At 45.8% G+C, this 72,089-nt stretch overlaps 1 protein-coding gene across 1 annotated transcript; it reads left to right on the top strand.

The window, feature by feature from the left end:
- Positions 1–21,426: 21,426 nt before the first annotated feature.
- On the top strand, positions 21,427–68,569 carry LOC123768049 (NADH:ubiquinone oxidoreductase core subunit S3). Its single transcript, XM_069306540.1, is given in 9 exon segments — positions 21,427–21,531; positions 34,215–34,262; positions 44,486–44,577; positions 50,658–50,813; positions 51,249–51,341; positions 60,936–61,088; positions 68,364–68,373; positions 68,376–68,446; positions 68,448–68,569. Coding segments are annotated over 9 exon segments (756 nt in total). The 5' UTR covers positions 21,427–21,473; the 3' UTR covers positions 68,523–68,569.
- The last annotated feature ends 3,520 nt before the right edge of the window (positions 68,570–72,089 follow it).

The raw sequence follows: 72,089 nt of genomic DNA, 5'->3' as shown, positions 1-72,089 counted from the left end.
CAACACCTCGAACCAATTCTATTTGCTGACGACACAACCTTCATTTACTCCAGTCCTGACCCCCTTGCTCTAAATGCCACAGTAAATACTGAGCTAAATAAAGTCCATCTTTGGCTAACTGCCAACAAACTCACCCTTAACATTGACAAAACTTTCTATATTCTATTTGGCAATAAATCCTCTAATCAAATAAATTTCAGGATAAATAATACACAAATTTGTAACAAAATAGATGGCAAATTTCTTGGCGTTCTCATTGACCACAAGCTGAATTTCCAGGGACACATTCTAAATATATCAAAAAAAGTTTCAAAAACTGTTGGCATTCTTTCTAAGATCAGATATTATGTACCCCGCCCTGCCCTGGTGACTCTATTACTCCCTCATCTATCCATACCTCAACTATGGTATTTGTGCTTGGGGCTCTACTACCCAAAATCAATTACGTCCTCTAATTACTCAACACAAAGCTGCTATTAGGACAATATCCAACTATGGCCCCAGACATCACTCGGTACCCCTACTCAAATCTCTGAATATGTTAGATATTAAGTCACTGCACATTCTTTCATGTGTATTATACATATATAAAACGCTGAACTGTAATGCCAATCCTAACCTCAAAAGCTTCATTGAAGGTTGTAACAGAACCCATGAGCACCACACCAGAAATAAATACAGTTTTGATATTCCTAAAGACTTAATCAAACTAGAAATGCCCTTCAAATCAAGGGACCTAGAATGTGGAATGACCTTCCCAACCATGTTAAAGACTGTACCTCTCTCAACCAGTTTAAGATAAAGACGAAGCACTACCTAATAAATTTCCTGTAACCTACCTTACCCCTCCATTGTCAACCAATGTCTGTTTTCTTTTAAATGACGCTGTTTGTCGACCGAATTGTATTTGTGCTGCTTTTTCTGCCATGTTCCACCCATTTTATCTATTTTTTTATTTGTTCTCAGCTCATTTTATTCTTTATGCTCAATTAGTATTAAGCTTTTAGTCATTTAAGTTTTTCCTGCCCGAAACATTTTAGGTAATAGTTGCTTTAGGCATTGTATGTACTAGCTCTATCTATAAATCCATCACTCTTTGTAAAATCTCTTGTATGTATGTACCTTACCTAAATAAACATTTGATTTGATTCATTTGATTTGATTTGTGGCTGAGAGCACGGTCGACATAAGCGTTAACAACACTCCTCTTGTACCTGTCTGGGCAGTCGCTGTTGGCACGGAGGCACATTCCTATGTTTGTTTCCTTGGTGTAGACTGCAGTATGGAAACCTCCCTACAGGGGTTGTGGTGGGCACGCAGACCCTCACCCTACAGGGGTTGTGGTGGGCACGCAGGCCCTCACCCTACAGGGTTGTGGTGGGCACGCAGACCCTCACCCTACAGGGTTGTGGTGGGCACGCAGACCCTCACCCTACAGGGTTGTGGTGGGCACGCAGACCCTCACCCTACAGGGGTTGTGGTGGGCACGCAGGCCCTCACCCTACAGGGGTTGTGGTGGGGACGCAGGCCCTCACCCTACAGGGGTTGTGGTGGGCACGCAGGCCCTCACCCTACAGGGTTGTGGTGGGCACGCAGACCCTCACCCTACAGGGGTTGTGGTGGGCACGCAGGCCCTCACCCTACATGTGGTGGGCACGCAGACCCTCACCCTACAGGGGTTGTGGTGGGCACGCAGGCCCTCACCCTACAGGGGTTGTGGTGGGGACGCAGGCCCTCACCCTACAGGGGTTGTGGTGGGCACGCAGGCCCTCACCCTACAGGGTTGTGGTGGGCACGCAGACCCTCACCCTACAGGGGTTGTGGTGGGCACGCAGGCCCTCACCCTACAGGGTTGTGGTGGGCACGCAGGCCCTCACCCTACAGGGGTTGTGGTGGGCACGCAGACCCTCACCCTACAGGGTTGTGGTGGGCACGCAGGCCCTCACCCTACAGGGGTTGTGGTGGGCACGCAGACCCTCACCCTACAGGGGTTGTGGTGGGCACGCAGGCCCTCACCCTACAGGGGTTGTGGTGGGCACGCAGGCCCTCACCCTACAGGGTTGTGGTGGGCACGCAGGCCCTCACTCTACAGGGTTGTGGTGGGCACGCAGACCCTCACCCTACAGGGGTTGTGGTGGGCACGCAGGCCCTCACCCTACAGGGGTTGTGGTGGGCACGCAGGCCCTCACCCTACAGGGTTGTGGTGGGCACGCAGACCCTCACCCTACAGGGGTTGTGGTGGGCACGCAGGCCCTCACCCTACAGGGTTGTGGTGGGCACGCAGGCCCTCACCCTACAGGGGTTGTGGTGGGCACGCAGACCCTCACCCTACAGGGTTGTGGTGGGCACGCAGGCCCTCACCCTACAGGAGTTGTGGTGGGCACGCAGACCCTCACCCTACAGGGGTTGTGGTGGGCACGCAGGCCCTCACCCTACAGGGGTTGTGGTGGGCACGCAGGCCCTCACCCTACAGGGTTGTGGTGGGCAAGCAGGCCCTCACTCTACAGGGTTGTGGTGGGCACGCAGACCCTCACCCTACAGGGGTTGTGGTGGGCACGCAGGCCCTCACCCTACAGGGGTTGTGGTGGGCACGCAGGCCCTCACCCTACAGGGGTTGTGGTGGGCACGCAGGCCCTCACCCTACAGGGGTTGTGGTGGGCACGCAGGCCCTCACCCTACAGGGGTTGTGGTGGGCATGCAGGCCCGGACCATACAGGGTTGTGGTGGGCACGCAGACCCTCACCCTACAGGGGTTGTTGTGGGCACGCAGGCCCTCACCCTACAGGGTTGTGGTGGGCACGCAGACCCTCACCCTACAGGGTTGTGGTGGGCACGCAGACCCTCACCCTACAGGGGTTGTGGTGGGCACGCAGACCCTCACCCTACAGGGGTTGTGGTGGGCACGCAGGCCCTCACCCTACAGGGGTTGTGGTGGGCACGCAGGCCCTCACCCTACAGGGGTTGTGGTGGGCACGCAGGCTCTCACCCTACAGGGGTTGTGGTGGGCACGCAGACCCTCACCCTACAGGGGTTGTGGTGGGCACGCAGGCCCTCACCCTACAGGGGTTGTGGTGGGCACGCAGACCCTCACCCTACAGGGGTTGTGGTGGGCACGCAGGCCCTCACCCTACAGGGGTTGTGGTGGGCACGCAGGCCCTCACCCTACAGGGGTTGTGGTGGGCATGCAGGCCCGGACCATACAGGGTTGTGGTGGGCACGCAGACCCTCACCCTACAGGGTTGTGGTGGGCACACAGGCCCTCACCCTACAGGGGTTGTGGTGGGCACACAGGCCCTCACCCTACAGGGGTTGTGGTGGGCACGCAGGCCCTCACCCTACAGGGGTTGTGGTGGGCACGCAGACCCTCACCCTACAGGGGTTGTGGTGGGCACGCAGACCCTCACCCTACAGGGGTTGTGGTGGGCACGCAGGCCCTCACCCTTCAGGGGTTGTGGTGGGCATGCAGGCCCGGACCCTACAGGGTTGTGGTGGGCACGCAGACCCTCACCCTACAGGGTTGTGGTGGGCACGCAGACCCTCAACCTATAGGGTTGTGGTGGGCACGCAGGCCCTCACCCTACAGGGTTGTGGTGGGCACGCAGGCCCTCACCCTACAGGGGTTGTGGTGGGCACGCAGGCCCGGACCCTACAGGGTTGTGGTGGGCACGCAGGCCCTCACCCTACAGGGGTTGTGGTGGGCACGCAGGCCCTCATCCTACAGGGGTTGTGGTGGGCACGCAGACCCTCACCCTACAGGGTTGTGGTGGGCACGCAGGCTCTCACCCTACAGGGGTTGTGGTGGGCACGCAGGCCCGGACCCTACAGGGTTGTGGTGGGCACGCAGGCCCTCACCCTACAGGATTGTAGTGGGCACGCAGGCCCTCACCCTACAGGATTGTAGTGGACACGCAGACCCTCACCCTACAGGGTTGTGGTGGGCACGCAGGCCCTCACCCTACAGGGTTGTAGTGGGCACGCAGGCCCTCACCCTACAGGGTTGTAGTGGGCACGCAGACCCTCACCCAACAGGGTTGTGGTGGGCACGCAGGCCCTCACCCTACAGGGTTGTAGTGGGCACGCAGGCCCGGACCCTACAGGGTTGTGGTGGGCATGCAGGCCCAGACCCTGCAGGGGTTGTGGTGGGCACGCAGGCCCTCACCCTACAGGGTTGTGGTGGGCACGCAGGCCCTCACCCTACAGGGTTGTGGTGGGCACGCAGGCCCTCACCCTACAGGGTTGTGGTGGGCACGCAGGCCCTCACCCTACAGGGTTGTGGTGGGCACGCAGGCCCTCACCCTACAGGGTTGTGGTGGGCACGCAGGCCCTCACCCTACAGGGTTGTGTTGAGCACGCAGACCCTCACCCTACAGGGTTCTGGTGGGCACGCAGACCCTCACCCTACAGGGGTTGTGGTGAGCACGCAGGCCCGGACCCTACAGCGGTTGTGGTGGGCACGCAGACCCTCACCCTACCGGGGTTGTGGTGGGCACGCAGGCCCTCACCCTACCGGGGTTGTGGTGGGCATGCAGATCCTCACCCTACAGGGGTTGTGGTGGGCACGCAGGCCCTCACCCTACAGGATTGTGGTGGGCACGCAGGCCCTCACCCTACAGGGTTGTGGTGGGCACGCAGGCCCTCACCCATCAAGGGTTGTGGTGGGCACGCAGACCCTCACCCTACAGGGGATGTGGTGGGCACGCAGATCCTCACCCTACAGGGGTTGTGGTGGGCACGCAGGCCCTCACCCTACAGGGTTGTGGTGGGCACGCAGGCCCTCACCCTACAAGGGTTGTGGTGGGCACGCAGACCCTCACCCTACCGGGGTTGTGGTGGGCACGCAGATCCTCACCCTACAGGGGTTGTGGTGGGCACGCAGGCCCTCACCCTTCTTCTTGTTGATAGTAGGTGCAGTTTGCATGAAGGGTTTGTCCTCCCGATGACTGCACCAGTACTGATGTTGTTGGACGCGTTTATGTTGAAGATGATCGGAGCTACCAAGGTGCTTGTTGCGTTGTGCTGTAGATAGAGGAACGGTGATTAAAACAGAGGTGTGTGTTAGAGGGAGACTTGCCGCACCGTAGGGCGGTGTTGTGTTTATGGCGTCAGCTGATCCTTGGTGCTGCCACGAGGCAGTTGTTGTCTGTGTTTAGCTGTTGGTGGCGCCCGGTATAAATGTGGCGCCGGTCAGATGTGACCCAATTTGTTGGTCGACTGGAGATATTTAGCCAGTGCTTTGACTATTTGGTATTTTTCTTGTGACGAGTGGTCACCGCCTCCTAATATATGCTCGATGGTGAAGGGTATTTTAAGTGCGATAAAGACTTGTTTGAAATTTACTCTGGCACTATAATGTCGGAAGCAGTGCAGGAGATAGTGTTCGACTGTTTCAGGCACCTGACAGTGAGTACAGAGTTCGTTGATGTCTGTTCTGTACTTAGAGCTGTGTGCTGCTAGTTTGGTATGTCCCAGCCTTAATCTGGTCATCGCTATATCAATTTTTCTACTTTTATATCGGACATGTTTCCAAGTTTCCCATTTCTTTTTAATGGACCCATAGTGCAAAGGTGAGCATGACGTTTTCCAGTTTGTTGCAAAATCCTGGGTGATGGTATCTTTGAAGGCTCCTTTACGTGCCACATGAGGAATTGGATGACGGGTGAGGTGAGGCGTGTCGTGCATCGCTTTGGCTAGTTGGTCTACAAGTTCATTATGGAGAATACCACAATGTGCTGGGACCCATTGGATAGAGGTGTCATAACCGTTCAATTGATGTTTGTGAAGAAGTTGAAGGCATGGGTAGACAATCTCCTTGCATGTTTTCGAAGAGTACGAAATTGCTTGAATCGCCCTCACCCTACAGGGTTGTGGTGGGCACGCAGACCATCACCCCACAGGGGTTGTGGTGGGCACGCAGGCCCTCACCCTACAGGGTTGTGTTGAGCACGCAGGCCCTCACCCTACAGGGTTGTGGTGGGCACGCAGACCATCACCCCACAGGGGTTGTGGTGGGCACGCAGGCCCTCACCCTACAGGGTTGTGTTGGGCACGCAGGCCCTCACCCTACAGGGTTGTGGTGGGCACGCAGGCCCTCACCCTACAGGTTTGTGGTGGGCACGCAGGCCCTCACCCTACAGGTTGGGAGATATGAAGAAGTACATGTACTTACCTAGTTATACTCACCTAGTTGTCCTGACGGGGGTTGAACTTCGGGTATTTGGTCCCGCCTCTCACCCGTCAATGTCCTGGTGTAGACACACCGTGAGTGTGGAGCCTCGCTGAAGACGCGGTACACCGCGCCTCTCTCGGGCGCCCGCTGAACTGTCGTCAATACGTCCTCCCTGGCTAATGTTTGCTGCCGTGGCTCACCACAGTTTGTGGTTGTCTTGTGGGGCCAGGGGTTGTGGTGGGCAAGGGTACAGGTCAGGTCATGCCCGCTACCCATGGTCAGTCTTGTGGGGCCAGGGGCATGTGGTGGGCACCGAGACCGGCCAGGTCATGCCCGCTACCCATGATCAGTCTTGTGGGGCCAGGGGCATGTGGTGGGCACGCAGGCCCTCACATTACAGGGGTTGTTGTGGGCACGCAGGCCCTCACCCTACAGGGTTGTGGTGGGCACGCAGGCCCTCACCCTACAGGGTTGTGTTGGGCATGCAGACCATCACCCTACAGGGTTGTGGTGGGCACGCAGGCCCTCACCCTACAGGGTTGTGGTGGGCACGCAGGCCCTCACCCTACAGGGTTGTGGTGGGCATGCAGGCCCTCACTCTACAGGGGTTGTGGTGGGCACGCAGGCCCTAACCCTACAGGGTTGTGGTGGGCACGCAGGCCCTCACCCTACAGGGGTTGTTGTGGGCACGCAGGCCCTCACCCTACAGGGTTGTGGTGGGCACGCAGGCCCTCACCCTACAGGGGTTGTGGTGGGCACGCAGGCCGGACCCTACAGGGTTGTGGTGGGCACGCAGGCCCTCACCCTACAGGGTTGTGGTGGGCACGCAGGCCCTCACCCTACAGGGGTTGTTGTGGGCACGCAGGCCCTCACCCTACAGGGTTGTGGTGGGCACGCAGGCCCTCACCCTACAGGGTTGTTGTGGACACGCAGGCCCTCACCCTACAGGGTTGTGGTGGGCACGCAGGCCCTCACCCTACAGGGGTTGTGGTGGGCACGCAGGCCGGACCCTACAGGGTTGTGGTGGGCACGCAGGCCCTCACCCTACAGGGTTGTGGTGGGCACGCAGGCCCTCACCCTACAGGGGTTGTTGTGGGCATGCAGGCCCTCACCCTACAGGGTTGTGGTGGGCACGCAGGCCCTCACCCTACAGGGTTGTGGTGGGCACGCAGGCCCTCACCCTACAGGGTTGTGGTGGGCACGCAGGCCCTCACCCTACAGGGTTGTGTTGGGCACGCAGGCCCTCACCCTTCTTCTTGTTGATAGTAGGTGCAGTTTGCATGAAGGGTTTGTCCTCCCGATGACTGCACCAGTACTGATGTTGTTGGACGCGTTTATGTTGAAGATGATCGGAGCTACCAAGGTGCTTGTTGCGTTGTGCTGTAGATAGAGGAACGGTGATTAAAACAGAGGTGTGTGTTAGAGGGAGACTTGCCGCACCGTAGGGCGGTGTTGTGTTTATGGCGTCAGCTGATCCTTGGTGCTGCCACGAGGCAGTTGTTGTCTGTGTTTAGCTGTTGGTGGCGCCAGGTATAAATGTGGCGCCGGTCAGATGTGACCCAATTTGTTGGTCGACTGCAGATATTTAGCCAGTGCTTTGACTATTTGGTATTTTTCTTGTGACGAGTGGTCACCGCCTCCTAATATATGCTCGATGGTGAAGGGTATTTTAAGTGCGATAAAGACTTGTTTGAGATTTACTCTGGCACTAAAATGTCGGAAGCAGTGCAGGAGATAGTGTTCGACTGTTTCAGGCACCTGACAGTGAGTACAGAGTTCGTTGATGTCTGTTCTGTACTTAGAGCTGTGTGCTGCTAGTTTGGTGTGTCCCAGCCTTAATCTGGTCATCGCTATATCAATTTCTCTACTTTTATATCGGACATGTTTCCAAGTTTCCCATTTCTTTTTAATGGACCCATAGTGCAAAGGTGAGCAGGACGTTTTCCAGTTTGTTGCAAAATCCTGGGAGATGGTATCTTTGAAGGCTCCTTTACGTGCAACATGGGGAATTGGATGACGGGTGAGGTGAGGCGTGTCGTGCATCGCTTTGGCTAGTTGGTCTACAAGTTCATTATGGAGAATACCACAATGTGCTGGGACCCATTGGATAGAGGTGTCATAACCGTTCAATTGATGTTTGTGAAGAAGTTGAAGGCACGGGTAGACAATCTCCTTGCATGTTTTCGAAGAGTACGAAATTGCTTGAATCGCCCTCACCCTACAGGGTTGTGGTGGGCACGCAGACCATCACCCCACAGGGGTTGTGGTGGGCACGCAGGCCCTCACCCTACAGGGTTGTGTTGAGCACGCAGGCCCTCACCCTACAGGGTTGTGGTGGGCACGCAGACCATCACCCCACAGGGGTTGTGGTGGGCACGCAGGCCCTCACCCTACAGGGTTGTGTTGGGCACGCAGGCCCTCACCCTACAGGGTTGTGGTGGGCACGCAGGCCCTCACCCTACAGGGTTGTGGTGGGCACGCAGGCCCTTACCCTACAGGGTTGTGGTGGGCACGCAGGCCCTCACCCTACAGGTTGGGAGATATGAAGAAGTACATGTACTTACCTAGTTATACTCACCAAGTTGTCCTGACGGGGGTTGAACTTCGGGTATTTGGTCCCGCCTCACACCCGTCAATGTTCTGGTGTAGACACACCGTGAGTGTGGAGCCTCGCTGAAGACGCGGTACACCGCGCCTCTCTCGGGCGCCCTCTGAACTGTCGTCAATACGTCCTCCCTGGCTAATGTTTGCTGCCGTGGCTCACCACAGTTTGTGGTTGTCTTGTGGGGCCAGGGGTTGTGGTGGGCAAGGGTACAGGTCAGGTCATGCCCGCTACCCATGGTCAGTCTTGTGGGGCCAGGGGCATGTGGTGGGCACCGAGACCGGCCAGGTCATGCCCGCTACCCATGGTCAGTCTTGTGGGGCCAGGGGCATGTGGTGGGCACGCAGGCCCTCACCCTACAGGCGTTGTTTTGGGCATGCAGGCCCTCACCCTACAGAGGTTGTGGTGGGCACGCAGGACCCAACCCTACAGGGTTTTGGTGAGCACGCAGGCCCTCACCCTACAGGGTTGTGGTGGGCACGCAGACCCTCACCCTACAGGGTTGTGGTGGGCACGCAGGCCCTCACCCTACAGGGTTTTGGTGAGCACGCAGGCCCGGACCCAACAGGGTTGTGGTGGGCACGCAGGCCCTCACCCTACAGGGGTTGTGGTGGGCACGCAGGCCCGGACCCTACAGGGTTTTGGTGAGCACGCAGGCCCGGACCCTACAGGGTTTTGGTGAGCACGCAGGCCCTCACCCTACAGGGTTTTGGTGAGCACGCAGGCCCTCACCCTACAGGGTTGTGGTGGGCACGCAGGCCCTCACCCTACAGGGTTGTGGTGGGCACGCAGGCCCTCACCCTACAGGGTTTTGGTGAGCACGCAGGCCTGGACCCTACAGGGTTGTGGTGGGCACGCAGGCCCTCACCCTTCAGGGGTTGTGGTGGGCACGCAGGCCCTCACCCTACAGAGGTTGTGGTGGGCACGCAGGCCCTCACCCTACAGGGTTTTGGTGAGCACGCAGGCCCTCACCCTACAGAGGTTGTGGTGGGCACGCAGGCCCTCACCCTACAGGGTTGTGGTGGGCACGCAGGCCCTCACCCTTCAGGGGTTGTGGTGGGCACGCAGACCCTCACCCTACAGGGTTGTGGTGGGCATGCAGGCCCTCACCCTACAGGCGTTATTTTGGGCATGCAGGCCCTCACCCTACAGAGGTTGTGGTGGGCACGCAGGCCCTCATCCTACAGGGTTGTGGTGGGCACGCAGGCCCTAACCCTACAGGGTTGTGGTGGGCACGCAGGCCCTCACCCTACAGGGGTTGTGGTGGGCACGCAGGCCCCGACCCTACAGGGTTCTGGTGGGCACGCAGGCCCTCACCCTACAGGGTTGTGGTGGACACGCAGGCCCGGACCCTACAGGGGTTGTGGTGGGCACGCAGGCCCTCACCCTACAGGGGTTGTGGTGGGCACGCATGCCCGGACCCTACAGGGTTGTGGTGGGCACGCAGGCCCTCACCCTACAGGGTTGTGGTGGGCACACAGACCCTCACCCTACAGGGGTTGTGGTGGGCACGCAGGCCCTCATCCTACAGGGTTGTGGTGGACACGCAGGCCCGGACCCTACAGGGTTGTGGTGGGCACACAGGCCCTCACCCTACAGGGTTGTGGTGGGCACGCAGGCCCTCACCCTACAGGGTTGTGGTGGGCACGCAGGCCCTCACCCTACAGAGTTGTGGTGGGCACGCAGGCCCTCACCCTACAAGGTTCTGGTGGGCACGCTGGCCCTCACCGTTCAGGGTTGTGGTGGGCACGCAGGCCCTCTCCCTACAGGGTTGTGGTGGGCACGCAGGCCCTAACCCAACAGGGTTGTGGTGGGCACGCAGGCCCTCACCCTACAAGGTTCTGGTGGGCACGCTGGCCCTCACCCTTCAGGGTTGTGGTGGGCACGCAGGCCCTCACCCTACAGAGTTGTGGTGGGCACGCAGGCCCTCACCCTACAAGGTTCTGGTGGGCACGCTGGCCCTCACCCTTCAGGGTTGTGGTGGGCACGCAGGCCCTCACCCTACAGGGGTTGTGGTGGGCACGCAGGCCCCGACCCTACAGGGTTGTGGTGGGCACGCAGGCCCTCACCCTACAGGGTTGTGGTGGACACGCAGGCCCGGACCCTACAGGGGTTGTGGTGGGCACGCAGGCCCTCACCCTACAGGGGTTGTGGTGGGCACGCATGCCCGGTCCCTACAGGGTTGTAGTGGGCACGCAGGCCCTCACCCTACAGGGTTGTGGTGGGCACACAGACCCTCACCCTACAGGGGTTGTGGTGGGCACGCAGGCCCTCATCCTACAGGGTTGTGGTGGACACGCAGGCCCGGACCCTACAGGGTTGTGGTGGGCACACAGGCCCTCACCCTACAGGGTTGTGGTGGGCACACAGGCCCTCACCCTACAGGGTTGTGGTGGGCACGCAGGCCCTCACCCTACAGGGTTGTGGTGGGCACGCAGGCCCTCACCCTACAGAGTTGTGGTGGGCACGCAGGCCCTCACCCTACAAGGTTCTGGTGGGCACGCTGGCCCTCACCCTTCAGGGTTGTGGTGCGCACGCAGGCCCTCACCCTACAGGGGTTGTGGTGGGCACGCAGACCCTCACCCCACAGGGTTGTGGTGGGCACGCAGGCCCTCACCCTACAGGGGTTGTGGTAGGCATGCAGGCCCTCACCCCACAGGGTTGTGGTGGGCACGCAGGCCCTCACCCTACAGGGGTTGTGGTAGGCACGCAGGCCCTTACCCTACAGGGTTGTGGTGTGCACGCAGGCCGTCACCCTACAGGGTTGTTGTGGGCACGCAGGCCCTCACCCTACAGGGTTGTGGTGGGCACGCAGGCCCTCACCCTACAGGGGTTGTGGTGGGCACGCAGGCCCTCACCCTACAGGGTTGTTGTGGGCACGCAGGCCCCTCACCCTACAGGGGTGGTGGTGGGCACGCAGGCCCTCACCCTTCAGGGTTGTGGTGGGCACGCAGGCCCCTCACCCTACAGGGGTTGTGGTGGGCACGCAGGCCCTCATCCTACAGGGTTGTGGTGGGCACCCAGGCCCTCACCCTACTGGGTTGTGGTGGGCACGCAGGCCCTCACCCTACAGGGTTGTGGTGGGCACGCAGGCCCTCACCCTACAGGGTCGTGGTGGGCACGCAGGCCCTCACCCTTCAGGGTTGTGGTGGGCACGCAGGCCCCTCACCCTACAGGGTTGTGGTGGCCCCGCAGGCCCTCACTCTACAGGGTTGTGGTGGGCACGCAGGCCCTCACCCTACAGGGGTTGTGGTAGGCACGCAGGCCCTCACCCTACAGGGTTGTGGTGGGCACGCAGGCCCTCACCCTACAGGGTTGTGGTGGGCACGCAGGCCCTCACCCTACAGGGTCGTGGTGGGCACGCAGGCCCTCACTCTACAGGGTTGTGGTGGGCACGCAGGCCCTCACCCTACAGGGGTTGTGGTGGGCACGCAGGCCCCGACCCTACAGCGTTGTGGTGGGCACGCAGGCCCTCACCCTACAGGGTTGTGGTGGGCACGCAGGCCCTCACCCTACAGGGTTGTGGTGGGCACGCAGGCCCTCACCCCACAGGGGTTGTGGTGGGCACGCAGGCCCTCACCCTACAGGGTTGTGGTGGGCACGCAGGCCCTCACCCTACAGGGTTGTGGTGGGCACGCAGGCCCTCACCCTACAGGTTGGGAGATATGAAGAAGTACATGTACTTACCTAGTTATACTCACCTAGTTGTCCTGACGGGGGTTGAGTATCAGCTACTTGGTCCCGCCTCTCACCTGTCAATGTCCTGGTGTAGACACACCGTGAGTGTGGAGCCTTGCTGAAGACGCGGTACACCGCGCCTCTCTCGGCGCTGAACTGTCTTCAACACGTCCTTCCTGGCTAATGTTTGCTGCCGTGGCTCACCACAGTTTGTGGTTGTCTTGTGGGGCCAGGGGTTGTGGTGGGCAAGGGTACAGGTCAGGCCATGCCCGCTACCCATGGTCAGTCTTCTGGGGTCAGGGGCATGTGGTGGGCACGGATACTGGCCAGGGCATCCCGCTACCCATGGTCAGGCCGCTCACCTAAACACTCCACCAACACTATTCTTAAACCTTTCAGCGTTTCGGTAAATTCCATCCATTAAGAAAGGCTCAAAAAATACAAGACGAACCCTGTGAACATCGGTCTAATATCTTAGATACAATTTAATTAGTCAGGCAGAAATTATTATATTAGCCTAACGACTAGGACTGGACAGTAGCGATGGTCTCGCTTCGTGGAGGTCAGAGTTCAATCCCCGACCGTCCAAGTGGTTGGGTACCATTCCTTCCCATCCCCCCCCCCCGCCCCCCTCCCATCCAAGACCCTTATCCTGACCCCTTCCACTTGCCATACAGTCGTAATGGCTTGGTGCTCTCACTATTGTCTTGTGTGTATAGTGGACATTGTCTTGTGTATGATGTATAGTGGACATTGTCTTGTGTATGATGTATAGTGGACATTGTCTTGTGTGTAGTGTATAGTGGTCATTGTCTAGTGTATAGTGTATAGTGGTCATTGTCTTGTGTCTAGTGTATAGTCGACATTGTCTTGTGTATAGTGTATAGTGGACATTGTCTTGTGTCTAGTGTATAGTGGACATTGTCTTGTGTATGATGTATAGTTGACATTGTCTTGTGTGTAGTGTATAGTGGTCATTGTCTAGTGTATAGTGTATAGTGGACATTGTCTTGTGTCTAGTGTATAGTGGACATTGTCTTGTGTATGATGTATAGTTGACATTGTCTTGTGTGTAGTGTATAGTGGTCATTGTCTTGTGTATAGTGTATAGTGGTCATTGTCTAGTGTATAGTGTATAGTGGTCATTGTCTTGTGTATAGTGTATAGTGGACATTGTCTTGTGTATGATGTATAGTGGACATTGTCTTGTGTCTAGTGTATAGTGGTCATTGTCTTGTGTCTAGTGTATAGTGGTCATTGTCTTGTGTATGATGTATAGTGGACATTGTCTTGTGTCTAGTGTATAGTGGTCATTGTCTAGTGTATAGTGTATAGTGGTCATTGTCTAGTGTATAGTGTATAGTGGTCATTGTCTTGTGTCTAGTGTATAGTGGTCATTGTCTTGTGTATGATGTATAGTGGACATTGTCTTGTGTCTAGTGTATAGTGGACATTGTCTTGTGTCTAGTGTATAGTGGTCATTGTCTTGTGTCTAGTGTATAGTGGACATTGTCTTGTGTATGATGTATAGTGGACATTGTCTTGTGTCTAGTGTATAGTGGTCATTGTCTAGTGTATAGTGTATAGTGGTCATTGTCTAGTGTATAGTGTATAGTGGTCATTGTCTTGTGTCTAGAGTATAGTGGTCATTGTCTAGTGTCTAGTGTATAGTGGTCATTGTCTAGTGTATAGTGTATAGTGGACATTGCCTTGTGTATAGTGTATAGTGGTCATTGTCTTGTGTCTAGTGTATAGTGGTCATTGTCTTGTGTCTAGTGTATAGTGGACATTGCCTTGTGTATAGTGTATAGTGGTCATTGTCTTGTGTCTAGTGTATAGTGGTCATTGTCTTGTGTCTAGTGTATAGTGGTCATTGTCTAGTGTATAGTGTATAGTGGTCATTGTCTTGTGTCTAGAGTATAGTGGTCATTGTCTAGTGTCTAGTGTATAGTGGTCATTGTCTAGTGTATAGTGTATAGTGGACATTGCCTTGTGTCTAGAGTACAGTGGTCATTGTCTTGTGTCTAGTGTATAGTGGACATTGTCTTGTGTCTAGTGTATAGTGGTCATTGTCTTGTGTCTAGTGTATAGTGGTCATTGTCTTGTGTATAGTGTATAGTGGTCATTGTCTAGTGTATAGTGTATAGTGGTCATTGTCTTGTGTCTAGAGTACAGTGGTCATTGTCTTGTGTCTAGTGTATAGTGGTCATTGTCTTGTGTCTAGTGTATAGTGTATAGTGGTCATTGTCTTGTGTCTAGTGTATAGTGTATAGTGGTCATTGTCTTGTGTCTAGTGTATAGTGGCCATTGTCTTGTGTCTAGTGTATAGTGTATAGTGGTCATTGTCTAGTGTATAGTGTATAGTGGTCATTGTCTAGTGTATAGTGTATAGTGGTCATTGTCTTGTGTCTAGTGTATAGTGGTCATTGTCTTGTGTCTAGTGTCTAGTGTATAGTGGACATTGTCTTGTGTCTAGTGTATAGTGGTCATTGTCTTGTGTCTAGAGTACAGTGGTCATTGTCTTGTGTCTAGTGTATAGTGGTCATTGTCTTGTGTCTAGTGTATAGTGGACATTGTCTTATGTCTAGTGTATAGTGGGCATTGTCTTGTGTCTAGTGTATAGTGGACATTGTCTTATGTCTAGTGTATAGTGTATAGTGGTCATTGTCTAGTGTATAGTGTATAGTGGTCATTGTCTAGTGTATAGTGTATAGTGGACATTGTCTTGTGTCTAGTGTATAGTGGTCATTGTCTTGTGTATAGTGTATAGTGGTCATTGTCTTGTGACTAGTGTATAGTGGTCATTGTCTTGTGTCTAGTGTATAGTGGTCATTGTCTTGTGTATAGTGTATAGTGGTCATTGTCTAGTGTATAGTGTATAGTGGTCATTGTCTTGTGTCTAGTGTATAGTGTATAGTGGTCATTGTCTAGTGTATAGTGTATAGTGGTCATTGTCTTGTGTCTAGTGTATAGTGGTCATTGTCTTGTGTATAGTGTATAGTGGTCATTGTCTTGTGACTAGTGTATAGTGGTCATTGTCTTGTGTCTAGTGTATAGTGGTCATTGTCTTGTGTATAGTGTATAGTGGTCATTGTCTTGTGACTAGTGTATAGTGGTCATTGTCTTGTGTATAGTGTATAGTGGTCATTGTCTTGTGACTAGTGTATAGTGGTCATTGTCTTGTGTCTAGTGTATAGTGGTCATTGTCTTGTGTATAGTGTATAGTGGACATTGTCTTGTGTCTAGTGTATAGTGGTCATTGTCTTGTGTATAGTGTATAGTGGTCATTGTCTTGTGACTAGTGTATAGTGGTCATTGTCTTGTGTCTAGTGTATAGTGGTCATTGTCTTGTGTATAGTGTATAGTGGTCATTGTCTTGTGTATAGTGTATAGTGGTCATTGTCTTGTGTCTAGTGTATAGTGGTCATTGTCTTGTGTCTAGTGTATAGTGGTCATTGTCTTGTGTCTAGTGTATAGTGGTCATTGTCTTGTGTATAGTGTATAGTGGTCATTGTCTTGTGTCTAGTGTATAGTGTATAGTGGTCATTGTCTAGTGTATAGTGTATAGTGGTCATTGTCTTGTGTCTAGTGTATAGTGGACATTGTCTTGTGTATAGTGTATAGTGGACATTGTCTTGTGTCTAGTGTATAGTGGACATTGTCTTGTGTCTAGTGTATAGTGGTCATTGTCTTGTGTCTAGTGTATAGTGGACATTGTCTTGTGTATAGTGTATAGTGGACATTGTCTAGTGTATAGTGTATAGTGGTCATTGTCTTGTGTCTAGTGTATAGTGGACATTGTCTTGTGTATAGTGTATAGTGGACATTGTCTAGTGTATAGTGTATAGTGGACATTGTCTTGTGTCTAGAGTATAGTGGTCATTGTCTTGTGTCTAGTGTATAGTGTATAGTGGTCATTGTCTTGTGTCTAGTGTATAGTGGACATTGTCTTGTGTATAGTGTATAGTGGACATTGTCTAGTGTATAGTGTATAGTGGACATTGTCTTGTGTCTAGAGTATAGTGGTCATTGTCTTGTGTCTAGTGTATAGTGGTCATTGTCTTGTGTCTAGTGTATAGTGGTCATTGTCTTGTGTCTAGTGTATAGTGGTCATTGTCTTGTGTATAGTGTATAGTGGTCATTGTCTTGTGTCTAGTGTATAGTGGTCATTGTCTAGTGTATAGTGTATAGTGGTCATTGTCTTGTGTCTAGTGTATAGTGGACATTGTCTTGTGTCTAGAGTATAGTGGACATTGTCTTGTGTATAGTGTATAGTGGTCATTGTCTTGTGACTAGTGTATAGTGGTCATTGTCTTGTGTCTAGTGTATAGTGGTCATTGTCTTGTGTATAGTGTATAGTGGTCATTGTCTAGTGTATAGTGTATAGTGGTCATTGTCTTGTGTCTAGTGTATAGTGGACATTGTCTTGTGTCTAGAGTATAGTGGACATTGTCTTGTGTATAGTGTATAGTGGTCATTGTCTTGTGACTAGTGTATAGTGGTCATTGTCTTGTGTCTAGTGTATAGTGGTCATTGTCTTGTGTATAGTGTATAGTGGTCATTGTCTTGTGTCTAGTGTATAGTGGTCATTGTCTAGTGTATAGTGTATAGTGGACATTGTCTTGTGTCTAGTGTATAGTGGTCATTGTCTTGTGTATAGTGTATAGTGGTCATTGTCTTGTGACTAGTGTATAGTGGTCATTGTCTTGTGTCTAGTGTATAGTGGTCATTGTCTTGTGTATAGTGTATAGTGGTCATTGTCTAGTGTATAGTGTATAGTGGTCATTGTCTTGTGTATAGTGTATAGTGGTCATTGTCTTGTGTCTAGTGTATAGTGGTCATTGTCTTGTGTCTAGAGTATAGTGGTCATTGTCTTGTGTCTAGTGTATAGTGGTCATTGTCTTATGTCTAGTGTATAGTGGTCATTGTCTTGTGTCTAGAGTATAGTGGTCATTGTCTTGTGTATAGTGTATAGTGGTCATTGTCTAGTGTATAGTGTATAGTGGTCATTGTCTTGTGTATAGTGTATAGTGGTCATTGTCTTGTGTCTAGTGTATAGTGGTCATTGTCTTGTGTCTAGTGTATAGTGGTCATTGTCTTGTGTCTAGAGTAAAGTGGTCATTGTCTAGTGTATAGTGGTCATTGTCTTGTGTCTAGTGTATAGTGGTCATTGTCTTATGTCTAGTGTATAGTGGTCATTGTCTTGTGTCTAGAGTAAAGTGGTCATTGTCTAGTGTATAGTGGTCATTGTCTTGTGTCTAGAGTAAAGTGGTCATTGTCTAGTGTATAGTGGTCATTGTCTTGTGTCTAGTGTATAGTGGTCATTGTCTTATGTCTAGTGTATAGTGGTCATTGTCTTGTGTCTAGAGTAAAGTGGTCATTGTCTAGTGTATAGTGGTCATTGTCTTGTGTCTAGAGTATAGTGGTCATTGTCTTGTGTCTAGTGTATAGTGGTCATTGTCTAGTGTATAGTGTATAGTGGTCATTGTCTAGTGTATAGTGTATAGTGGTCATTGTCTTGTGTCTAGAGTATAGTGGTCATTGTCTTGTGTCTAGTGTATAGTGGTCATTGTCTTGTGTCTAGTGTATAGTGGTCATTGTCTTATGTCTAGTGTATAGTGGTCATTGACTTGTGACTAGTGTATAGTGGTCATTGTCATGTGTATAGTGGTCATTGTCTAGTGTATAGTGGTCATTGACTTGTGACTAGTGTATAGTGGGCATTCTCTTGTGTCTAGTGTATATTGGTCATTGTCTTGTGTCTAGAGTATAGTGGTCATTGTCTTGTGTCTAGTGTATAGTGGTCATTGTCATGTGTATAGTGGTCATTGTCTTGTGTATAGTGGTCATTGTCGTGTGACTAGTGAATACTGCTGTGGGGAGTACATCTTCGCCAGTTTCAGAGTCAAGGGTGCCGAGTCTGTCCTGTCTGTGGGTGCAGTCTATTGAATTCCTGAAGCAGATGTGTCCGAATTCAACTCAAACCTTAGAAATCTAATACTAGATAACAAACTGAACAAAAACCATTTAATTATCGCAGGGGACTTTAATATTGACCTCTGCGAGCCAGAACACCCTACTGCTGTTAGCTTCCTCAACTGTATGAATTCCTGCTTCCTCATACCCTTAATCACTAGACCTACTAGAATCACTGATAGTACTGCCACGACTCTAGATCACATCTGGACCAACATAACCTCTCCGCTTACTTCAGGTATAATCACCGATTGCACTACAGACCATTACCCCACATTTCTCTTAACTAACATTAACAAACCACCTCTAGAGACAAGGGAGTTAAGCTTTAGGCTGCACAATGAAACTGCTATAGACAATTTTATAACTACTGCTGCTAATGTCAACTGGGAGTCCGAGTTAGGTAACATAGAGGACATTAACCTAGCAGTGCAATCTTTTCTTCAAAAAACTCTCAGCCTTTATAACACCCACTGTCCTATGCTTACGAAACAAGTCACAACCAAAAGGCTTAACAATCCCTGGCTTACAAAGGGAATACTTAAATCCATTAATAAAAAACATGACCTTGAGAAGAAGTATAGATTAGGAACCGTCTCCAAAGAATTCTCAAAGAATTACTCGTTATTGCTATCTAAAATAATTAGACGAGCCAAAACTAAATACTACGAAGATAAATTTACCCAAATAAAGAGCAACATTAAAAATCTTGGAGCACAATTTCACAAATATTGGGATCAAAGAAGATTTTAAATTACAAACCAACACTCCTGTCCAATAAGGATGGTCAGCTTTCAACCTCTGATTCTGCTATTGAGTTCAATAGGTTCTTCTCTTCCATTGGGTCATTCCTTGCAAATGATATTCCATCTTCCAGTACTGACGTTAAGGACTATCTTACAGGTAACTATCCACAGTCTCTGTACCTAAAGCCTATTAATTCCACTGACGTTAATGAGATAATCCTTTCCCTTAAAACCAATTCTAGTGCTCTTGAGGAGATACCAACTTTAATTTACAAAAAAGTCTCCAGATCTTTAGCCCCTGCTATTGCATTGCTATTCAACAAGTCACTTGAACTTCAAACCTTTCCAGATCTTCTAAAAAAAGCAAGAGTAACCCCTGTCCACAAATGTGGTGATCTCACAGATGTTAACAACTACAGACCTATATCAATCCTGCCTAACTTGTCAAAAATATTTGAAAAACTAATCTACAAGCAGCTTTACTCTTATCTAGCCAAACACAATATACTTAGCTCTTGTCAATATGGCTTCAGACCCAAGAAAACACTAACGATGCACTTATTAGTATGATTAACTTGATCCACGCAGCTCTTGATAAAAATGAGTTCCCTGTTGGGTTATTTGTGGACCTGCGTAAGGCTTTTGACACTGTCAACCACCAAAACCTTCTTCTTAAATTACATCATTATGGAGTCAGAGGACACTCCCTGCAATACCTCAAATCTTACCTTACTGACAGGCTCTAGTATGTTTCTGTGAATAATTCAATTTCTCCCATCCTACCCATCAACATTGGTGTTCCTCAGGGCAGCATACTTGGCCCTCTCCTCTTTCTCATCTACATTAATGACCTTCCTAATGCCTCCCAACACCTCGAACCAATTCTATTTGCTGACGACACAACCTTCATTTACTCCAGTCCTGACCCCCTTGCTCTAAATGCCACAGTAAATACTGAGCTAAATAAAGTCCATCTTTGGCTAACTGCCAACAAACTCACCCTTAACATTGACAAAACTTTCTATATTCTGTTTGGCAATAAATCCTCTAGTCAAATAAATTTCAGGATAAATAATACACAAATTTGTAACAAAATAGATGGCAAATTTCTTGGCGTTCTCATTGACCACAAGCTGAATTTCCAGGGACACATTCTAAATATATCAAAAAAAGTTTCAGAAACTGTTGGCATTCTTTCTAAGATCAGATATTATGTACCCCGCCCTGCCCTGGTGACTCTCTATTACTCCCTTATCTATCCATATCTCAACTATGGTATTTGTGCTTGGGGTTCTACTACCCAAAACCCTTTACGTCCTCTAATTACTCAACACAAAGCTGCTATTAGGACAATATCCAACTCTGGCCCCAGACAGCACTCGGTACCCTTACTCAAATCTCTGAATATGTTAGATATTAAGTCACTGCACATTCTCTCATGTGTATTATACATATATAAAACACTGAACTGTAATGTCAATCCTGACCTCAAAAGCTTCATAGAAGGTTGTAACAGAACCCATGGGCACCACACCAGAAATTTATTTATTTATTTATTTATTTATTTATTTATTTATTTATTTATATATATACAAGAAGGTACATTGGGTTTGTGAGAATACATTGGATAGTACAGTATTTACATTCTTGTAAAGCCACTAGTACGCGCAGCGTTTCGGGCAGGTCCTTAATCTAGCAGAATAATCTAGCATAATAAATACAGTTTTGATATTCCAAGAGTACGACTTAATCAAACTAGAAATGCTCTACAAATCAAGGGACCCAGAATGTGGAATGACCTTCCCAACCATGTTAAAGACTGTACCTCTCTCAACCAGTTTAAGTTAAAAACGAAGTACTACCTAATAAATTCCCTGTAACCTACCTTACCCCTCTATTGTCAACCCATGTCTGTTATTTTAAACAACGCTGTTTGTCGACCTAATTTTATTTGTGCTGCTTTTTCAGCCATGTTCCCCCATTTTTATTTTTATTTTTATTTGTTCTCAACACATTTTATACTTTAAACTCAATTAGTATTAAGTTTTAGTCTTTAATGTTTTTCCTGCCCGAAACGCTTTGCGTAATAGTGGCTTTAGGCATTGTATGTACCAGCTCTATCTATAAATCTATCAATTTTTATAAAATCTCTTGTATGTATATACCTTACCTGAATAAACATTTATTTATTTATTATTTATAAATGGATGTCTTGTACGAAAACATAAAGTGAACGAAATATTATTAATGTACGTAATATGGTGTAGGAAAGGTTGTATACGAAGCGACGGCATCCGGTGTAAACATGGCGGCCTCGCTCAGCCGGAGACTGGCGGCCCTGGCCAGGTGTGTCCCCACCACTGGTAAGCTGGCCCCTCACGCCCACACACAGGCCCGCACGCACGCCCGCACGCCCACGCCCACACGGGCCGCTCTTGGTGCGGGTGCTATGTAGGATAAGTCTTAAGACGGGATTCTGTGGTCCAGGTTTTGGGGGTGTATGTTTCACCTTATTGTTCCCCACAGTCAGGGGACAGGATGCCTATAGGCCTATAAAGGCCTATAAAGGTCTTCCTAGGCCTATAAATAATATCCCACCCCCACAGGATACATGCCACAACAGTTGCCTGGTTCCTGGGTACCTATTTCCTGCTTGGTTAACACGTATATGGTATCGAAACTTTTATTTTTTTTGTGTAAATATTGAACAATTTGGGGGATATTGATCGGGTCAATTTCTTCAAAAGATCAGACGTAACACAAACAATGAACAACAGTGTGAAGCTCAACGAACCACAATGTAGGATAATGCACAGGAGACGTCTTCTCACTCGTTATAAACCCGCGGAACCGCCTGCTTCCCGAAGTCGTAAATGCCAGAACATTATTGAATTTCAAAATCCGGTTCATCAAAATCATCAGGATAAATGGGGAGGAGGGGGGGGGGGACTTTGACAAGCTGCAGGCTACCTGTCCTTGTCAAGGCCTGTAGAGAGAGAAAATGGTCCTCGGGCAAAGTCAGGTAGAAATAAATAAAGAAATAGTTTGGTGTATGGTCATTTTTACAGGTATTGTGAACAAGTCTTCTTGCTAAAAAAAAAAAATTATATATATATATATATATATATATATATATATATATATATATATATATATATATATATATATATAATATATATATATATATATATATATATTATTAAATATGACCGAAAAAGTAAGATTAATAATTCTAACACGAATTTTCTCAATCTTTCGTACATTACGCTTCACTGTTGGAGGTAAATCAAAAATCACTTCTCCAAAATTCATTTTTATTTCTAGTCTGACGCGACACGGGCGCGTTTCGTAAAACTTATTACATTTTCAAAGACTTCACAAATACACAACTGATTAGAACTAGCGTTTCCCTGGTTTTATATCTACATTTGAGTGAGGTGGGAAGGGTGATGTGGCATTACATTTGAGTGAGGTGGGAAGGGTGATGTGGCATTAACACAAGACAGAACACTAGAGGATATTAATAGGGTATTAAAAGTATCAACACAAGACAGAACAGAAACAATGGGTATTGAATAGAAGTGTTTGTAGAAAGCCTATTGGTCCATATTTCTTGATGCTTCTATATTGGAGCGGAGTCTTGAGGTGGGTAGAATATAGTTGTGCAATAATTGGCTGTTGATTGCTGGTGTTGACTTCTTGATGTGCAGTGCCTCGCAAACGTCAAGCCGCCTGCTATCGCTGTATCTATCGATGATTTCTGTGTTGTTTACTAGGATTTCTCTGGCGATGGTTTGGTTATGGGAAGAGATTATATGTTCCTTAATGGAGCCCTGTTGTTTATGCATCGTTAAACGCCTAGAAAGAGATGTTGTTGTCTTGCCTATATACTGGGTTTTTTGGAGCTTACAGTCCCCAAGTGGGCATTTGAAGGCATAGACGACGTTAGTCTCTTTTAAAGCGTTCTGTTTTGTGTCTGGAGAGTTTCTCATGAGTAGGCTGGCCGTTTTCCTGGTTTTATAGTAAATCGTCAGTTGTATCCTCTGATTTTTGTCTGTAGGGATAACGTTTCTATTAACAATATCTTTCAGGACCCTTTCCTCTGTTTTATGAGCTGTGGAAAAGAAGTTCCTGTAAAATAGTCTAATAGGGGGTATAGGTGTTGTGTTAGTTGTCTCTTCGGAGGTTGCATGGCTTTTCACTTTCCTTCTTATGATGTCTTCGATGAAACCATTGGAGAAGCCGTTATTGACTAGGACCTGCCTTACCCTACAGAGTTCTTCGTCGACTTGCTTCCATTCCGAGCTGTGGCTGAGAGCACGGTCGACGTATGCGTTAACAACACTCCTCTTGTACCTGTCAGGGCAGTCGCTGTTGGCATTTAGGCACATTCCTATGTTTGTTTCCTTTGTGTAGACTGCAGTGTGGAAACCTCCGCCCTTTTCCATGACTGTTACATCTAGAAAAGGCAGCTTCCCATCCTTTTCCGTCTCGTAAGTGAAACGCAGCACGGAACTCTGCTCAAATGCCTCCTTCAGCTCCTGCAGATGCCTGACATCAGGTACCTGTGTAAAAATGTCGTCAACATACCTGCAGTATATGGCCGGTTTCAAGTTCATGTCGACTAAGACTTTTTGCTCGATGGTACCCATGTAGAAGTTTGCAAACAGGACACCTAGGGGAGAACCCATGGCGACCCCATCTACTTGCTTATACATGTGCCCATCCGGGCTCAAGAAGGGTGCCTCTTTAGTACAAGCTTGGAGTAGTTTCCTCAGAATACTTTCTGGCATGTCAAGAGGAGTACAGGCTGGATCACGATACACTCTGTCGGCTATCATTCCGATTGTCTCGTCCACAGGTACGTTGGTAAACAGCGATTCTACGTCCAACGAGGCTCTTATCCCTGTGGCCCGTGCGCCCCGCAGTAAGTCCACAAATTCCTTTGGAGACTTCAGGCTGAAGGCGCAAGGAACATAAGGAGTCAGCAGGCCGTTGAGTCGCTTCGCCAGTCTGTACGTGGGTGTGGGTATCTGGCTAATGATTGGCCGAAGTGGGTTTCCAGGCTTGTGCGTCTTGACATTTCCATACGCATATCCAGGTTTATATTCCCCAATGATCTTTGGCAGGTGGAGTCCGGATTTCTTGGCGTTCACAGTTTCGATCAGTTTGTTGACCTTTGCTTTTAATTCGGCTGTAGTGTCCTTCGTTACCCTTTGGAACTTAGTTTGGTCAGAGAGTATGATGTTCATTTTCGCCAGATATTCGTCTTTTTTAAGAATGACATATATTGGCGACTTGTCACCTCTCCTGACAACTATCTCCTTGTTCTCACGAAGGCTTTTAGCTGCCGCTTTAAGCTCGGGGGACAGTATGGTGCTTCTGTAGTTGCCTCGATTCTTTCCTCCTTCTGCAATAAGTTCTGCTTGTAAGGTATCTTTGGTAGTGACCTTCTTTTGTGTCTCGAGGTCGAATATGTCGTCCAACAGAATTTCCAACTCTACTTTCCGGGCCATTTCACTCGGTCTGGACATAACATGACAGTTTATGCCCAGATTTAGGAGAGTGACTTGGTCCTCAGTGAGGTTAATTCCTGCAAGGTTCAGGAAGCCATCTCTTGGTCGTGGAATTGCCATAGGTCCTCCATATAATGTTGTTAGTTTCTTGATAATCCTTGTTTCAGTGCTGAGGTGATGTTGGTCTGTGAGGATGTCGAGGTGTTGTTCAATGCGGGTACGGATACTATGGTCGATGTTGCTATTTCTCCACTCGTTTGTAGCATGAAGTAGTTGCGTTTTGTTGTCTTTGATTTCATTCTCTGCCTTGTATATCTGATCACGAATCAGATCCTGGCGATATTTTATCGTGAAGGCTTGATTCCTTGCTGCTGGGTCGTGCACTTTAACATTAGTATATTTTGGTAGCAGTCTTTCCTGTAGACATATATTATTAAATATGACCGAAAAAGTAAGATTAATAATTCTAACACGAATTTTCTCAATCTTTCGTACATTACGCTTCATTGTTGGAGGTAAATCAAAAATCACTTCTCCAAAATTCATTTTTATTTCTAGTCTGACGCGACACGGGCGCGTTTCGTAAAACTTATTACATTTTCAAAGACTTCACATGTAGTAAGTTTTACATGTAGTAAGTTGAAAATGTAATAAGTTTTACGAAACGCGCCCGTGTCGCGTCAGACTAGAAATAAAAATGAATTTTGGAGAAGTGATTTTTGATTTACCTCCAACAGTGAAGCGTAATGTACGAAAGATTGAGAAAATTCGTGTTAGAATTATTAATCTTACTTTTTCGGTCATATTTAATAATATATGTCTACAGGAAAGACTGCTACCAAAATATACTAATGTTAAAGTGCACGACCCAGCAGCAAGGAATCAAGCCTTCACGATAAAATATCGCCAGGATCTGATTCGTGATCAGATATACAAGGCAGAGAATGAAATCAAAGACAACAAAACGCAACTACTTCATGCTACAAACGAGTGGAGAAATAGCAACATCGACCATAGTATCCGTACCCGCATTGAACAACACCTCGACATCCTCACAGACCAACATCACCTCAGCACTGAAACAAGGATTATCAAGAAACTAACAACATTATATGGAGGACCTATGGCAATTCCACGACCAAGAGATGGCTTCCTGAACCTTGCAGGAATTAACCTCACTGAGGACCAAGTCACTCTCCTAAATCTGGGCATAAACTGTCATGTTATGTCCAGACCGAGTGAAATGGCCCGGAAAGTAGAGTTGGAAATTCTGTTGGACGACATATTCGACCTCGAGACACAAAAGAAGGTCACTACCAAAGATACCTTACAAGCAGAACTTATTGCAGAAGGAGGAAAGAATCGAGGCAACTACAGAAGCACCATACTGTCCCCCGAGCTTAAAGCGGCAGCTAAAAGCCTTCGTGAGAACAAGGAGATAGTTGTCAGGAGAGGTGACAAGTCGCCAATATATGTCATTCTTAAAAAAGACGAATATCTGGCGAAAATGAACATCATACTCTCTGACCAAACTAAGTTCCAAAGGGTAACGAAGGACACTACAGCCGAATTAAAAGCAAAGGTCAACAAACTGATCGAAACTGTGAACGCCAAGAAATCCGGACTCCACCTGCCAAAGATCATTGGGGAATATAAACCTGGATATGCGTATGGAAATGTCAAGACGCACAAGCCTGGAAACCCACTTCGGCCAATCATTAGCCAGATACCCACACCCACGTACAGACTGGCGAAGCGACTCAACGGCCTGCTGACTCCTTATGTTCCTTGCGCCTTCAGCCTGAAGTCTCCAAAGGAATTTGTGGACTTACTGCGGGGCGCACGGGCCACAGGGATAAGAGCCTCGTTGGACGTAGAATTGCTGTTTACCAACGTACCTGTGGACGAGACAATCGGAATGATAGCCGACAGAGTGTATCGTGATCCAGCCTGTACTCCTCTTGACATGCCAGAAAGTATTCTGAGGAAACTACTCCAAGCTTGTACTAAAGAGGCACCCTTCTTGAGCCCGGATGGGCACATGTATAAGCAAGTAGATGGGGTCGCCATGGGTTCTCCCCTAGGTGTCCTGTTTGCAAACTTCTACATGGGTACCATCGAGCAAAAAGTCTTAGTCGACATGAACTTGAAACCGGCCATATACTGCAGGTATGTTGACGACATTTTTACACAGGTACCTGATGTCAGGCATCTGCAGGAGCTGAAGGAGGCATTTGAGCAGAGTTCCGTGCTGCGTTTCACTTACGAGACGGAAAAGGATGGGAAGCTGCCTTTTCTAGATGTAACAGTCATGGAAAAGGGCGGAGGTTTCCACACTGCAGTCTACACAAAGGAAACAAACATAGGAATGTGCCTAAATGCCAACAGCGACTGCCCTGACAGGTACAAGAGGAGTGTTGTTAACGCATACGTCGACCGTGCTCTCAGCCACAGCTCGGAATGGAAGCAAGTCGACGAAGAACTCTGTAGGGTAAGGCAGGTCCAAGTCAATAACGGCTTCTCCAATGGTTTCATCGAAGACATCATAAGAAGGAAAGTGAAAAGCCATGCAACCTCCGAAGAGACAACTAACACAACACCTATACCCCCTATTAGACTATTTTACAGGAACTTCTTTTCCACAGCTCATAAAACAGAGGAAAGGGTCCTGAAAGATATTGTTAATAGAAACGTTATCCCTACAGACAAAAATCAGAGGATACAACTGACGATTTACTATAAAACCAGGAAAACGGCCAGCCTACTCATGAGAAACTCTCCAGACACAAAACAGAACGCTTTAAAAGAGACTAACGTCGTCTATGCCTTCAAATGCCCACTTGGGGACTGTAAGCTCCAAAAAACCCAGTATATAGGCAAGACAACAACATCTCTTTCTAGGCGTTTAACGATGCATAAACAACAGGGCTCCATTAAGGAACATATAATCTCTTCCCATAACCAAACCATCGCCAGAGAAATCCTAGTAAACAACACAGAAATCATCGATAGATACAGCGATAGCAGGCGGCTTGACGTTTGCGAGGCACTGCACATCAAGAAGTCAACACCAGCAATCAACAGCCAATTATTGCACAACTATATTCTACCCACCTCAAGACTCCGCTCCAATATAGAAGCATCAAGAAATATGGACCAATAGGCTTTCTACAAACACTTCTATTCAATACCCATTGTTTCTGTTCTGTCTTGTGTTGATACTTTTAATACCCTATTAATATCCTCTAGTGTTCTGTCTTGTGTTAATGCCACATCACCCTTCCCACCTCACTCAAATGTAATGCCACATCACCCTTCCCACCTCACTCAAATGTAGATATAAAACCAGGGAAACGCTAGTTCTAATCAGTTGTGTATTTGTGAAGTCTTTGAAAATGTAATAAGTTTTACGAAACGCGCCCGTGTCGCGTCAGACTAGAAATAAAAATGAATTTTGGAGAAGTGATTTTTGATTTACCTCCAACAGTGAAGCGTAATGTACGAAAGATTGAGAAAATTCGTGTTAGAATTATTAATCTTACTTTTTCGGTCATATTTAATAATATATGTCTACAGGAAAGACTGCTACCAAAAATATACTAATATATATATATATATATATATATATATATATAATATATATATATATATAATATGTCGTACCTAATAGCCAGAACGCACTTCTCAGCCTACTATGCAAGGCCAAATTTGCCTAATAAGCCAAGTTTTCATGAATTAATTGTTTTTCGACTACCTAACCTACCTAACCTAACCTAACTTTTTTGGCTACCTAACCTAACCTAACCTATAGAGATAGGTTAGGTTAGGTTAGGTAGGGTTGGCTAGGTTCGGTCATATATCTACGTTAATTTTAACTCCAATAAAAAAAAATTGACCTCATACATAATGAAACGGGTAGCTTTATCATTTCTTAAGAAAAAAATTAGAGAAAATATATTAATTCAGGAAAATTTGGCTTATTAGGCAAATTTGGCCTTGCATAGTATGCCGAGAAGTGCGTTCTGGCTACTAGGTACGACATATATATATATATATATATATATATATAAATACAGCATAAAATGTTATACTGTATATACATTTGTTTGATATGCAGTATATTGTAACTATTTTATAGTTATTGGTCCCTTAAAAATGGCAATGCCAGACCACAACAACCCGTCCTCTTAAAATAACGTTACTTTTCGCTGGCATGCTCGCTTTGGTAAAAAAATGGACGTAATTTGAAATGTAATCGGCTCACAAAAGTGACGTACTGTCCCGTTTTCTGTTTAGAGTTCTCTGGCTTACTCGGTTAGGTTAGGAGAGGAAACTTTCAATTAATGGTTTTCATGACTTTTGAAACCTTAGAAGAACTTCCTGCCCTCCTAATGTGGTCAACCAGGATACCCAAGAGGTGGTACCCGTATCAACCAGGATACCTGATGGTTGGATATCTGATCAACCAGGCTGTGATGCATACGTCAGACTGCAAGCAGCTATGTCCAACAGCCTGGTTGACCAGTCCAGCAACGAGGTGGCCTGGTCGATGACCGGGCCGCGAGGACGCTAAGCCCCGAAATTACCTCAAGGTAACCTACCAGAGAACGCTTAACTTGGTGTTTTGGAAAAAAAAAAATCATTCAAACATAATTTGTAAGAGGACAGGATGAGTATATATTTGTGTAATGTAATATCTCAAAAGAATGTTTTCCATTTATAAATAAATAAATATTACTTTTATTATTCTTATAAGTCATACACACAGAAAATCACACTAATGTGATATATATTAATGAAAAAAATGCACAGGGGTTCTGAGGTGATGCGAACCCGCAACCAAGGCATTGCCTGCCACTTACTCTACCAGTGTACCACCACTGACTTGTGAACGTCATACGTCCAGATTTGTACTGAAATCACAGGATGTCTAGAGGACCCTCCTGAAGCCAGTCTAAGGTTTATGTATGATCCCCCAAGCACTTGGGTGAAGGCAAAGTTTTTATTTATATATACATTGTTCTTACATTCTTGTAAAGCCACTAGCATGCATAGCATTTTAGGCAAGTCCTTAGTCTTAATTTTCCATGGAATGTGACCCACCAAATCATTTATCAACCGGGTACCCATCCACTGCTGGGTGAACAAATGCGTACAGCTAAGGATTTGTGTCTAGTCAATCTTCCCCAGCCAGGATACGAACCCAGGTCAAAGTGCTCGCAAAGCATGGGGCGAGTGTCTTACCACTTCGCCACGGGGCCACGGTTGAAAGTACAGTACATTAATTCAACACTGTACACTCTAACTTCAGATACACACTCAAAATCACACTAATGTGATATACTGTATGTATATCAATAAGAAAATCCACTGGGGGCTCTGAGGTGATGCAGACCTCAATTACAGCATTAAATGAATGGAAAAGAAGTGATACTAGTATTCAGAATTCCTGTATACTGTATGTACACTCATATTTAAAATGATCATATCAAGCCTGACTACAATACAGTTACATTACAGAATTTTAAGTACACTTTATGCCTGTCAATATGTTAAAATATTATATTGTAGAATGTCCCATACTGACTGACTTTCGCCCTCCTGGGCTAAGGTATGCTGAACTCTGCAATTACTATATGAGTACTGGAACACTTGATGATATATTGGACTTGTATCCAAGATTGACCATGTAATATATCAATCATACATTGTATGTATGTGATGTAACTATATAACCTGAGCTTGTAAAAGCACCTTCATCACCTTCAGTGATTAAGTGCTTAATTGCACACTAGTTTCTTTATCAGCTACCTCACCCTGTCAGAGTAAAAGAGACAAATGTATGTGAATGCATGTGTGTGTGTATATATATGTATGTATATGTGTGTGTGTGTATGTATATGTATGGGTATAAAGTATATATGGAAGCTGATCAGAATTACATTTCACCTTTGTGAATGTACATTAATGACACATCGAACACTTTATGTAGGGCATACGTAAATCTGTGTATCTATGTATTTACGTATGTAGGTTAGCTTAGCATTTTAAAAGCACCGAATCACCTTCTGTGGTTGATTGTTCAATAAACCCTTGAACTATATGTTTAACACATCTCTAACCCTGTCCATGGAGGACAGAAGAAAATGTATATATGCTGGTTAGCATTGTAAATGTGTGGCCACGTCTGTGGTAGAAAAATAATAATAAAAAAAAAAAATGTTAAAATCTCACAGCACACTAGTAGTGATTCCGTAACACACTGGGCATGGAAGTATGTATTCCCTTGTAACACTGAGCACAACAATATGGTTCTTCACATAACACACTCGACATGGAGATATGTTTTTTTCCTTTAACGTGTTAGGCCTGACAATACATTTATCATAATGTGACAAGTGCAGAGATAGTCAGGGGCCAGATTCACGAAAGCACTTACGAACCTGTACATCTTTTGTCAATCTTTGGCGGCTTTGTTTACAATTATTAAACAGTTAATAAGCTCCGAAGCACCAGGAGGCTGTTTTATAACAATAACAACAGTTGATTGGGAAGTTTTCATGCTTGTAAACTGTTTAATAAATGTAACCAAAGCCGTCAGAGATTGAGGAAAGATGTAAACGTTCGTAAGTGCTTGCGTAAGTGTTTTCGTGAATCTGGCCCCAGGTCTATATTTATAAATCTGGACCTCCATATAATGGATACTGATGAAGTTCACTAATCCAGACTATATGGGAAGGACCCCCGCCCGGATGGGCCTGTCATCTGGATCAAAGGATGTTTTACCGGGGAAGTCCATAAATGATCATTTCCAAAAAATTTTGTTCCACAACCAACATAATTTGAATTGCCACATATAATTATAAAATATTCGAGAACAGTGGCCTCTCCATTTACGAATTTAACCCATTCCCAGAGTCGGGTCGTAACTCAAAAATTTGTAGCTGGAAATTAATTTTCCCATAAGAAATAATGTAAATTGAATTAATCCATCCCACACTTCTTAACAATATTAACTTCAAAATACATTTCATACATAATACACATTTCGTACTATAGTTGTTACAAGTTATAGCTTACTTTTATTGATGACTCTAGTTAGCGTATGGAAGACTGAGGGGGGGTGGAGAGGAGGAGCAATGTTACTATTTGGAAGGGGAAGTCCCCTTCCATTATAACATCAGGCAGTGATGAATTCTTTGGGGTACTCTCTCTCCCCTAGGTTCTGCTTGCATACCACTAGGATCTGGTTGTGGCTCACTGCTTGTTTTTCTCACAAAGAACCTTATCACTGGCTTTCTTGGGACCCATGGAGTGATATATAATTACTTTTCTGTGGAGAGCCCCTTCGGCTCCCTGGAGCTATACCGAGCTGATGTATATATATTAGACCGTGGCAACAGTCACTCGAAGGAGTTCTAGGCCTACCGGGGACCAGAGCCAAAACCTGGCCCCCTCGAGAGAGGCACGAGGAGCACTCCCAAAAACTTCAAGAAATAAGCAAACAAGCAAACGTCATACACCGCCACCGCGCCGCTTGTCCGCACAGCCCTTCTCTACCCGGGAGGGGGAGGGGGGTGCCCCGAACCCTCCGTGCTGGCTACTCACACCTTCAGTTTGTAGACTGATGTGCTCTGGGGCTGTAAACTCTGGCCTCTATTTCTTGCCAGATTTTGTGCCTTCGTGGTGTTTCCTGCTCCTTGTGGTGCAGTGGTCAGGCGTAACTACAGTGTACTGGGGCTGCATGCACTTGGGGCTACCTTCCCCATGTGCCCCCTGTAAGTACAGAGGAACCTTGGGTGACGAGCTGCCCCATCTTCGAGCATTTCAGGTAATGAGAAAGCCACATGGTGCTTCCTAGCGTTCCCGCCGATTCTCGCAAATTCTCGGATGCCTCCGACGACAGTGTTGTTATTTTATCGTGCAGGATAGGCATCCCTCTACTTATCCTTATCAGATGGATGAATAAGGCATTTACAGACAGGCAGGCATTTACAGTCATATAAAGTTATATAAAGTTATAGAGTATGATTAAAGATAAGAGTATGATTCATTATTGTACAATTTAGTAGTACTGTATATAACAAGGAAATATTTTTTATTTATATTATTAAAAAAGTGCATTACATAAATGCCTCCTGAAGGCATCACCTCTTGCAAAGAATCCAACCCTGCAATGAACTGGGGTTGGTCCCATATAGTTCGTCGAATTGAGATTGCACTGATATATTTTTTAATAATACAGTAGTGTGTGTAGAAATTCAAATTATGTTGGTTGTGGTACAAAAAATTGTAAATATGTTTGTTTGTACTTCTCTGAATTTTGTAAGAATTTTGCTTATCTGGATGTCCGGCTTATCTGGTAGGGGTGGGGGGGGGGGATCCTTTCCATATAGTCTGGATAAGTAAGCTCATACAGTACTTGTAAAGTAACTTTATACTTGGGTAAGATATAGGTTCATTAAGGCGATTAATTAAAAGCACATTTTATATTTTTATTTTCACATATAAAATATATGCAGTATGTATTAACATCTTTTCGTTCTAATATGCATAGAACTATATTTCTGTATTTTAAGTACAATAAATTATTCCAATTAGAGAATAATCAAGACTACCAATCTTTAACTCTACCAAAGTAAGTCAACATTTATGTTAGTTCAGTATTAATTATTTCTATGCATATGCTGCAATAACTATCTAAATCTGTATGTGTTGAAGAACAAATTAAATTGGTTGTGGTAAAAAAAAAACTGAATTTGTTTATTTTTATGAGTGCAATAAGTATTACGGTAAGTACTGCACTGTACATTGGGCAATTTGGATCTCAGTGTAACTTGGATGGGGTCTCCCCTATCTGATATGAATTAGTGAGTGAATGCTGTATATGAATTAGTGAGTGAATGCTGTATATGAATTAGTGAGTGAATGCTGTATATGAATTAGTGAGTGAATGCTGTATATGAATTAGTGAGTGAATGCTGTATATGAATTAGTGAGTGAATGCTGTATTTGTTGCCAAGCACAGCAACACATGGGCAGCATAAAGCCACAGTTTCTTCTCACTCCTCACCTTGACCCTTAGCATACGGCTATTATAAACCGTTCCATTCTGTCTGTACGCAAACCAGAAATAATAATTTTATAAAATGATACATCTGCATGGAAAAAATTAGGAAAAGGCAATCATTAGCCAGAATAGGGACTCCATGTGTCACACTTAGTGGCCTTTTGGATCATTGAAGCACCTCAACCTCCCCTTTTTCCCCTATTCCACATTATGGTGCCATTTATAAGGGGTGCAAGGATTACCTTGAGGTTGGCTCTCGTGGTGGTCTGGTCAACCAGACTGTTAAACACTGCATCTTGCAGTCTAGTGTATGAAACACAGCCTGGTTGATCAGGTATTCCTTGAAGGTGATTTATCACATGTCACATATTGACATTTTAACACATTCAGGTGTAATAATCATACTAGCACAAAATGACGGAACACATTCATTAAAAGAGCACTGTATCTTCACTTGCAGTTGTACCTCGTGCAGGAGAGGCAAGACGGTTCAGCTCCCAGTTGTATCGTAAGTATCTCGTACTTAGCTTGCGTTTTTGTTGAGAGCTGTACTTGTAGTTCATATGTTTTGCATTATGTAGACAACTATGTTGTAATATTAGGGGTATAAGTAAGCTCAGTATTCTGCACATACTATTAAAACATTGTTTTTCTGAGCTACAACACACTGTTACTTCCTAAGACATGATCCTACTGGTCCCATGGACTGCAACTACAATTCACAGTAAGTCGACATTTTCTACCGAGCTACAGAAGATGTCTTTCCAAATACCTATGTAGAGGATTTATTTGGCCTGGAATCACTTTCAAAAGGTGAACTCAGATAAACTCTAAAGCCCTTCCAGCACACTATTTTATATTTTTTTTTTTGCATCACACGTACTATAAGTGCGCACAAATTTTAATTTCTTGTTGCTCTGGCTGTATGTCACATCCTGGTTCACATGACCACAAAGTGCCATCATCGACACTGAAATGAGATCCCCGATTCAATCCTAATCACATTTGTCCTAACTGGTGTCCAGGTCAGTATTGGACAAGCAGAAACCAGCATTCAGTCAGTGACTTGTGTTTATGCTTAGAAATTCTTCTTTCATTGTGCTTATGGTATAACTGAATATATCCATTGTGCTTGTGGTATAATTGAATATAACCATTGGCTTATGGTATAACTGAATACAACCATTGTACTTATGGTATAACTAAATATAACCATTGGCTTGTGGTAGAAGTGAATGCTACTTGTGTGTGTGTATACAGGGCCATTGTATCTCTTGATAGTGTAATGGGGGGGGAGGGATAGAAAATGAATGATAGAGATAGAAAGGAGAAAGTAAAGAAGAGGAGGAGTCAATGAGGAGGCGCTAGAGAGGAATGTGGGAGGGTGAGACAGGGGAAGCAGCAGGTAGAAGGAAGGTGGAATGAGCTATTTAGTGGAAAAGGCAGAGTTGAGATAGAATTAGAGATGAAAATAAAAAGTTATAAGATAGTATTGGGGGATAAAATGAAAGGATTATTAGGAGGGAAAGGGAAGAGGGTAGAGCTGCCACCGTCCATTTAAATATATTTTACTGTAGGGAGTCCCATCGGCTTCCTGGAGCTATCGGACTGATATACGTTATATTAGTCTGGGGCTTCAGTCAATGGAGTTCTACCTACCAGGGGGGGACCATGAGCCAGAACCTGGTTGCCTCGGAGAGGTGCAGGGAGCAATGGCCTCGAGGAAAACCCCCCTTGTATTTGCGGGTTATCTCGTATCTGAGTATCTGCATCGACTTTGATTAGGCACCCAGAAAGATGGGCATCTCAAAACAAACCCTACTTGGTAGGAAATAGGTTAAAAAAAAAAAAAAAGACCGAACAGAGAAACAGAGCTCTCCAAAGAAAAGAATACAAGCAAACGATAATTATCGCCGCTGCACCGCTTGTCTGCACAGCTCCCCTCCCCCTCAAAGAGGGAGGGGAGCCCCGGACCCCCACACTGGCTGCCCACACCTTCAGTTCGTAGGCTGAAGCACTCTGGGCGGCTGCCAACTCTGGCCTCGGTTTCCTACTGGATTTTGTGCTCTTGTGGTGTTTTACCTGCTGTTTGTGATGCGCTGGTCAGGAGTAACTTAGTGTAATGGGGCTGCATGTGCTTAGGGCTGCCTTCCCTAGTGTCCTGTAAGTACTACCCTTGGGTTCTAGGGCTGCCTTCCCTAGTGTCCTGTAAGTACTACCCTTGGGTTCTAGGGTTGCCTTCCCTAGAATCTTCACTCTTGCACTTCCGTTGCAGATCCTGCTGCTCGGCATTTACCCTGCCCTTGGGGTTAGCTGGGGTTTTGTGGCCTTTGTTTTGCCCTGCGTTGGAGGTGGTGTTTTTGCTGGTTGGGGCGCATCGGTGCTGTGCAGCACACATACCTATAGTGGCGGCCATGTTTCCTGTTCCTCCTGTGGTTGTGGTACTTTTGCAGGGTTTTTCTTTTGTTTTTTGTTTTAGCATGGAGGAGGTCTGCCTGATTTGACTATTCAGTCTATTTAAGATATTGTTGGTGGCCTTCCTCTAGGCTTCCGTGCTTGTACAGTGGTACCTCGGAATGCGATTGTCCCTGTATGCGAGGTTTTCGGAAGGCGAGCAGTATTTACTCCAAAAATTTGTCTCAGAAGGTGAGGGTTATTTCGGGACGCGAGTTTGTTGATACGCGTACAGGCCGACCTAGCGCGTGGTGGTTCGGCGATCGTCGTCCCTCCGCCCCGCCGCCTCTCAGTTTACCATTGTCTCGCGCTCAGTGACTACCCCCACATCAATTCTTCTCGCGGATTTTCAGTGTTTTGTTTGATTTTTGGTGATTTGTCTATACAATTTGTTATTATATATCTCACCATGGGTCCCAAGAAAGCCAGTGGTAAGGATAAAGGCCAGAAAGCTCATGTGAGGATGACAATAGAGGAGAAACAAGAGATCATTCGGAAGCATGAGAACGGTACACGTGTTGTTGAACTTTGTAGGCAGTACAACAAAGCCACATCAACAATATGCACTATACTTAAGAAGAAAAATAAGATTATGGGTGCTAAAGTGGCAAAAGGAGTAAGAACATTAACGGCACAAAGACCACAAATACTTGAAGAAGTGGAAAAGTTGTTATTAATTTGGATACACGACAAGGAGTTGAGGGGTGATAGTGTTTCGGAGGCCATTATTTGTGAGAAAGCCAGGGTGTTGCACGAAGACCTTCTAAAGAATACCCCTGCAATGAGTGATGCAGATAAGAAAGAGTTTAAGGCAAGCAGGGGCTGGTTTGAAAAATTTAGAAAGAGAAGTGGTATCCATAGTGTTACAAGGCATGGGGTTATGTGATGTGATTATGGAAGGGGACTCCCCTTCCAAACAGTAACTCCTCTCCTCCTCCCTCCTCCATACCTGATCAACCAGGCTGTGACTCATACGTCAGGCTGCGAGCAGCCGCGTCTAACAGCCTGGTTGATCAGTCCAGCAACCAGGAGGCCTGGTCGACGACCGGGCCGCGGGGACACTAAGCCCCGGAAGCACCTCAAGGTAGCCTCAAGGTAGGTAGCCCCCCTCCTCACCATCTTCCATACGCCTACAGCACTCGACAGCAAGGTAAGTAATAACTGGAACACAGTTTTGTAGGTTTATTTAGATGAATTAGGTAAATTAGGTATAAAAATTTAGTTTGATGTGGGGTTTTTGGGGTAGTCAGGAACGGATTAATTCATTTCCCTTTATTTCTTATGGGGAAATTAACTTCGGAATGCGAGTTTTCGGAAGGCGAGGCGTCTCCAGGAACGGATTAAACTCGTATTCTGAGGTATGCCTGTATACTGATGGTAATTCTATAGGCATCTTGAGCCCAGCTGTTTCCATCTACAATATTGAATAGTAACCCGAATTTATACGTTATAAATTAACAATACGGAAGGTTTTGATCACCCTCAGGCCGCGTGACCTTGACCCAGGGTGAGTCATAGATGGACTGACGAACTAGTCCCTCTCTAATTGGCGTTACTGTCTCTTTGATAGCAACGATCATTAATATTTACTCTACATTCATGTTAACCTAACCTAAGACCTTAAACCAGATTGTTTATTACTCCAATTACTGTATTTATTGAATTATTCATCACTGTTGAATTTATACAAGTGAAACGACGCCATTTTGTTTTCTAACCTTGCTATTCCCTTAACCCTTAGTATTTATACGCCATGAGTAACATGTCCCACCATGCACATGGTGTATATATATGACATAGGGTGCAAGGCACGATTCAAATGTCCTGCGGTGTAAAGGGGTCACCTATATCGTAGCCAGGGGGCGATTGTAAACAGATGTCATCTTGAAAAATAAATCTAGTGCAGGCATCCTTTGTCTCCCAGGCCTTAGTTACTGGCCAGACACCATGGCGAGCACTTCACGACCCAGCGTCCGACCTCGCTTACCGCGCCGCGCAGTCATTGACCAACCTTGAGGTTACCTTGAGGTTACCTTGAGGTGCTTCCGGGGCTTAGCGTCCCCACAGCTCGGTCGTCAACCAGGCCTCCTGGTTGTTGGACTAGTCAACCAGGCTGTTGGACGCGGCTGCTCTCAGCCTGACGTACGAATCACAGCCTGGTTGATCAGGTATCCTTTGGAGGTGCTTATCCAGTTTTCTCTTGAACACTGAGAGGGGTCGGCCAGTTATGTCCCTTATGTGTAGTGGAAGCGTGTTGAACAGTCTCAGGCCTCTGATGTTGATAGAGTTCTCTCTCAGAGTACCTGTTGCACCTCTGCTTTTCAACTGGGGTATTCTGCACATCCTGCCATGTCTTCTGGTCTCATGTGATGTTATTTCTGTGTGCAGGTTTGGGACCAGCCCCTCTAACATTTTCCTGGCTTGGAGGCTTCCGGGTCTGGGGAGGAGTTGACCTGGGGACTTGAACACTCTTTGATTGTGCTTGGGTTTTTGGTGCCCTCATTGCAGGGTTTGTTGTTGCAGGGGGAGAGGTTTTCTTACCCCCCTCTTTCCTGTACGAGTACAATTTGGGGGTCAGCTCCTCCCTAGGTTTGGTTCCAGGTTCCCTTGGGTTCCTCGGCTCCTTCTTTCCGGAGATTTTCTGCCTCTCGCGTCCCGTCTAAGGAGGTTCAGGAGGCTCTTGTGGCTTACCTCCTGCGAGACCCGGATTTTGCCTCTGTGATGGTCCTGTCCTCATTTGAGTTTGATTCCTCTTCGGTAGGCTGCTACCGTTATGCAGGTTTACTTTGGGGGTGATTTTGAGTGCCTCTGTGCTTCCTTGGGATGTTGGCCTTCATCAGCTGCATGCGCAGGTTTCCACCCTTTCGACGACTTTGGTAGCTGGAGGACCCTTCTCGAGTCAACCCTTCTTGAGTTGTCCTTGAACTGGTTTAGGGAGGACGTGAAGGTGTTGAATGCCTGACCTTCGTCAGGGGTGTTGGCCTCGGTGGCCAGAGCGTCGACTGCGCTGTTGAAGCTACAGGGTATTTGCGCCGATACTCCAGGAGGCAGTGTGTGTCTGTTCTTTGCTTCTCACCTCGCGTGTCATCAGGCCATCCTCACTCTCTCCTAGGAATCCACTTGGGCCTGGCTCTTAGATTTTCTTCGCCTTTTTGTCCGTTGATGTTTGTGGACTGTGCAGTGACTCAGTTTCTGTAGGCAGCCTCATCAAGTTGCCATCCTCTTTCAGAGTTGTTGGTTCTCCAGGGTGGCCATTCTCTGGCCTCCTGGACGGGTCGTGCCAGGGCTCGAGGTGGACCCTTGGTGCCAGTTTCATAGCTGGCGTCGTTTGGTCGGCTCAATGCTCGCTCTGTTCGCCGGGCCAGCCTCTCGTAAGGGGCATCGGCCCTTTCGCGGTTAGCCCCGTTGACGTGGCGTTGGGGGGGGGGGAAGGCTGGCTTTGTTTGCCAACACTTGATCCCATGATTCATGGCCGTATCGGATCGTGTTGGAGGCATTGGGCAGCTCCTCCCTTGGGGGGTTTGGGGCTGGCGGGGGTAGGCTGCTTCTCTTTCGCTCCATCTAGTCGTCTTGGAGTGGGTGCGCTTGGGCTTGGTGTAAACGACTCGATCCCTCAAGTGAGTTTCCCACTTGTTTCCAGTACTGAAACGGGACTATGCAGATCTTCGGTTCATTCTGGACTTGTCCCGTCTGAACTGCTGGATTCCTTGCCCTTCCTTTCAGATGACCACTCTGTCCCAGGTCTGGTTTCTCTTGTAGCTGGGTTGTTGGATGGACCTCTGGGACCTCCAGGATGCGTATTGGCACATCCTGATTCATCCGGGGTTTAGGGACTGGTTAGGTTTCATCATAGGGCAGCGTGCTTACTGCTTTCGTTGCCTTCCGTTTGGCTTGAATCTAATACCTCGCTATTTCATGTGTCTTACCCGGGTCGTTGCTGTGGCTACGGTCCCGCCTTCAGCTGTTCTTGGGGGGGGTCCTGGGTCACTTGGCGGTTACTCAAGCAGTTGTGTGGGAGTTTGAACTTAGCCATGCTGGTTTAGTCGCCAGGTTGGATCTAGTTTCGGTGGCTGCTCTGGTTCCTTCGGTGACGTCTCTTCCGCCTCTCTCGCGACCGCTGGGTTCACACCCCATTGGGTCTTGCGTCGATTGCTGCATCGCCAGCTTCCTCTTCTGGTTTTTCGGGGTTCACTGCCTTGGCGCCTCCCCGAGCCTTTACTTGATGTGTTCACAGATGCCTTCTCTCTCGGCTGAGGTTTTGTGACCTGTGCTCACCAGGCCGGCCAGGGGCGATGGGCTTTGTCCTTCCGTCAGGTTCACAGCATGGTGCGGGAGTTTGTGGTGTATTGGCTTTCGCTGCAGAGGGTCCAAGCAACAGCCTAGTTGACAAAACTCACTAGTCAGGCCGGGCTTGGGGAGTAGAAGAACTTCCAGAACCCCATCAAGCAGGTATCAAGCAGGGTTCGGGACGCTCGGGGCTCTTCGATCCGGCTCCATTCAGACTGCACTCTGGTGGTTCATTGTCTGAACCGCAGGGGTTCCCTTCGGTCCTTGGCTCTTTGGAATTAAAGGAATTATTAATTGTAACCTGTGATAGAATGAGAAAGTTTTCCACCAGTCTGTGGACTGTCCCAACATCGTAAGCTTGTGGACCACTTGTGTGGTCCACTTGTCCACTTGCGTATGATCCAACTTGTCATATGGAGGAATCATTAATTGTAACCAGTGATAGAATGGGACAGTTTTCCACCAATCTGTGAACTCTGTCCCAACATCGTGAGTAAATCCAAACATCCCCCGCTTTGGCGAAACATTGTTTGTCGAAACGGGTGAGTAAATCCGGCCTGAAAAGTGTGCAACCTAGCCGGAGATTTGTTGAATCGGGGATTCAAATATGTACATGTTATTATTTAGCGTTGATAGTATTACAGAAGACCCCTGACTGTGATAAAACTGACCAGGATGTTGATAATAGCAGGATTGTGATGATATTTAGCGCTGTGCTCCATGGTGGGAGGAGTAATGTTGAGGGAGGGAGGGAGGGAGAGAGGGAGGTGGCATTGTCTTCTGACTGTGTGTGGCCACCCTTTATTTGACTGGACTTACCACACCAGCTTAGTGGTTCACTATGGTGAACACAAATGTAGATACTTGTATATAACGTGTGTATAGAGTGTAATAACAGCAATAGGAGTATGTTGGGAGCCGCCATTTTGGTGAGGGAGGTTCGTCGTCTGCATGACATGTCATGTTGTTTACTGGTGGCCACAATGGTCTTTGGGTACCATACCATCTTATTTGTACAGGTATGATGAATAAAATATGTAGATACTTGTATATAATGTGTGTATAAAGTGTAATAACACCACAAACAATATTGTTGGAGGAGAAATAGTGCATGTGGCCTTGAACTAGTGAGGGCAGCAGCCACCAGCTGATTGTGTTTGTAGCTATGTCTCTTATCGCCTGAACTCGCCATACAAGCTTAGATGTACAGTTATGGTGAACAAAACATGTAGATAATTATATATAACGTCTGTGTATAGTGAATAAAAGCAAAAACAGTGTGGTTGGAGGAGTATGTTGGTGAGTGAGGGAGTGGTGGTGAGACTGGCTGGTGAGTGAAGGCCACTCTTCATTGCTTTTTGACTCACAATACCAACTTAGTGGTTCGTTATGGTGAACAAAACATTCAGATACTTGTATATAACGTGTATATAGTGTAATAACAGCAAAACTATTTGTTTATTGTTTTATGAACATAATAATTGAATCACTAATATGCACACCATAGTTTTGAGTACAGCAATGGTTCACACATTTTATTATATAAATATACCACAATTCATTGTATGGAATAATATTACTGCAAAAAAACTAAGAAAAAATCAATCAGAGACATTTAAATAATTAGGTAATAATATCTTTGTGGCAACCCTCGCCTGGCAGCTGGGGCAGAGCAGACCTCGTCTGGCGCCTGCTCTGTCAACTCCTTTTTTTCTGTCAGACTTCCTTGCCCTATTGTGGCCAAAATATGCCACCTACGATTTCTTTGTTATTTTTCCCGTGATCAGGGAACACAAATGAACACTTTTATTAGACAAAAGAATTTTTTAGATTTTTGTTGTTGTTGCGCCTGTGGGTGTTGAAGGCAAAAAGGCCCTTAGCCGCCTAAGGGTTAAGCAGGTTGGGCTGGTGTAGTACCTCGCTGGTTTGCCTCACTCTGGCATAATGATCAGGTGGCTTCTTTGATGGTCTCAGCGACAGTATGAAGTTTCTTGACGATCTGCAGTGTTGGTAGAGCCGCTGCAGCTTGCATTTGGGGTGAATGTCATGTCTGCTCCATTCCACGAGCGCTTTCGTGTGTTTTTTCACCTCCAGCCTGCTCATGTACTGCCTGAGCCTTCTTGGTCTTTGGACAGTGTTTCTTTCCTCTCCTTCTCCTCCTCCTCGGTTTGTTGTGGCCCCTTCGGTTCAGGATTGCTTTTGGACAGCTTTGCTTTTGTTGGCTTTGGTTTCTGGTGGTCAGGTTGGGGAGTTTCGTGTTCTTTGACCACAGGATCACAAGTCCAGCGTGCTGTCTGCTCGGCCGACCGGCCGGCTTCCCCTTCCCCCCCCCCCCCCGAAGGGTAGCACTACAACCCGTCCTCTTAAAAATAACGTCACTTTTGGCTCGTATGCGCGCTATGGCCAAATTTGGACGTAATTTGAAATGAAATTGACTCACAAAAGTGACGTACTGTTTCGTTTTCTGTTTGAGTCGTCCGGCCGACTCTGTAAGGTTAGAATAGATGACTTTCAATTCACGTTTTTCATAACGTTTTGAAACTTTATGAGAATTTCCTGCCCACCTAACCTATCAGAGGACCCTTAACTTACTGTTGTTGAAAAAAAAAATCCCAAATTTATTTTCATTTTTTTTCATTTTCAAATTACGTCCAAATTCGGCCATACGGGCAAACGGCCAAAAGCGACGTTCTTTTTAAGAGGACAAGTTGAGCACTAACAAGACAGAGTGCTAGTTGCATGAAATGTTGCATGAAACCTGTGCATATATGTAGATTGCACAGGTTAACCAGACAGTGGTCTGTTTTGATTCTCTTACCTTTCTGGGGCCTTTCCCGGTCGATGGCAATTATGACATACTTTAAATGTAAAGTGCTCATAGGCCATTGCTCCCTGCGTCTTTCTGAGGGGGCCAGGTTCTGGCTCGTGGTCCCTGGTAGGCATAAGAACTCCTGTGACTGATGATCCCAAACTAACATAGCACTAGTTCGGATAGTACTGTGGAGAAATGCTCGACAGACCACTGGAATATTATCTAACACAGTGCATAGTTACAAACCCATTATGATTTCAACTTAGATTCAACAGAGCAGAAGAAGTTCTTAAACACGTGGGACAAAATCTTACTGAAGCGACCATATGAGTCATAAATACTCATACTCCATCCAAGTAAAACAGAAACGCGCAACACTTAGTGGGCCAGCCAGAGGCTTAGGGCCCGCGCAGGAATATCCCTGAAAAAAAGAAGTTCGGATAGCTTCAGGGAGTCTCAGGGGCTTGCCCAGAAAATGGCGCTTCATTACATTCAGTGCTGGTTTGTATAGCATGCATTTGCAGTACTCAACATGGCTGACTGTATATTTCAGATTTATAAGAATTTCTTAGCTGTATTTTTCTGCAAATGGGAAAGTTATTGCGTAGTTTGAAGCTAAGCATTATTTATTGATTCACGAGTTGCATGTACGAGCTCAAGAGCCTTGATTGGTGTCTCAAGACTCGATTTTTGTAATTTGTAAACTTTACTGTACATAATTATTAATTCCTGGTTTGCCTGATTTATAGAGCAGTGATACAGTGGAAAGGTGTAATATGAGAGTAAGTGCATCATAAGGCTGAGTGGTGAGTGTTAAGACAGTGCAGTATTATGAAGTAGATTGAATGCATCATGAATGTTGAGTGATTCTGAGAGTAGCTGGAATTAAAAACCGGGAAGATGGGTACATTGGTACATCATCTTGGCAGGGATAGTCTGCCAGTAGTAGTCCAGTAGTCCAGTCAACAGTCACCTAGGGGTAAGAAAGGTATTATGCTTCTATTCATATTATATATAATCATATTTTGTCCTACATAAAGTATCTATAGCTGTACTAGGTAATGTGTTTTTGTTTATTAATAACATATTAAATGGCAGTTTAAGCATTTACTGAAATTTATAAGGAAATGAATTTGAAAATCTTTATATTCAGTGATTTTCATCAATTTTTTTTACAGCTACTATTCGGCCTGAGAACGCTGTTCAGAAGCAGACGTTGAGTGAGTTTGGGCAGTACGTAGCAGAGTGTCTACCTAAATATGTCCAGAAGGTAAGAAAAACTTTTGCTACATTTCTAGTTGTTGATTTTACCTCATCAGGTTTGCAGTTGTATGCAGTGTTGCATGCAGATGCCTCCTCTTCACCAAGCAAGACGTGAGCAAGCCTCCAAGATCCAGGGTGCACTTTACTGTATAAGGGGGGGGGGGGTCCGACTGTAGGTATCTTGCAACTTCCCATTCAAGATGCCTAACAGTGCACAAGCAGCAAGGACCTATAAGAGAATATATAATCTCTATAAAAAAACAGATAATCACCAGAGATATACTCACAAATAACACCAAAATAATCGACAGATACAGCGACAACAGACAACTGGACATTTGCGAGGCATTATCCATCTAACAAACCAAGTCATGTATTAATTAATAGCCAACTAGCACAAATTACACTTTGCCAACTTCCAGAACACAAGGAACATATAACATACTGTACCTGACATCATGCAAACAGGAGAGTGACAAGATAAAATGGAGCTATAAGTGAGGTGCCTTACCTTCACCCTCATTCCTTTCACCTCATCACCTTCACCTCATCCTTGGGTACATATCGTGCAGCAAGAAACTTTGCAATCATTCGAACTCTGCATTACAGTGTTAGTAAGAGTTAACGAAGCCTATCTCTTGGCGTCATGTCAAATAAAACTGTAAAAAACTTTGTAGAGTTAATTTTTCAACTTTCTTCTCAAGTGAAGAAAAATGTAAGTAAAATAGAAAAGATTCGCACTAGAATCGTTGATCTCACTCTTTCGGTCACCTTCAGTAAAATATGAATAATAAAATAAAACAAAACTTATGATTCAGTCTTTCTATGCATTTCCAGGAAAATAAAGGTTGAACATCCTTGGATTTTGGTTTAGGATAATTGATTGTTGTTATTAAGTTAGTGTGAGATGCTGAAGTTCCATTAACTGGCTTTCTCGCCCTGCGTACTTTACATGCTTCATGTTTACTTTCTTGCGGAAATACTTCGCCTTCTCCATGAGCAAACAAACCATGGCATTGGCATATCTGGGATGGACTTGTTAGTTGTAATGTCCCAAGCTTATTTCTAGTACTGTACCAGCAAGCTTAGCCCAACATATGGCAGAGTACTGGGAAGACGAGACACCATGATCATAGCTCTTATCCTGTAACAACACTAAAAGTACAGTGCATCCTCACTCTAATGAACCTCGCTCTAACGAATTCCTTGATGGTCCGAATGAATTGCATTCGGTACTAATTGTTCAGTGGCACATAGAAATGTTCAATTAAATGAGGATTGTTTGTCCAAGCCGTCACCGAGACCGTGCATCAGAAGGTGGCTGTCATCAACTATGATTCACCTATGTGTAAACACTTATAGTGTTTTATTTTGCTTCCCCATTTTTTTTTTTTTTTCGAGAGGGTTGAAAGATGATAAAATGGTATGGGGGAGGCAGGTGGTGCCATTGGTGAGGGTTGGTGTCAGGGGCAGGCGGTGTTAGTAGTTGGGGTTAAGTATCAGGGGCAGGTGGTGGAAGTTATTATCATGGGAGGCAGGTGGAGTTAGTGGTGGGAGTTGTTGTCAGGGGAGGCAGGTGGTGTCAGTGGTGGGAGTTGTCAGGAGAGGCAGGTGGTGTCAGTGGTGGAAGTTGTCAGGAGAGGCAGTGGTGGAAGTTGTCAGGCGAGGCAGTGGTGGAAGTTGTCAGGAGAGGCAGGTAGTGGTGGAAGTTGTCAGGAGAGGCAGTGGTGGAAGTTCAGGCGAGGCAGTGGTGGAAGTTGTCAGGAGAGGCAGGTAGTGGTGGAAGTTGTCAGGAGAGGCAGTGGTGGAAGTTGTCAGGCGAGGAAGTGGTGGAAGTTGTCAGGAGAGGAAGTGGTGGAAGTTGTCAGGAGAGGCAGGTAGTGGTGGAAGTTGTCAGGAGAGGCAGTGGTGGAAGTTGTCAGGAGAGGAAGTGGTGGAAGTTGTCAGGAGAGGCAGGTAGTGGTGGAAGTTGTCAGGAGAGGAAGTGGTGGAAGTTGTCAGGAGAGGCAGGTAGTGGTGGAAGTTGTCAGGAGAGGCAGTGGTGGAAGTTATCAGGAGAGGCAGTGGTGGAAGTTGTCAGGAGAGGCAGTGGTGGAAGTTGTCAGGAGAGGCAGGTAGTGGTGGAAGTTGTCAGGAGAGGCAGTGGTGGAAGTTGTCAGGAGAGGCAGTGGTGGAAGTTGTCAGGAGAGGCAGTGGTGGAAGTTGTCAGGAGAGGCAGTGGTGGAAGTTGTCAGGAGAGGCAGGTAGTGGTGGAAGTTGTCAGGAGAGGCAGTGGTGGAAGTTGTCAGGAGAGGCAGTGGTGGAAGTTGTCAGGAGAGGCAGTGGTGGAAGTTGTCAGGAGAGGCAGTGGTGGAAGTTGTCAGGAGAGGCAGTGGTGGAAGTTGTCAGGTGAGGTAGTGGTGGAAGTTGTCAGGAGAGGCAGTGGTGGAAGTTGTCAGGTGAGGCAGTGGTGGAAGTTGTCAGGAGAGGCAGTGGTGGAAGTTGTCAGGAGAGGCAGTGGTGGAAGTTGTCAGGAGAGGCAGTGGTGGAAGTTGTCAGGAGAGGCAGTGGTGGAAGTTGTCAGGTGAGGCAGTGGTGGAAGTTGTCAGGAGAGGCAGTGGTGGAAGTTGTCAGGAGAGGCAGTGGTGGAAGTTGTCAGGTGAGGCAGTGGTGGAAGTTGTCAGGTGAGGCAGTGGTGGAAGTTGTCAGGAGAGGCAGTGGTGGAAGTTGTCAGGTGAGGCAGTGGTGGAAGTTGTCAGGAGAGGCAGTGGTGGAAGTTGTCAGGAGAGGCAGTGGTGGAAGTTGTCAGGAGAGGCAGTGGTGGAAGTTGTCAGGAGAGGCAGTGGTGGAAGTTGTCAGGCGAGGCAGTGGTGGAAGTTGTCAGGAGAGGAAGTGGTGGAAGTTGTCAGGCGAGGCAGTGGTGGAAGTTGTCAGGCGAGGCAGTGGTGGAAGTTGTCAGGCGAGGCAGTGGTGGAAGTTGTCAGGCGAGGCAGTGGTGGAAGTTGTCAGGAGAGGAAGTGGTGGAAGTTGTCAGGAGAGGTAGTGGTGGAAGTTGTCAGGAGAGGCAGGTAGTGGTGGAAGTTGTCAGGCGAGGCAGTGGTGGAAATTATCAGGAGAGGCAGTGGTGGAAGTTGTCAGGCGAGGCAGTGGTGGAAGTTGTCAGGCGAGGCAGTGGTGGAAATTATCAGGCGAGGCAGTGGTGGAAATTATCAGGAGAGGCAGTGGTGGAAATTATCAGGAGAGGCAGTGGTGGAAATTATCAGGAGAGGCAGTGGTGGAAGTTGTCAGGCGAGGCAGTGGTGGAAGTTGTCAGGCGAGGCAGGTTGCATTAGTGGTGAGCATCAGGGAAGGAGTGTGGTGTCAGTGGGGGTTATAAAAGACTCATCCAGCACATCAACTGTGATCAACTGACTGGCAACACATGGCTGGTGCCGCTGCCTCCTCAATGCTTCACTCGCAGCTTTTCACCAAAATAGCTGAGAAAATTACCATTTCACTTTTTTGTAACACATTGCCCTTAACATATTCCATAGTCAAAATGAAGAATTACAGTAATAATTTTGTTGTATTTATTTATTTATATATACAGTACCAGAGTTCATGTATTCTTGTACAGCTAATAGCACGCATAGCAATTCGGGCAAATGGTGGAGTCAGTAATTACCTAAGTGTAATTACCTAAGTGTAGTTACAGGATGAGAGCTACGCTCGTGGTGTCCCGTCTTCCCAGCACTCTTTGTCATATAACGCTTTGAAACTACTGACGGTCTTGGCCTCCACCACCTTCTCACTTAACTTGTTCCAACTGTCTACCACTCTGTTTGCGAAGGTGAATTTTCTTATATTTCTTCGGCATCTGTGTTTAGCTAGTTTAAATCTATGACCTCTTGTTCTTGAAATTCCAGGTCTCAGGAAGTCTTCCCTGTCGATTTTATCAATTCCTGTTACTGTTTTGTATGTAGTGATCATATCACCTCTTTTTCTTCTGTCTTCAAGTTTTGGCATATTGGTGAAGGGATTGTATTAGGGGGTGGGGTAGGTAGCTAGCCTCTACCCAATTGGTCTTCTTCAATCAATTGGTTGATTGGTCTTCTAAAATAATAATTTTTGCCTCTGCTCTTTACAGATGCTGTCTTCTCGAATCGGCTTAAATACAAAACATATCCACCTTGAACCTTAGTCCTGGCTTTGTTGCTGTTGACTCTTCCCTTTCACAGTACTGTACATACTCAAATGCTCCTACCTTCTTAGCAAACGTGATCTGACTTAACCACTGCACTGCGCAGATTGCCATGAGGTGCTGAATCGAGTGTGTGGAGAGTGCCATGTGGCATATGTAGGTATAGGGAGCGATTCAAAACTCCCACAGGTACGCAGGGCTCACATCCTGTGCCTCAGGACTCCTGTAAACAGATGCTATCTTGAAAAAAAAATTAGTCGGCATCCATGCTGGCTGTGAGAGCCTTAGTACTGAGAGAGCGACCAAGGCTGGTGCATGCAGGAGCCGTGCACAGCTAAGGGCCACAGCATCACTTAGTAATAATGAATAAAATAGATAACTGAAATTATTTTGCATTGATAGTGTTATAGATGATCCTGACTGTGATAGAGACTGTACAACGTTCAGATATCAGTGAACACAATGTTAGTTGATATTCACAGCTTGAGGTAGAGACACACAGCACCCAGCCATTGTTTCCTGCATCTACGTATCCTGAAACGACCTGGTATTCCGTCACCATTGTTGATTTTGTTATGGAAATGGTTTCATATTCGGGATTTTGTGACAGATGTGATAATAACAGTAGTTTTGTAGCTGGTCATAGCGAGATGTGAATAATATTGGAGGCATTGTCTTGCATCATGTGACTGCTGGCGTCGTCTGCTTGTGGCTCCGTGCTGTGTTGTGATTTAGACACCATACCCACCAGAACTGCTGTTGTAGCATAATAACAACAGGAACACTGGTTGAACTAAGAATAGAATATATGTATCACCATATATGAGCTCCATATTTTTGAGAATAGCAAAGTTCCACACATTTAACTATATTCATATTTATTACACACTATTGAATAATATTACTGCAAAAAACTAGATATAAACCACTCACAGACGTTGAAATAATTATGTTAATATGTATTTGGGGCAGCCCCTGCCTGCCACACTCGGCGGTCGGCCGCTAGGCTGACCGTGGATTCTTGTTCTGTGTATATAAACTCTCAACACACGATCTTTGTGGTTCATTATGGTGCACAAACATGTAGATATGTACTGTATTTGTATTATTTCAATATTACAGTATTATTATTATTATTATAATTGGAGACATTTACTACAATGCTTTAGTGCTTTAGTGCAGGGAGCCGGTCGGCCGAGCGAGGGAGCCGGTCGGCCGAGCGGACAGCACGCGGGACTTGTGATCCTGTGGTCCTGGGTTCGATCCCAGGCGCCGGCGAGAAACAATGGGCAGAGTTTCTTTCACCCTGCGCCCCTGTTACCTAGCAGTAAAATAGGTACCTGGGTGTTAGTCAGCTGTCACGGGCTGCTTCCTGGGGGTGGAGGCCTGGTCGAGGACCGGGCCGCGGGGACACTAAAAGCCCCGAAATCATCTCAAGATAACCTCAAGATTGAATGAAGGTGAAGGAAAGACTCAATTTATGTTTAAGTGTATTAAAATCAGATTTTCTGATGTAACCAACATTCTTTCTCAAGGTGGTGAGAAAGTAGTATATACAATGTTCTGCTTGAACATTGTTCTGTATACAATGTTCTGCTTGAACATTGTATTCAGCACCTTGAGAAAGGATGTAAGTTATACCCAAAAATTTAGTTTTAATACACTTGAGCATAAATTGGGTCTTTCCATCACCTTTATTATAATGAGTGTGATTATTATTATTATGCACAGTGAAATAACATTGACATGATGTATTACTGAGAATGTATCAATCAGTAGGAGTCACGAGGAGGAGTCAAACCAGCACACTTTGGTACTCCCAAGCACACCCCCTAAACTGCTACTGATTTTCTCCTCTAATTCATTGATTACTAAACAATAATAATAATAATATTTGTTGTTGACTGTTGATACTCTTGCATCTTCAGGTACAGATCACAGCTGGAAATGAACTGGAAGTGTTGATAGCTCCTGAAGGAGTGGTTCCTGTTATATCCTTCCTGAAAGATCATACTAATGCCCAGTATACATCCCTGTCCGACCTCTGTGGCGTTGACATCCCTACCAGGGCTTACCGCTTTGAGGTAAGGCAAGGAGAACGCTTATATATATAGTATAACATATTGTAAGGCTTTTATTTGGGTGTAGGCCTATAGAATTTGTATCGCTAGCATTTCGTAGGAGATTGATATGTTTGGCATGATTAACAATGGCTTCCATTCTTGAAGCATTTGTTATCCAGCAAGACACACTTGTTAATAAGTGCAACATTTTTGTCCCATTAGAAAATAGGGTTGCTAAGAGCAACATATCTTATCCAAAAAGAGAACATGGGTTGCTAGGGGGAACATTATATTTCTGTTCTTATACTTAGGATTTGGTATTCATTAATATGATAAATATATACTTACATTATCCTTTTGATACTACAATGTACATCAAATTTGTAAAAACAATATATATTACATAAATAATAATTTATTTAGTATATTTTTAATATTAAAATGTTTTCTTTATAGGTGGTGTATAACCTTCTGTCTCTGCGTTATAATGCCAGGATCCGCGTAAAGACATACGCTGATGAACTGATGCCTGTGGATAGCATTTGTGATGTAAGCATTAGGGATTGGTCACTTTCTTCCATTTGACTATGAAATGAAAATGGTTTGTTTTGGGTAACTAATTATCTGTTATGTATACTGCACCCTTGAGAAACCAGACCTCTAAATAAATATTCAACTTTGCCTATAGATTTTTCTATAAAAAATTCAGATTTCTAAAAAACTAGTTTTTTTTTTTTTTTTTTGGGGGGGCAGCCCTGTCGGCTTCCTGAAGCTAACCAAACTGATACGTATTAAATTAGTTTGGAGTCATCAATCATAAGGAATTCTTAGGCCTACTGGGGACCATGAGCCAGAACTTGGTCCCCTCAGAGAAGAGCAGGAAGCAATGGCATATGAGCACTTGATATTTAAAGTACAGTATGTCATATTCTCCCATCAACCGGGACAGCTACACAGAAAGATAGGCGAACCAAAGCAAACAACTAGCCGGGAAAATTGCAACCTACAACCAGAAAGTGCAAACTCCTGAATGAATGAAACTAGTAAGCCTTATCTTCAACTAGTACTCCCGCTAATTAGACCCCCTCCCCCAATGAGGGGTAGCTGGGCCGGCTTCTCGCCACCTCAGTTTTTGTCTGATGTGTTTGGGCGTCCGCGGTCACCGCTGTTATCACTTTCCTGTTCTCGATTTTGCTGTGTGGCTGTATCAGCAATGTGTGTGGTGTGGTGGCCAGGTGTTTCTTGTGCTTAGAGCTGGATGTGCCTAGGGTGCCCTTCCCTGGGTGTAAGTACTTCCCTTGCATGCCAGTGTTCTCTTCCCAGGGCGTTCGGGACTTAGTCTTCATTGTGGGCTTCATCGCTTGATGTTGTCTTCACCGTTGGAGTGAGTCGGGGGTCTGAGTCTTTCCATCTTACGCCGGGTACGGGAGTGTTATTGGCTGGGGAAGGAGGAGCACTGTGGCTGGCATGGTCTGCTACCTATGCGACAGCCGACGTTTCTCTTTGCTGCTTGTTTGCTTGGTGTGTCATTTTGTGGCTTGTTCTTTTTTCATTTTTGGGAATTCTTCCTATGTGGATGGAGGAGATCGGCTTAGCTGTTTATTAGGCAAGCCTAGGTTGTGGTGGCTCTCCACCTCCATTGCCCACGAGGTTTCACCACTGCTACTGGTAGTCAGTTTGCCTGTTTACAAGTAGGGGGTTCTACCGCTTAGCTTGCTTAAGTGCCTGGGCTTCCCATAGGGCTGACGTACCCTGGAAGCCTACCCTTGGGCTTGGTTGGTAACATGGCTTCATCTGAGTCCACTCTTGCCTTATGTGATATTTGCTGGCTATTCGTCGCTCCTACCTCAGGGAGACGATCATCCCTTCTGCCTCCGCCATGCTGCTTGTTGGGTCGGTGACACCTACGACCCGGAGTCTTGCAGGATTTGTTCCCATTCCTCAATCTCTCAAGATAACTTTCTTGCAAGGTGCCAGTTTGGTTGCCCGGTTGGACGCCCCCCAGAGCTGCTCCATTTGAGTTATAGGGCCCAGGCTTTGGGGGTGTTGGTTGCTTTGCCCTTAGTTATGTCCATACCCCCGCTTCCTTTCCGGGTGGGTGTACCTGGTTGATACCTGGTTGATGGGGTTCTGGGAGTTCTTCTACTCCCCAAGCCCGGCCCGAGGCCAGGCTCGACTTGTGAGAGTTTGGTCCACCAGGCTGTTGCTTGGAGCGGCCCGCAGGGCCACGTACCCACCACAGCCCGGCTGATCCGGAACTTCTCTTAAAAAACCGTCCAGTTTTCTCTTGAAGATGTCCACGGTTGTTCCGGCAATATTTCTTATGCTCGCTGGGAGGACGTTGAACAACCGCGGACCCCTGATGTTTATACAGTGCTCTCTGATTGTGCCTATGGCACCTCTGCTCTTCACTGGTTCAATCTTGCATTTTCTTCTGACGTGTGGTTCGTCCCGCTTCTTCTTCCCCCTTCCCTGCTTCCAGCACCATACTGCTTGAGGGTTTCGGAGTCGGGGCGGGGTCTAAAATGGGATGAGGCTCGGGTGGCTGCCCCTTCTGATTCTGGCACAGAGGTGGTTGAGTTCATTCTTCCCGCTGAGGCTTCTGGTTCTTACCAGCTGCCTTCCTTCTCAAAAGTCTTTCCCCTGGACTCTGCCTTTTCTTCAGAGGTGGTGAGCATGGAAGAGGGCTCGGCCCCGTGGCTTGGGGGTAGTCCGCTTGGAGAGCTTGGGCTCATTTTGCTCCTGCTTGGGCCCTTGTGCCTGCTGGGCTTGGGTTGTTGCAGCAGGGAAGGGAGTTTTCATTCCCCTACTTCCCTTCTGCATTAGTTTTACCTTATTTGCTGGTGATATTTACATACTCTCGGTCATTCTCCGATCTGCAGTTTCATTGCTTTGGTGGACAATTTCCTGGACCGGCATCTCATGCCGAATGCTGTCACTTCTTATCGTGTGGCATTGGTGGAGCCACTCCAGCTTGCGTTAGGGGTGGATGTCATTTCTGCTCCATTCCGCAAGTTCTCTCGTGTGTTTTTTCACCTCCGGCCAGTTCATATGCCGCCTGAGCCATCCTTTTCTTCAGACCAGGTGCTCTCTCTTCCTCTCGGTTTGTTGTGGCACCTTTGGTTCAAGATTGTTTTGTGAAAGCCTTGTTTTTGATGACTTTGGCCTGTGGGGGTCAGGTGGGGAAGCTTAATGCACTTTTCTGGCACTGGGGGGTTCTGTTCTTTTGGGGTTATGGGTCATTTTGTTCGTTTGCAGCCCTCTCCTTCTTTTCTGGTGAAGTATAAGACAGCTGGCTTTCAGAGGTGTCCGTTGGTTGTGGATGCTTGGTTGGTTCAGCCGGGGAAAACGTCATGTGTTATGTCCGGTGGCGGGTTTCCATCACTACCTGCGGGGGGCCACTAGTTTGTTGGCGGTGGGTGCGCTCTGGGTGGATCTGATTTCTCTGGTTCCCTGTTGCAGGGCTTGTGTGTCTCAGGTTGTCTGCGGTGTAATCAAGTCTAGCCAGCCTGCGGTCTGACCTCGTGCCCATGATGTGAATAAGTACAGTATGAGGCTTAGGCTGCTGTTTTTGGTAATATGTCTTGGATTGACATTCGGGCGTGGGGGTTTTGGAGGTCACACAGGATCCTAGCCGCTGGGCATCTCGTGCACATTCCGGGCCCCCTCTGGCCTTGTGTTGCTCTGGGGCATCTGTTGTGACCTGTTACCTCTTCTTCGTCTTAAGACCTGCGGTGCTGCTGCCTCCTGGGTAATTCCCTGCTTTTACTTATCTGTGGGTAGTTAGCTTCAGGAAACCGACGGGGCTCCCCACAGAAAACAGGAGTTGAATGTAACGAAACACCATTTTCTAGGCAAGCCCCGGAGGCTCCCCGACACCCTTCCTCCCTCCGGTCGGTTGGCGGTTTTCATCATTCTAGAACTGTGGTGGTGAGTCGCCAGCTCCCCCTGTTCCTTGACGCTGCTAATGAGTAAGTGCACTAATTGGATGATATTTTGCTTGTTTTGTTTCCCCTTTTGGGGAGTTATATTGCCTAGTTCGGTCGTAGGTTGCACTGTTCACCAGCTTGACGTTTATTTTGTTTTGCCCATCTTTCTAGGTTTCCTTCCCTGTTGATGGCAAGTATGACACACACTAAATGTAAGAGTGGTCATAGGCCATCGCTTCCGGCGCCTCTCTGAGGGGGACCAGCTTCTGGCTCGTGGTCCCCGGTAGGCATAAAATACTCCCTGTGACTGATGACCCCAAACTAACCTTGTCCATATCACTAAGATAGCTTCAGGGAGCCTCCGGGGGCTCGCTCAGAAAATGGTGTTTTACTAAATTCAACGCTGGTTTTTGAGCACGATAATGATCTCTGATAGTCCTATGATGACCCCCTTCTAGCACTATAATGCCCTTCTTGTAGCACTATAATGACCTTCTTGTAGCACTATAATGACCCATTATTGCCCTGTAATGATCCCTTACACCTGTATAATGATGCCTTTTATGGTACTATTATGGGACCCTTCTTGCATTATAATGACCCACTTGTAGCACTATAATGACCCTCTTGTAGCACTATAATGACCCTCTTGTAGCACTATAATGACCCTCTTGTAACACTATAATGACCCATTATTGCCCTGTAATGATCTCTTACAGCTGTATAATGATGCCTTTTATGGTACTATTATGGCCCCTTCTAGCACTATAATGACCCCTCATAGCAATGTAATTATGACTTTTAGCACTATAATGACCCCTCATAGCTTATAATGACCTCTCATAGCAGTACAATAATTCTCTCATATCATGAAAATGAACTCTTATTTGAAAGCATAACAGTTACTCAGATCAAATCAAAAGCACAGTGAAAAGCTGTGTACCTCAGGGCACAGTCCTTGCACCACTGCTCTTCCTTAGTCCCATATCAGATGTAAATAAAGATACAAGTCACAGCTTCATGTCGTCTTTTGCAGATGACAAAAAATTATAATGAAAATTGCTTTTGTAGAAGCCATTCAAAAACTGCAAGCTGATATTAATGAGGTTTTTGACTGGGCAGCAGAAAATAACATGTTTAACAATGATAAAGTACCAGGTACTTAGGTATGGTAAAAATGAAAACATTAAATTAAACACAGTGTACAAAATACAATTAAATCTTCTCATATTAAGCTAGAAAATTTATACGATGGATTACATGAACTTTCAAATCCAAGGATCCCATCGCAATGCTCATACTATTCAAATCACTGGAGCTGTCCCACCGCTTAATTACTCACTTCCCTCTTCAGAACAGGAGAGGTTGCTGAAATGGAGGAATACAGAGACGTGATAGTATGGCAAGCATAGACACGATAAAGCATCGTAAATTACAGTATTGGGATCGTCTTAGAGATGACCCCAATAATTTAGGTGCTTTATCGTGTCAAATCTTGCCATATATATTTATTTGATATATCTTTCATATATTTGATAACTCTTTCATCTAGAAAGGAAATGAGGGAGATATCAACATATTAATGGAAAATACCAGAGGCCAGGTTCCAGATTTACAAAGTAAAATAATAACATACTGATGTGAATGATATGGAAGGAAATGAAGAATAGAGCCCGTGAAGAGTAGAGGTACCATAGGCACAATCAGAGAACAGTGAACATCGGAGGTCCATGGCTGATTAATATCCTCTGTTATAAATGGGAGTCTGTACTATGGGGGATATAGTATAACATGGGTGTAGGGGCAGTAGTTAGCATTAAGAGTTATCACATATGGGAGATCCAAAAGGCCCGGCCCCCAAGTGGAATATCCACAGAATAATAATTGGCTACACAATGTCAGTCTAGAGGTTGATCATAGATCTCCTACACAGGAAGAATGGATACTCCTTTACTAACTTACTTATTTATTAACCCCTTAACAACCCCCCATATACATTCACACCAATAACAATAATAATAATTACTTTACCACACTATCTTATGTTAAAAGCCTTGGTCCACCTAAGCAGGATACAAGGTTTACACTGAGAACAAGCTAGGGTAAAGTTCTACTAGGCAAGGGACACTAGCAATGACTCTAGGGAGCTTACTGGTAACACAGGAGCCCACCTGGTTCCCCTGGAATCCCCTAGAGTAACTTGTAAAAATATACACTAGTGAACACCTAATTGCTACACATCAATGCTCTACACATAGAACCCGTTTATGCCAGACAATGAGGATGCTACACAGTCTACTTAACTGGATAACAACGACGCAGAAATAAAGAAACAGAGGAAGGGGAGGAGGTTTCCTTTCACCACAACGCCAGCCAGAGAAGAGCGCATCTCCACTCTTCTCCCTCAGTAGACTCGCTGCCAGCAGACTACTCAACTAATCATACAGCATTCCTATCCCAAGTTTACTCAGGTTTACTTTACAAATGATTAGAAAGTATTAGTAAACATAGTTGGTGCCTATTTTATTATTTAATAATCAACCCCAAGCTCAGTCTTTAAATGCTCTTTGAGAAACAAGAATGGTCTTACGTCTGGCAGGGAAAATACAAACAAATGCACCTCGTGATGCGTTTCCAATACTATAAGGCAGTTTATTTCGCTCAATTTTGACCTCTGGTTTCCACTGAGGAACCCAGGGTCGTAACATCCTCCCTCAAATCTAAGAAATATTGTCAGAACAAAATTTACAGTCTTCAAGAAAAAACTGGGCACTTTTCTGCAAGAAGTCCTGGACCATCCAGGCTGTAGTAGATATGTGGGCCCGCGGGCTGCTCCAAGCAACAGCCTGTTGGACCAAATTATTACAAGTCCAGCCTGGCCCATACCCAGGCTTGGAGTAGAAGACTCCAAGAAGCTTACTTGGGTACAATCCAGGTACCCCTTCATAGCAATAAAATGTCCCCCTTATAGCACTATTAACCCCCTCAAAATACTATTATGACCCCTTATAGCACTGATTCAGTTAGCGCCTTTGTTTGCAGGAACACATGTGCATTAAGCAAAATATTGTACACTTGTTAATGCTCTTACATGAAAATGTAGGGGAACCGTTCGGCCGAGCGGACAGCACGCTGGACTTGTGATCCTGTGGTCCCGGGTTCGATCCCGGGCGCCGACGAGAAACAATGGGCAGAGTTTCTTTCACCCTATGCCCCTGTTACCTAACAGTAAAATAGGTACCTGGGTGTTAGTCAGCTGTCACGGGCTGCTTCCTGGGGGTGGAGGCCTAGTTGAGGACTGGGCCGCGGGAACACTAAAGCCCCGAAATCATCTCAAGATAACCTCAAGATAAGATGTATGCTTTGGGGAGCCCTTCTGGCTCCCTGAAGCTATTGGGCTAATATGAGATACGTTAGACCAAGACGTTAGTCAATGGAGTTCAGCCTACTGGGGACCACGAGCCAGAACCTGGCCCCCTCAGAGGCACAGGGAGCAATGGCTCTGGAAAACTCCCCTGTGGTTGGGGATTTTCTGTAACTGCCATCTGCTTGATACCTGCTTGATGGAGTTCTAGGAAATCTTCTCCCCAAGCCCAGCCCGAGGCCAGGCTTGACTTGTGAGAGCTTGGTCCACTAGGCTGTTGCTTGGAGAGGCCCACAAGTCCACATATCCACCACAGCCTGGTTGGTTCGGCACTCCTTAAAGAAAATTATCTAGTTTTCTCTTAAGGATGTCCACAGTTGTTCCGGCAATATTTCTTATACTCACTGGGAGGATATTGAACAACTGTGGACCTCTGATGTTTATACAGTGTTCTCTGATTGTGCCTATGGCACCCCTGCTCTTTGCTGGTTCTATTCTGCATTTTCTTCCAAATCGTTCACTCAAGTATGTTCTTATTTTACCTTGTAGATTTGGAACCAGGCCCTCCAATATTTTCCGCGTGTATATGATTTTATATCTCTCGCGTCTCCTTTCTAGTGAGTACATTTGGAGAGTTTTGAGACGATCCCAATAATTTAGGTGCTATATCGCGTCTATGTATGCCGTATATGTTCTCTGAATTCTCTCCATTTCAGCAATCTTTCCTGCTTTGAAGGGGGAAGTGACTACAGTACTGAGCAATACTCAAGACAGGACAGAAGTGATTTGTATAGTACAACCATTGTGATGGGATCCCTGGATTTGAAAGTTCTCGTAATTCATCCTATCATGTTTCTAGCTGACACAATATTTGCTTGGTTATGCTTCCTAAGCATTAGGTCGTCAGACATTATTATTCCCAAATCCCTTATATGCTGCTTTCCTACTATGGGCAGATTTGATTGTGTTTTGTACCCTGTATTATGTTTAAGGTCCTCATTTTTACTGTACCTGAGTACCTGGTACTCAGGTACAGTAAAAAGTACTGTTTAGTACTTTGTACTGTTCTTGTACTTAGTACTTTAGTACTGTACTTTGTACTGTTTAGTACAAAGTACTCACGTACTTTGTACTAAACAGTATGCCTATGCACTCTGCACCAGGCCCGGATTCTTGGAACTCCATATTCATCAAGAACTGTAAAAAACCACTATCACAGCCCCTTCACATTCTGTGGAGACAAAGCCTAGATACTGGCGTTATCCCTGACATACTAAAAACAGCAGAGATAGCACCACTCCATAAAGGAGGAAATAAGGCAGAGGCAAAAAATTACAGACCGATAGCACTAACATTGCACATCATAAAAATTTTTGAGAGAGTGCTAAGAAGTAAGATCACGAAATACATGGAATCACAGCATCTCCATAACTCCGGACAACATGGTTTCAGAACAGGGCGCTCTTGCCTGTCGCAGTTGCTGGACCACTATGATATGGCATTAGATGCTATGGAAGACAAACAAAACGCTGATGTAATTTACACAGATTTCGCAAAAGCTTTTGATAAATGTGACCATGGTGTTATTGCACATAAAATGCGTTCAAAAGGAATTACCGGGAAAATAGGCAGATGGATCTACAATTTCCTGACTAACAGAACCCAGTGTGTAATAGTCAACAAAATAAAATCCAGCCCATCAACCGTGAAGAACTCAGTCCCCCAGGGTACTGTGCTTGCTCCAGTACTTTTTCTCATCCTCATATCGGACATAGACAAGAACACAACCTATAGCACTGTATCATCCTTTGCAGATGACACTAGGATTTTCATAAGAGTTGGCAACATAGAGGACACGACAAACCTCCAATCAGATGTAGATCAGGTCTTTCTATGGACTACAGAAAATAATATGGTGTTTAACGAGGATAAGTTCCAGCTCATGCGCTACGGAAAAATTGAAAATATAAAAACAGAAACCACGTACAAAACTCAGGCAAATCATAACATAGAACGAAAAGGTAATGTAAAGGATCTGGGTGTACTCATGTCGGAAGACCTTACCTTTAAAGAACACAATAAAGTAGCCGTCACAACTGCAAGAAAAATGACAGGTTGGATAACAAGAACTTTTCACACTAGAGATGCTATACCGATGATGATACTTTTCAAAACGCTTGTGCTCTCTAGAGTGGAGTACTGCTGCACAATGACAGCCCCTTTCAAAGCTGGAGAAATTGCTGACCTGGAGAGCGTGCAGAGATTCTTTACTGCCAGAATCCACTCAATAAAACATCTAAACTATTGGGACCGACTAAAGAGCCTAAATCTGTACTCCCTTGAGCGCAGGCAGGAGAGATACATAATAATTTACACGTGGAAAATAATTGAGGGGCTGGTCCCAAACCTGCACACAAAAATAACATCACATGAGACCAGAAGACATGGCAGGATGTGCAGAATACCCCCGTTGAAAAGCAGAGGTGCAACAGGTATTCTGAGAGAGAACTCTATCAACATCAGGGGCCCGAGACTGTTCAACACGCTTCCACTACACATAAGGGGGCATAACTAGCCGACCCCTCACAGTGTTCAAGAGAGAACTGGATAAGCATCCCCAAAGAATACCTGATCAACCAGGCTGTGACTCATACGTCAGGCTGCGAGCAGCCGCGTCTAACAGCCTGGTTGATCAGTCCAGCAACCAGGAGGCCTGGTCGATGACCGGGCTGCGGGGACGCTAAGCCCCAGAAGCACCTCAAGGTAACCTGGAGTTTATCACTGCTAAACATCATGTTATTTTCTGTTTCCCAGTCGAAAACTTTATTAATAAGTTTTTTGCCCCAACAGGTCCACAAAGCAGCCAACTGGTATGAGCGAGAAGTGTGGGATATGTATGGAATTTTCTTTGCCAACCACCCAGACCTTCGCAGAATTCTTACGGACTATGGCTTTGAGGGTCATCCATTAAGGAAAGACTTTCCACTATCAGGTTATGTAGAGGTATGAACAATACCAAAATATTTTTCTCTGAATATCTATTCCACAACAAGTTTGTCATGCTGAGAATGTTTACTATATAATAAGAGGGTCCTTTACCACGTTCTAAATTCTGGGCTTATGATGGAGATGCCCAGCTTCAATACACTGCCAGGACAGAAGCAGTCAGTCTTGAGGTTATCTTGAGATGATTTCGGGGCTTTTTAGTGTCCCCGCGGCCCGGTCCTCGACCAGGCCTCCACCCCCAGGAAGCAGCCCGTGACAGCCTGACAGTCAGCCATGTTTCCTCACCAACTTATCCTCCGAATTGACAGTACGGTTTAATACTAAGTGTAATTAGTACATTTTCTTGCTGTCATACATAGTACATAATTGCACTTATGGGGCTGTTACATTTACCTCCTCATTTATTCTCCTCGTTTTCTGTTAAGACACTCGGAATTTTAAGATGAAGTTTTCAAGTTCAATTTGCTATACACAAGTTTTAAATATCAGAAATTTCTTTTTCAGTTTTATTAAACAATAGAGATTTTATACATAATTTGAAAATATTCTGAGTTACTTTACAATTTATTGATATATTTTAGTTTTGTTTTATTAGTTTTATAAAACTGTAATATCAATATAGCTATAGGTTAAGTACTAATTGTAATTAAGAAGCAATAAAATGCTTATTTTCAAACACTATGAAGGTTATGTTAGATCGTGGTTTTCTATTCAGCTTTTCAGGTAAACTAAAAAAATCACAATATATTTGACAGTACGGTTTAATACTAAGTGAAAATAAGTACAATTCCTTACTACTATGAATAGTACATAATTGCACTTACTTGTGCTGTTACATTTACCTCCCCATTTTTGGAGGACGAGTTGTTCTTCACACCTGATGCCCCTGTTTACCTGGCATTAACCACTGTACTGCACCAACTGAGAAAACTCGGTTGGTGGGAAACTGTGCCAACTAAGAAAACACCTTTTGAATATTTCGTACCCATTCAAGACACCTGCACGTAGGTTGTGTACAAAATGAATTCCTGGGACCTCCAGTGAGAAGCAGCCATCTTGGAAAAAATTCCCAGAATATCCTACGGCTGCTGGCTGGGTTAGTACTGAGTGAGCAACCATGGGTGGGGCACGCGCCTCTGGCTCTTAAACGCCTGTCCGACGCGGCGTTGAAAGATCACTCTCTGTCGGTGAAATTCAGACCTTATTGTTTAAGGAACATAAGGGTCATGATATTGATGAAGCTAGGCACAATAAGGACCTAACACAAAGGTCGGATGCAAATGATACGGCACCAATGAGGACGATATAGCGAGCGTATCCAGTTGTAGCTCTGAGCGCCGCCACCCTTGCCATCTCCAATTTTTATAGATAATACATAGATGAATCATATTCTGGGTTCAGTAATGATGCATCTGATACAAGTAGCATAGATGAATTGTTAGCGGCTTCCATGGTGGTGTTTTCCATAGATATTTTCAAGAATAGCTGAATCTCTTCCAGAATGGCTGAATCCCTTCCTGGTTGAATGAATCTCTTCCAGTCAGGGACCTTACAAAACGATCTTTTCAAGACTACCTTACAAATTGATCTTTTCCTATAATCTTTTTAAGACTACCTTACGTTTCATAAGCTTGGCTGCATACCACCTACAGGTACTAAAGCTACGGGTATACGTGAGTGTGTTATTTGCAAGCACACAGAACAAAGAAACAGGGAGCGAAAATCTATCTGTACCTGGTGCAACGTGAGCGAAGTCGCGCTGTGTACCATGGACTACTTCATTGATTATCACTCAGTGTTGAAGTACTGAGTGTAGAATACAGTGTTACTGTGTAAATAGTGTGTGAAACTGTACATATTGTAATATTAGTGAATTTTTAACAAGTAATATTGCAACAATAAACATTTATTGTGGACACATTACTGACACATGTATCACAGTTCCATGGAACATTATGAACATTCTACTGTATACATATTGTAAGGAACACAAATAGGCATCATATACGATCAAAAAACAAATAAAACCACATTGGAAATACATAGAACAAATAATTGAAAATATATTTGTGGCAACACACGGTGCTTGAATGGCCCGCGCGACCGTGTCCGGGCGCTTCACACACGGGCGACTAGCCTGTGACTCACCCCCCCCCCCTCCCCTTCTCCATGTCTTCACAGCCAAAGTAAGTGGAATTTTTTAGTTCTTTTTACATGTACGTTTTTAGTGAAGGGAATTTATCATTTTACAAAGATCAACCAAAAATTTGCGAACACTTCATTTTATGCGCACTGGGGGAATGTCTCAATAAACTCGGAGCATCACAGTGATTAAAATAGATACCTGGGATTTTGGCAATTGTTATGGGTTGCATGAACAAATCCACAAGGGCCGTGACGAGGATTCGAACCTGCGTCCGAGAGCATCCCAGACGCTGCCTTAATCGACCGAGCTACGACATGGTCAAAAGGAGTTGAAACCGAAGTTCTACTGAACTTACTGGATCCTGCAGCCTCTCCGAGGCACAAACCAGGGTTTTACACAACTCCCCCATGCACTCGAGCTATGTCAATAGGCCTGGTTTGTGCCTCAGAGAGGCTGCAGGATCCAGTAAGTTCAGTAGAACTTCGGTTTCAACTCCTTTTGACCATGTCGTAGCTCAGACGATTAAGGCAGTGTCTGGGATGATCTCGGACGCAGGTTCGAATCCTCGTCACGGCCCTTGTGGATTTGTTCATTTGATGCATCACGCAATTGTGATTTCTGTGTGTAATGGGTTGCATCATGAGGAAGGTGAGTAGTGCAACTTTCAACGCATGTTTTGCCTCTATTACCTGACACTCCTTCGTTACGCTCCGGCTATGTTATTACAGTACATACTGAAAGGGTATCATTCACATTACAGTGCCTGGTTGACCTCTCACCTTAGTCAGCTTCTATATCTTAGCATTTACCACAAATTACAAGCTAGCAGACCTGACTTGACTCTCTTCATTGCACAGAAGGTCATCTTTCCTCTTGGCCCTAATTGAAGCTCATTTCAATCTGTTCCTCCTTTTGGATGACATTACCAGTTGTAACTGGATGCCATTACCCATTCTACTACGTAATTATACGTAATATCTGGGTAAAAACCTACCTGGCCCCCGTACCGGGCTCGGGAGTAAAAGAACTCGCAGAACCCCCATCCAGGTACACCCACCTGTAACATCCCCATCCAGGTACACCCACCTGTAACATCCCCATCCAGGTACACCCACCTGTAACATCCACATCCAGGTACACCCACCTGTAACATCCACATCCAGGTACACCCACCTGTAACATCCCCATCCAGGTACACCCACCTGTAACATCCACATCCAGGTACACCCACCTGTAACATCCACATCCAGGTACACCCACCTGTAACATCCCCATCCAGGTACACCCACCTGTAACATCCACATCCAGGTACACCCACCTGTAACATCCACATCCAGGTACACCCACCTGTAACATCCACATCCAGGTACACCCACCTGTAACATCCACATCCAGGTACACCCACCTGTAACATCCCCATCCAGGTACACCCACCTGTAACATCCCCATCCAGGTACACCCACCTGTAACATCCACATCCAGGTACACCCACCTGTAACATCCACATCCAGGTACACCCACCTGTAACATCCACATCCAGGTACACCCACCTGTAACATCCACATCCAGGTACACCCACCTGTAACATCCCCATCCAGGTACACCCACCTGTAACATCCACATCCAGGTACACCCACCTGTAACATCCACATCCAGGTACACCCACCTGTAACATCCACATCCAGCAATACAGTCACTCTACATCATCGTGTGCACATTGTACCATTCTGTATTCTTGAGATTATCTTGAGATGATTCGGGGCTTTAGTGTCCCCGCGGCCCGGTCCTCGACCAGGCCTCCACCCCCAGGAAGCAGCCCGTGACAGATGACTAACACCCAGGTACCTATTTTACTGCTAGGTAACAGGGGCATAGGGTGAAAGAAACTCTGCCCACTGTTTCTCGCCAGCGCCCGGGATTGAACCCGAGACCACAGGATCACAAGTCCAGCGTGCTGTCCGCTTGGCCGACCGGCTCCCTTGTTTATCATACTCTCTGAACTGATTGTGCATTATGTACATCCTCATTGAATAATTGTACCCTATATATTCATTATACTCTTTATATTTGTTGATGAGGTAACCTGGGGTACCTTCCTGTTTGCCTTTATGCATTTGAAATGTAATTAATTATCATCATTATTATTAGTATTAGTATTATTATTAGTATTTATAGTATTAGTGTTATTATTAATGTTATTATATTTCACAATTACGCTACTAATGTTCAGAAGAGCATTAGTAGAGTAATTGTGGCACTAAAATATTCTTACGAGTGAAACCACCATGCTGATCAACAATAAAATACAATATTTATCGAATTTGCTGCCGTACAAGTCGATCCGGCGCATAGGATGACTCCCAAGACATTAGAGGTGTAATTCAGGTTTAGGCCTATATTCACCATATAAGATGATCCCCCAGAACAAGCCAGCACCACTTCCCCTGCCCCGCTGTATGGAAGAAAAAACTACGGTATCCCCAAAACTACGGGATTTACTGTATGCCCCGCTACGGTAAGGTAGTGTTGGTGGTTGTCAGGGGAGGCAGGTGGTGTCGGTGGCTGTCAGGTGGTGTCAGTGGCTGTCAGGGGAGGCAGGTGGTGTCAGTGGTTGTCAGGGGAGGCAGGTGGTGTCAGTGGTTGTCAGTGACTGTCATGGGAGGCAGGTGGTGTCAGTGGTTGTCAGGGGAGGCAGGTGGTGTCAGTGGTTGTCAGTGACTGTCATGGGAGGCAGGTGGTGTCAGTGGTTGTCAGGTGGTGTCAGTGGCTGTCATGGGAGGCAGGTGGTGTCAGTGGTTGTCAGGTGGTGTCAGTGGTTGTCATGGGAGGCAGGTGGTGTCAGTGGTTGTCATGGGAGGCAGGTGGTGTCAGTGGTTGTCAGGGGAGGCAGGTGGTGTCAGTGGTTGTCAGGGGAGGCAGGTGGTGTCAGTGGTTGTCAGGTGGTGTCAGTGGTTATCAGGGGAGGCAGGTGGTGTCAGTGGTTGTCAGGGGAGGCAGGTGGTGTCAGTGGTTGTCATGGGAGGCAGGTGGTGTCAGTGGTTGTCAGGGGAGGCAGGTGGTGTCAGTGGTTGTCATGGGAGGCAGGTGGTGTCAGTGGTTGTCAGGGGAGGCAGGTGGTGTCAGTGGTTGTCAGGGGAGGCAGGTGGTGTCAGTGGTTGTCAGGTGGTGTCAGTGGTTGTCATGGGAGGCAGGTGGTGTCAGTGGTTGTCAGGTGGTGTCAGTGGTTGTCATGGGAGGCAGGTGGTGTCAGTGGTTGTCAGGGGAGGCAGGTGGTGTCAGTGGTTGTCAGGTGGTGTCAGTGGCTGTCAGGGGAGGCAGGTGGTGTCAGTGGTTGTCAGGTGGTGTCAGTTGTTGTCAGGGGAGGCAGGTGGTGTCAGTGGTTGTCATGGGAGGCAGGTGGTGTCAGTGGTTGTCATGGGAGGCAGGTGGTGTCAGTGGTTGTCATGGGAGGCAGGTGGTCAGTAGCTGTCAGGTGATTGTCGGGAGGCCAGTGGTTAGTAGTTGTGAGGTGGTGTGAGTGGTTGTCAGGGAAGGTTGGTGGTGTTAGTGGTGGATGTTGTGAGAGTGAGGTGAGTGAATGTCTCTCCCCGCAGGATTGGTCAAGCCTAGCGACACAAGACTTGCCGGTAGCTTGCTTCGACCCACCCCTTTGTACCCATTAGTACTGTATTTCATCTGTACATTACTATGTATTCCTTAGTAATAAAATGTTTGCTATTTGACTATACATTTGACATATATATCAAATATATACGTCAAATGTAAATGTTGACATGAAACAATCTATCCGACGATATGCAGGCGATGAGTCACAATAACGTGGCTAAAGTATGTTGACCAGACCACACACTAGAAGATGAAGGGACGACGACATTTCGGTCCGTCCTGGACCATTCTCAAGTCGATTGTCTAATATCAAGTCGATTAAATATCCACAATATTTAATTGAAAGGTTCAGAAAATAATGTAAATAATTGGAAAAATTAATTACTTAATTTTACTAGCCACGGCAGAGTGGCTAGCACGGGTGAGCAGTGAATAACGTTTGTCAAGTGATTCCAAGCCACAAGCCAATTGAGAGATGATGATGATGATAATTATCACATTGTCTGCTCTGTAATTGCCTGTTTTATTAACAAGATATCATACTGGAGCAATCATAATGCTGAAGATTGTGGTATATTGTAAATACCGTAGTTGGAATACACCTCATTTAAGAACAATTTAACGACACATGGTGTAGCCTCTAGGCATGACAAAGTAACCATCAGCTGACTGGTGTTGTACTTACCTGTCAACCTAAAGTGTTGTGGGCAGAAGCACCTGCTCTGCCTCCCTCCCTGAACCCCTGACTGCCTGCCAGCCATCCATGCCTGCCCTCCTTTTCTGCCCGCCTGCCTACCCACCCAAAACACCCACCCAAACACCAACCCGCCCTGCCTTCCTCACTGCCTGCCTGCCTACCCACCCAAACACCCACCCGCCCCTGCCTTCCTCACTGCCTGCCTGCCTACCCACCCAAACACCCACCCGCCCTGCCTTCCTCACTGCCTGCCTGCCTACCCACCCAAACACTCACCCGCCCTGCCTTCCTCACTGCCTGCCTGCCTACCCACCCAAACACCACTCCGCCCTGCCTTCCTCACTGCCTGCCTGCCTACCCACCCAAACACCCACCCTCCCTGCCTTCCTCACTGCCTGCCTGCAGGCTGGCTGACTCCCCTTCCTCCATACCTCACCAGTTTGCCGAGAAAATTTTTATACTTCACAAAGTGAAATGATCTTAATAACTGTGATGGGCTGTGAGAGTTATGGCAAGTGGTGTACAATGAGTGTTAGGCTCGGTGTGGTTCACTAATCTCTCGGTGGTAAAGGTTCACATTTTATATTCGGCGGCAAGTCGATCCTTCGTTTTGGAGAGAGGTTTTTTTAAGTCTCAAATGTCGACTTATACACCGGCATATATGGTACATTAGTTCTGCAGCAGGTGAGTTTTTAATGCCGAAATCATTGAAAAGGGAGAGAGTACAGGACTTCAAAACTTCACTTACAAAATATTGGATGACAGTTGATTATCACTGAAATACTATAATAAGACACTTTCTTCCACTTGTTCAATTTTTCAGGTTCGATACGATGAGAAGCCAAACGAGTGGTTGTGGAACCCATTGAGCTTGCACAGGAATACCGCAAGTTTGACCTCTCGGCAACCATGGGAACAGTTTCCCAATTTCCGAGAGCACGCAGCCGCGGAGGATGTGCCAATAAAAGAAGAGAAGGAGTGAGCACAAGTTCTACCATAGGAACCTTAGGCATTGAAGGTCGTGAAGCAAATATTGTTTACTTAGTACGTCGCGACTTGTTAACATTCTTGGACAACTTATGGTTAGTATTATTGATAAATTTGATGCACATATGCAATTAGTTTTGTTTGATAGCCAGTACTGTACAAGATGAATTGTGTATTTGGAGCAGAAGGAAATTAATATAAGCATACAGTAATATGACTTTATATTTTATGTAAATAGATGTAAATGTTGATTGAAATAAAATCTAAAGATGAATTTTTGTATATTATTGTGTCATCCATTTCTGAGCAATATATTAATGATGCAAAAGACTTCCTTAGGTCCTTAAAATGTATAATGCACATGTTATAAGTATTGTATTGGTTTCAGTTTTTTTATATAGGATGTAATTTTAATTAATAGAGATTTTAATTCCTGGATGGTGCACGAAGAAGGGGTTGCACGTTGCTTTAGTAGTGTGAAGGGTTAGGACAGGTATGTTTGTTGTGAAGTATAGTTGACCAACTTCCCCTACTTAGTGGTTAGGTATTCTCAGTAGGGGGGATGTCTTGTGGTTTTGCTTTGTTTACTGTTATTCATTATTGGTTTTGAATGAGTTTTTAAGCCACTTTGCCTTGAATAGCCTCCTATTGAAATTAGGAATTATTGGCGTTGATCATTGATGGCCATTTTACGTACAAAATTTTGGTCTGACATCTGCATAGAAATTTGGACACTGCCTGCAGCACTATGCTGTACAAGCAGCCAAATACCTCTGATGAGGAGGATGGAAGAGTAAGCTAGGAAGCTGTAAGAGTAAGAGTAAGCTATCAACCAGGAGGCCTGGTCGACGACCGGGCCGCGGGGACACTAAGCCCGGAAGCACCTCAAGGTAGGTAGGAGCCATCTTCTCTAGTTCCTCATCCAACAAGGCCATAATGGCCTCCAGTCTGGGTCTTGTACCTGCAATAATTTGTGGAAGCAAGTGCAGACATGGAGGACTGAAATGTGTGAGGAACAACAGAGAAGTTTGGTTTTATATTAGAATGTGAGAGTGGTGTGGGAATTTCCCAGCAGGTGTTTAGTTATATTAAGGTTAATTATTATTGAGTAGACTGTATGAGTGATTTATATTCCTGTTAGGTGTTACCACTTTCAAAACCTTTGGGAGGTTAATTTAATAAAAGCTAAATCTACCTTTATGATATTATGTAATCATGAGGTTAGTAAATCTTGGTAAATAATATTTTCTATAAAGTTAGTAGACTAACTACAATTATCAATGAATAAGTTGAAATTGAAATTGAAATAAGTTTATTGAGGTAAAATATACACAAAGGGATGAGGTAGCTCAAGCTATTCTCACCCGTTCAGTACATCGTGTTAATACATATATAGACACACATCACAAGCAATAAACGTATTACCGAACATTTTGAGAGATAAACATATACATTTCCTCCTTTACACAAGTAAATGAATAAGTTAGGAGGCCTTAGCTGCCGAGTAGGTTTGTGTGTGTAACGTCAGGGAAACCTCTAGAGTCAGTCCAAATTCTCGCCTCCTAGTTGGGGTGTCGAGTCCACGTGTAAAGTGTAAGTTGAGGCAGCTGGCTCCCGGTTGCTTCTCTCTACTCTGCGGATAACATACAGTGTAATTCCTGCAGTACAGTACTATTATTTCCACAGTTAATCTCAAATGAATAGATTAGCTGCCTGTTAGGCCTAAACTTACTCTGGATGTTTAAATTCTCCTGCGGTGTAACGGCCGGCCTATTCCATCACATATTTTGCCATAAATACCAATAGGATTTCAGTAACCGACCGGACACAATTTCCCTTATCGTGTAAAGCTAGCAGCAAAGTCTGGGTCCCGTGAGACGTCGGATGACCTTAATATTGGATGATACTAGTCGGCTTGCTTCAGCAGAAATCAGATCGAGCTCATGTTGTTGTGAGACTCTGTGCGCAAGTGACGTGTCCTCCTCCCTCGATTGTGGTGAACATCTGGGAAATTAGTCACGTTATTTAATTTATCTCGTTCACTAGCCAAACGATATTGGCGTCATTTTACGCCCTAATATTTTACATCAAATTCCAGAAAACAATTTTTCATTGTTCATAACACTGGATCGAAGTTTTTTCGTGCTTTAAGCACATTTAAGAAATGCTGAATATGTGATTATTATTTTACCCATGAATCAACATGTCACAGATGTGGAAATTCACCTTGAGACGGAAGTACACTTTAATTCTTGCTAAATTTAATTAATTTCCAATCTAAATAACAAATACAAATAAAAGCAAATTGCCGACTGATTTTAATAAGAATTAGATAAAGAAATCGCCACCGCGTGAGACATGGTGGGTGACGCAATAACACACCATCGATACTATAAAACTTTTGGCACTTCCTCACTAGAAACTAATATTGATAGTAAATTTAATTTCCTAACACAACGCATTTATCTTGTTGCGCTAGGGGTTAGTGCTTTGGGTATTGGAAATTTCCGACAAATGAAAAGGTGTAAGGATTATATGGGGAGGAGTGAGAGAAAATAAGAGTAATCAGAAGATATTTGCAGACAATGAGTAACAATGACTTTGTCACAGTTACATCATTTGTAACAATGACAAATGACATTATTGAAGATATGACAACCAAACCACACACCAGAAGATGAAGAAATGACATTGTTTCAGTCCATCCTGAACCTTTATCAAGTTGTACGTGACACGACTTTATTATGGTTCAGGACAGACCGAAACGTCGTCGTTTCTTCATCTTCCGGTGTGTGTGGTTTGGCTATCAGGAAAATGCTTGTTATTGGGAGAAAGTGGTATGTAGTAATCATTGACATGTTATTCATGCCCTGGACAGAGTGGTACAACAAGGCACTGTTCCTTCACCGCTTTCCCCTGATGCACCCACCAAAATTTGAAACTTTGATTTGACTATTGGTGTGAAAAACTCTTGGAAAAAATGACACGGTTGGGCAGTTATATCCTCAAAGAGCAGGTTGTCCTAAGGCTGAAGGCTTGCTCAGGTTTGCCCTGCAAAAAATATGGCAAAAACAAAAGAGGATTGTGGAGTAGTTTAAGGTGTATTGTAGGTGATGAGTCACAATAACGTGGCTAAAATATGTTGACCAGACCACACACTAGAAGGTGAAGGGACGACAACATTTTGGTCCGTCCTGGATCATTCTCAAGTCGATTGACTCAACTTGAGAACTTGAATCGACTTGAGAATGGTCCAGGAAGGACCGAAACGTCGTCGTCCCTTCGCCTTCTAGTGTAAGGTGTATTGTGTTTGAAATTCATATTTGATATAATTAAAGAGTGGCTGTTATGCATGTGCTGAGTGTAATGAAAACGAACCAGCTTTTACAGAGCTACATCATCATCTGGGAAAGTTAACTGGAACAAGTAAGTGAACAGAAGCCCGGATCATGAATATGGTGGATGATTACTATGAATATTTATGGATAACAAAAAGTCATGCAAAATAATCCAAAAAAACTGGTTAAAAAAAATTAGGGAAACTATTGATTGATGAATTTGA

Source organism: Procambarus clarkii, chromosome 58 (assembly GCF_040958095.1).
Source record: "Procambarus clarkii isolate CNS0578487 chromosome 58, FALCON_Pclarkii_2.0, whole genome shotgun sequence".
In the NCBI taxonomy this organism is placed as follows: Eukaryota; Metazoa; Arthropoda; class Malacostraca; order Decapoda; family Cambaridae; genus Procambarus; species Procambarus clarkii.
Note: the sequence above shows the minus strand (reverse complement) of the source record. Positions and strands in the feature narration are given on the sequence as shown.